The sequence below is a fragment of the Polypterus senegalus genome, chromosome 7 (assembly GCF_016835505.1).
Source record: "Polypterus senegalus isolate Bchr_013 chromosome 7, ASM1683550v1, whole genome shotgun sequence".
Classification (NCBI taxonomy): Eukaryota; Metazoa; Chordata; class Cladistia; order Polypteriformes; family Polypteridae; genus Polypterus; species Polypterus senegalus.
In genome coordinates, this window is record NC_053160.1 from 157,033,919 (window position 1) to 157,106,007 (window position 72,089).

Here is a 72,089-nt window from a genome sequence, read left to right on the forward strand (position 1 = left end):
TAACAATGTGAAGCCTGGCAGCATTGAAACAGAGGTGCTTCTCTCCCTCATTAGTTGTGAAAGGCAGACACATACTGTAGGTCCTACTGAGATGGGTACTGCACTCTAATTTACCTTTCAGTCACCTGAAGGAGTTAAGAACATGGAGTTCTGTTGCTATTTTTTATAGGTGCCAATCTGTATTGTAAAGCATTTTACAAAACCATTTATATTTCACTTATGTCAAACAGAGCTGCAAAAGGGCAGATAAGGCAAACTGAACATCAATGTCTTTTTATATAGCTCCCTTCTGGGGCAATAAAACAAAAATGACAACAGTTCAAGAACACCCAAACAATGATTTAAACCCATTAAATGAGTAATACATGTAGTGGAGAAAAACATAAAAGTCACTCTGCCTTTTCATGTAGTGTGTTTCCTAGTCCACACCATAATAAATAAGTAATTTATACTGTGGCTGACAAACGTTATCGCACCCTTATTAAAATTCACTTTTTGCTGATCAAAGAGCTGAAATCAAAACAATAAAATATCTGACCTTTCCCGTCTTTATTAAGATCTAGTAATTGAAAATACTGAAGAGAAAAATGCCGTTAAAGCTTTCATTGTTTTGGGTGTGTAACTATAAACACCCAGCCTGTGGTGTTTCATATTAACCAATCACATTCCAAATCATATACAAGGCCATCACCTGACATCAGTTCTGATTGGCTAGGATTCTGCTCAGCTGTTCCTGTGGGGTGTTTCTTTATTATATCATTCAGATAATATAATGATCTACAAGGAGTAAACTGAAGATCTGCAGCATAAAATACCATATATATTCGTGTATAAGTCGGGTCTTGAAACCCAAAAAATCGATTATAAAATCAGGCCTTATACACCTGCTCAAAGATACAACACTTAATTTTCTTTTTTTTACATCTTCCTGCTTCCTCCAGTCTCACGCCAGTTTCTCAGACACATTGAAGTTTGTTGCAGCTGCGCTGTTACCAATTTCTTTTTGCCACTTCAATGGCTTTTAATTTAAAACCAGCTGAATATTTTCTTCTGATCGAATGCTCCATCATAGATAAGGAAAGCTCTTATGATAAAGGTGTATAAGGGTGTGAGATACAAAAAACACAAAACAGTGCAAACGTCACTTCGGAATAGTTTGGGTATTACCGTGTGGTCACTTAAGCACAATACATAGAAAAGAAAGGCAGTGTGCTCCGTGGTTACTCTCTCAGGTGGGCGTTAGCATATCATGATCTCTTAGACCAATAGCGTGAGTTTTCACCATTCGACTTATATGACTGACATTATAAAATAATGGAAATTATACAGTAAAATCAAGCCCCGACTTATCCACGGGAGAACTTAAATGCAAGCATATATGGTAAATTTAAAGACATCACATATCATACAAAACTGTGAAGACCATCATTAAGAAGTGTAACAAATATAGCACCCTCAGGACACTGCTATACAAAATTAATGAACAAACAAGGAGGTCAATGGCAGCTTTAAAATCCCTTCATGTGTTTATGGTAGTAAAAAAAGACATAGCAGCACCTGAAGCCGTGCAGAGGAGAATAACCAAGTGCTTCCTAGAACTTAAGGACATGTCCTACTCTGACAGACTCAGAGTACTAAACATGTTTAGTCTTGAGCAGAGGAGACTGTGTGGAGACCTAATCCAGGTATTTAAAATACTCAAAGGTGCTGATAAAGTAGATCAGGTAACATTGTTTCAGCTTACTCGAGGAACCAGTGGAAATTAAGTAGAAGTGCATTTGAAACTGAAGGCAGGAAGCACTTCTTTATGCAGAGAGTTGTGGGACTGCTGAGACATGTACATGAAGCAGAAACCTTGACAACCTTAAACCCTTTCAGCCCTGGATTTTCTGCTTTTATGGAAAAATGATTTTGTGAGATATTCTACCTTTGGGGTGGCTAGGAAGCTCAAAAATGAAAAAAAAATCACTATTATACAATATCTGCCAAATAAAATTGAAAGTGGTACGCACAGTGCGGACGTGTCTACTTTCACATTGGATTCTACAAGACTGAGTTTGAGGACCACTGATTTAACATATTGTTAAAATTGTTATGGTAAACTCAGCTTAGTCATCATAATGACATTGCCCCAGTTTTCTATGATGTACTCAATGCAATGTAAATCAACTCAATTACTGATTTTTGGGTTACACAATTTAATGGTTGTTGTCAACGATGATATTAAGGGACAGATATTGTCAGGATCCGTTCACATCAATCAATATGAATTTGCTTTGATTTACTGTGTTTTTAACGTAATTTGTATGTGTGTTGTAAGTGCCACATGGGATGGACGGCCATCCCGACCAGGAGAGGGGATGATTTCTTATCCAGACAGGAAGCTCCAAAAGGACAAAAGAAAAAGGCCAAAGAAGAGAAAGGTGCCCAAAAGGGACTTTTCAGGTGGATGGACGGACATCTCAATCAGGAAAGAAGAAGATGGAAGCTCCTGGCAGATGGACAGGTGTCCTGACCAGATATACGTGTAGTACCTTCTCTGACCCGGATGAATGAGAAAGATAAAGAAGGACTGTTTATTTCCCCAGGAAGCTAGATAGTAGTGGCCCTATATATCAGTGCCCTGTTGGAAACGCGCAGAGAACTCTGGGAATTGCAGCCCTGCTGGGCTCCCTGGGTAATGCAAGAGGAAACTGCAGGGAGATTCACTCCCTATTATTTGGGACTTCTGTATGACCCGGAAGCCCTGGCACCCAAAATACTCCTGGGTCCGGAATAAAAGAGACCACACTGCCTTGTTCAGGTGAGTCAGAGCTGGGAGGAAGGAACTCAACACTCGATTGGTGGAGAACAGTGCAAAAGAGAGAGGAAAGCAGGACAACTTGCTTTTTTCTTGTATATACTTGTATATACTTTGTGTAATAAACACCCTTTATTTGAACCCAGGACTGTCTTGTGTGTTTGTGACTGGGGTTTGCACCCTCTAACCTTCACAGTCTGCAACTCGTCATTTGTAGTTTTAATTATATTTTACCAGTAAAGTGCTCTGAGCCCACACTCAGTGAAGAACACAATACAAAAATGATTTGAACTGAGTAGCAAATACTTCACAACAAAAGGTAAAAACACAACAATCATTCTTTGTTTGATACTACAGTATATAATGTACAACATTACAAAATATGTATGGTAGGGTTAATCAAGCATAAAGCTATACATTTAAAAAATAGCAATAAATAGATAAGCACAAAATAATAAAGCCAATGCTATATTTCTGCATTTATAAAGTTTTTAAAAACTGCCATTCTTATTACGTGTTTCTTAATCCAAAACCAAAAAAAAATTAAAATACCAATATCAAAAAGGGCAAGGACAGATAAAGGGGATTATGAGACAGAAGCCCAAACTAAGTGGAGAGAGGCCAAACTTAAATAGTTGAGTCTTAAAGAGATTAAGAAATGACAACCTTTAATATGAAATTATTGAATGTTTCAGCTGACCATGGCAAAGAGGCAGAGAGTCAGAAGTCTTTGACTTGTCGACTGTCAGGCATCTGAACAGGGAATGTCAATGAGCAGATAATTGAAAATAATGGGAGCAATGACACACAGCAGACCCATTCTATTTAATATGCAACGCTTGTAGATCTCTAATAAATAACCGTAATTAGCCATAATTCTCAAGGGGTCTTGAGTCAGTTGCCCTGGTAACTAGACCTGTCACGTCTAAACAGCCATAAATATGAGCAGCTGTTATCTCAAGATAGATTGGCACAGATACCACATTTGACTGAGCACTTACTTATTTGTTCCCTGCAGACAATTCTTAAACTCGGTTCAACTTTGCCAAGACTAATCTTTCTCAGAATAATGCTCAGTACATATTTGCTCATCGTGTGTAATTAATCAGGCTCCTATTTACCTGGACTATAGGCAGGTGAGCAAACCAGGTCAGTGACAACTGTGGTGTCTCAGTGGCATATAAACCCAATAACAAGCCATGCAAATTTCTGATTCTATTTATGGAAACCCTTTATAGTGAATGGGTCTCAATTGTTTAGCATTTTTCCAGCCCTGTCCATGTTCTTCAAGGAAGCTACCACAATCTCTGCAGATGAAAATGGGTGCCATCTGCATTTACAGATTTGTACTCTGTTCAATACTCAGGAACCTTTTAATTTACCTGTCACTCTTTGGCTACCATTGGTGAACTCTAGTGAATGAGAGTTATGAAGATTTATGACACCTTTGTTGGGAATGCATTTGAAGATTTTACCTTCTCATTGCAAATTTAAAATATTCCACATTTTCAATCAAGGAAGAACTCAAGTACCAAGATAGAAATTCTACTCTCTTACACATGGGGAAGGTGATGGAGGGATGTGCCTATCACATTATCTAGTTCATCACATTCAGTCAAGTTAAAGGGCTGGACTGGAGAAAAGTCAATCTTGGCAGCTTCAGGTACAGTGGAACCAGTGAGGACACCAGTCTGTTGGTGGGCTTTTTTATGCCTATGTTTGTAGAGTTTATTATCATTGATTAACCTAAAGCACGCATCCTTAAGATGTGAGAGAAAAATTGATGCAGATGTGGAGAGAATATTCAAGCATCATGAAACAATAGAGCAAACAGAGCATCAGCTATAAGATGACCTAACACTGAATTGTGGTGAAGTTTTTAAAACTTGATACTCTATTACAAGGTAATGGGCATACCACAGCCCGTCCTAACAGTGTTATGTGCCATGCCAGCTCCAAACCTAGTTGAGACACTGGTTCATCATAGGGCACATTCAATATCGCATTCTTACCTGGACAGTTTATAGTCTGACATGTCACTGGGACTTGACAGGACACCAGAGGATCCAGAAAAAAAATCATTACTAGCAGGAGAACAAAAACCTCCACACAGGAAATGAACCCATGGAAACTGAACACGTATTGTTTTTAGCAGAAACTGAGCACTTAATGCTTTTAGCAGAATGTGTACTCCATCCAAAAATGATTTTGTTTCATATGTTACTTACTCCGTGTGGTTTGTAGTAATGGACAAGACAAAATTTCAATCTCATGTTTTCATGTAGTATGTAATAGGAGTCTATGGTGACTAGCGTTGGACAACAAAAAATAATATCAAAATGTGCATGAAAAAATCTCAAGTTACTTATGTTACATAATCCATATGTCAAGCCATCTGGTCATATGCTCAGAAAATCCCAGACACATGTATTTTTAGTCAAATATTGTTAAATAAACTTCATCTGGAAAACACTCTCATGCATAGAAATGAGAAGCACACAAATGCAACCAAGCATTTGAATTGAAGACCAACCCACTTCCCCAATCATTGGTCACGGGTCCAGCCCAGTAACATCTTATTTATAGGCTACCATTGTGTTTCACGTAATATCAACATTGCAAAGTTTACTTAGAGGTGAGAACAACTAAATATTAAAGTTAATGAAAAACAAGAGAATAAATGATGAGGAAGGGAATATGCCTCATACTTGTGTATATCCAAGATGCTTCAACAAGTGGAAGGTCAATTCATGTATGCAGTTTCACAAACTACCACTAAATAATCCTGAGACACTTCAGTTAATATTTTAGTAAAAATACATGTGACAAGAGTAACACGAGAAATTTTCATCCATGCTTTGTTGTCCACCATGAGTAATACAAGACTCCAGATAAAATGTTGGCGTGCCAACCAGACCACCCGCTTAATCAAAATAATAAGTTGAATCAAAAATAACAATTTGCAATTGGATGTGAGCAAATAGTTCTAAAACGTGGTCAGGCTTCAGGGTTGGAGCTTCATTGGGCTGGTGGCTCATCTCCCAAATAAGATGCCTAATTTCAGGAGGGCCCTGCTTTTATAGTTCATCAACTGGAAGGGGCAGAGTCAGTTGCTTTCAGTGGGTGTCTTCATGGAACTGTGTTTGAAACAAGAGACAGAAGTTAGCAATCACACCATCTAGCGTTCCAGGGTGAAATCGTTTACTTCTGACGAGCCCGGAAGGTGACCCTATGACATGAATGCATGGCAGCTTTTTATATTGTTTACTGTTGTCCAGTGTGGATCACCATAGACTTCTTTTGGATCACAAGCTTTAGTTTATTGATTCTGCCTTAAAACATGAGACTAAATGTTTTCTTGTCCATCACTACAAAATGCATGGGATAAATAGTATAAAAAATCTAATCTAAAATCTGGGTGCATATAATTTAAGAAACTGAAGTAGAGCTTGCTTGTCACTTCCTGAAAAAAAAACCCAATAAAATGAATATTTTTTCTGCATGACCAGAAACTTTATAGTTTGTTGTGTTTTGGACCCATAATCAACATTCTCAATATGTCAGCCCAGGAATACACAAAAATTAGGCTATTGGGAACTCAGGGGGCTCAACAGCTTGCTTCACCTAAATACATCTCTTAGTACCATTAATAGACCCTGCTTGCCCTAATTTCATGCTAATTTATAACTGATAAATCAATATATCAAAGTCTCCAGATCTATGATGTATTTATTTCAGTATTTTTCTGCTCAGATTAGATAAAATATGGGTGCACAATTTTGGGAATTAGTATTAAAACTAAAAACTGCTTTCTGGCATTCATTTATGGTTATTTGAGAATTGAGTTAGTGGGTCCCACAAAAATTATTATATATCTTTTTATACCTTTAGCTATTGTCACGCACGAGCGCATGGGGAGCAGTTTAAGGACCCGGGCCACATCGTGACAACTCATGCCGAGGGACAGTGGCGGTGCACTAACCTTTCTTTTCTTGTTTCATCAGCCAGAACGAGGACTCACCGCAGTAACAACACCGGGAAAAAACATAAAGCCGCCATACTTCCGGGTTCCCTTCTACTCTCCAGTTCCGAGATGATGACGTCAATCTCCCATACCGCATCACAGTTTTCCCAGCATTCCACTGTCTAATTTCCTGTCCCCCGTATATATTTTCCCCCATTCCCTTCATACGGTGTCCTATGTTGACCCAGAGTTTTGTATTGTGAAGACATTACTCTGTTTTACAGTAAAGGGGGTGGAAACCCCACCAGTTTATGCTGCGTCGTTTGCTTTCTTCACACTATGCATAAAATAAAGATTAGAAAAAAAACCAAACATTTCCAGATAAATTGCTATTTTTGTTAAGCATCTACTGCTGAAGCTCTGTTTGTTTCCTCTTTCGCTTCTCCTTTTTCCATAATTTAAACAAACAGTACATTAGATCACTTCAGCCAAAATCTGAATGTTTCCTGTTTAAGCTGCTCCTCAACTTCACCGATAACTGCCATAGTAAATGTATATTGGCTACCACTGAACTTTCCCCATCTCCTGTCAGATCATACTCCATTAATTTCTGTTCATGCAGTGATTTTTGATTTGCCATAAACATATTCAGTAAAAGAAACAGAGCAAACCTGCTGCTGAAGCCTTTTTTAAACTTTAGCATTTGCATTCAAAAACTAAAAATACTACAAGAAGGAACATCTTCTCAATAAATGTAGAACATTCTTAATAGCATTGCACAGTGCAGTTGGTAATGGTCTGGTTTCACAGATCCAGCATCTGGGTTTAAACCTTTTGTCCCATGTCTATGGATTTCCTTGCATTTCTCCAAAGATATAAATGTTAGGTTAATCAATGACCCCAAAATGGCCATGTGGATTTTCACAACATTAGAACAATAGGAACATTTTGAGAAGAACATGCCATTCAGCCCAACAAAGCTCATCAATCCATTTCACCTAAATTCTTCAACATAACATCAAGAGAAGTTTTGAAGGTCCCTTAAGTCCCGCTCCCTATACCACACCACTCGGTTATGTATTCTATGTTTCTGTGGGTTTCTGTGTGAAGAAAAACTTTCTAATGTTTGTACACAATTTACCCTACAGAGGCTTCAAGCATTGCCCCCATGTTCTTATTGAACTCATTTTAAGATAACAGCCTAGATCCACTGTAAAATTTCTTTCAAAAGTTTAAATTCATTAATTATGCCACCTGTTAACCCCCTTTTGATTTAACTGAAAGGGTTCAACTTCATTAAACGTTCCCCATAGATCATACATCTTAGTCCTGCAATCAGTCCTGTCCCTCAACTCTGGACTTTCTCTAGTGCTGCTATGTGTTTTTTCTAATATGGAGACCAACACTGAACCAGTGCCATACTGGAGCATTATAAATATTGTGTGTGAGTGTCTGCATGTGCAGGCCATGTAATGGACCGGCATTCTGTCTAGTGCTGTTTCCTGTCTTGCACCCAGAACTACTGAATATGTTCTGGGTTCTCACAACCCTGCATCAGACTAAGCCGATTTGAGAATGTTTTCTTATAATAGCATAGCAGAGTCACTTAAAATGTGACTTTTGGTGAATGGATAAATACAAGGGGTCTTATTTACCTTGTTGTGATTTAGAATGTGCATAGGCCAAATAACAGGAAAATGCCTGACACATACAGACACCGCCACCTGCACTTGAGGAGTCTAATGGTGTCCTCTGTATGGCATTAAAGATGCCTCTCCTCTGCATTCTGGGGGCTGGAGAAAAGTGTAAGACACCACCTGAGTGGGTAGTGATTCTCACTTGGCACGTGTAATGACATGATTGCTGTTGCAATGAATATTACACACCATATGAAAAACTGAGGGTTCAACCAGTTATTGTACCAACAAGGCAGCTCTCATGTACACCACCATCAGCAAGTTCCCTGCCAATGCTGCTTTGCCTCAAAATAAATGAACCATGGGTTGTCCCACCCCACGAGGTACGATGTTCACTAGTCTTATCTTGGCATTAGAGATGTCTTGTTAGTTAATAGAGTTGTCCAGCTTATGATTAACAAAGGCAGCTTCATTCTTGGTAAATGCTCTTATTGCAGTATGAATGCTGTCAATTACATAAAGATTACATAAAGAGAAATGAACCCTGTTGTAAATTACCTTTTTATGTTGGCATGTACAACCTATTCTCGCTGAATATATACACTGTGAGGAACAGCCAGCATCCTTACCTGGCTGGGATTACCATAAAGTGGAAGGATAAGGGAAGGCAGCTTCTGTAGGGTACTGTCTCCCCTGAACCGCTAGGTGGCAGCCCCCCATGTTGCAATGGTGCCCTGGATTCCCACAGAGTATTCTGAGACTTGGAGTTTGCTGACTAAGCCTTGTTGGGTCCTGTGAGTGCTGCGAGGGGTGTTGCGGGAACTGGAAAACTCTAATTTCTTGGGCTTCCACTTTACCCAGAAGTTTTGGACACCAGAAATACTCTTGGGTGCTGGAATCAAGAAGCCAGCTGACTCAGCTCCAGGAGCAGGAGTTGGGAGGAAGTAGCACAAAGCTGGCTGGGAGATATTTTTTGGATATTTCATTTATTCATTCATATAAATATTTATTTCTAATGTGTTGTTTGTCTTTTCTTTTCTTTCAGTTTTTTCTTTATCCACTAGTAAATCTCTTTGAACCACATGCCTTGTATGAAAATGTGCTATAGAAATACATTTTGTTACATTGTTGCTGTTGATTACACAACCCTTCCAAGTACCAATGTGAGCAGACAGAAGTTACCCTGGGACAGTAAGCTATATTGGGATAAATAAAGCTCAAGATGATCACACTTTGTGGGAGCTGGATTAGGTGCAACATCATGGTTTCCCTTTTAAAATATATGGGTAGCACAAAGCTGGCTGGGAGAAGCGGAGGAGGCAGTGAGAAAGAGGAAGCGAAGAAGAGACAAAGAGTGGCTTGTGCTCTCTGTACTTGTGGTTATGTTGTGGGAAGCACTCAGGGAAGAGTTTCCCATGAATAAAAATCACCTTGTTGAATTCAGACTTTTGTCCAGAGCCTGTCTGCCCCGAGTTTGGGGGGCTGCAGTGCACTGTGGTGCCCACAACATGTTTAATATATATATGACGTATAATATATATATCTAGAGACAATCATGAGTGAATTTTGCTTAAAACTGGGTCGGGAAAATTAGATGGCTCACTGAGTGTCACATTTCTAAACCAATGCCTCATGAAAGTGGCACTCAAAGTAGGGGCAGGGATTTTGAACAGGAATGATCAAATCCAACAGATAGCAAGCTTCTATTTATTATGAACCATCTACCGAAGAAAAGACTCCCACAAAAACCCTGTTAGACATAAAAATCTGTGCACGACCACACATTTTAAAAATATACATAACTTTTCTGCAGCATCACATTATATACATTGGCATTCGATAGCATCATTGGATGAATGCGTAATCTGAATGATATGTTGTCGCAGGTGCTGTGCGTTCTCTCTGTTGTTCATCATAACAATAGTGCAGGAGTCCATGTAAGCTTGAAAAAGTTGGTAGCTATATTCATAAAAATATGAACTGCAAAATATGCATTTGAAGTAAACAATGTGTCATACTCCATCCAAAGGACTACTGTTAAGAGAGCTGATAATGAAGAGCCAGAGGAGATGCAGTTTTCTGTACTCAAAACACCTGAAACAAAAAATCTGCCTTACAACACAGGTAGATGCACAGTTATTCTAAATGAATAACTAAAGAAATTTAACTTTACTGTCTAATTGGAAATGTAAACACGCCATGACAAAATAGCTGCAGTGTTTTAACATGTTGTACTGTATGCACATTTTGAGCCCCTTTTTGTGTGTACACAAGTTTTACTGTATAAATCGGACCCCAGCACAGTAGGGACCATCTAAAGGCAATGATTTGTATAGAAGCAACTTAAAGTAACAATAATTAAATAAATCAAATGCTTTTGTGAAACTTGTCTTGTTATTTGTTTTGGTTCAAATAAGGCATAGCATCATTGATAGTATGAAAAATGCCTTTAACAAAATAAACATACATAATAATATTGCAGAGCATATAACCTGTACAGTTAATGACAGTTTTTGAAAAGACACATTTATACATGAGTTCAAGCTTTGGTGTTATGGCAATGGAGCCTGCAGCCTGATGAAGTCCAGTGCAGATTTTCAGTCATCACATGTCCCATTTTAAATTATTTTATAAAATAAAAGAAAGAAACACTGTTCTTTAGCATCAGTTGTGCCATCTCTCCCACCCCTCACACCCACAAAGCATCTCACGCCATTTGTTAGCAAGGCACCTGACCCGGCTTATCCACATATCTGTAAAGCAGCTGCAGCTCACACCTTGGCTGCATTGCATAGGACAGCTGGCTGAACGGCAGCTTCAAGGCATTAAAATGGTCTTCTGTATCTGAGCAGTCAGGGATTTCAGGAGTGAGAAAGGATCAGAGCTTTAAGTGCAAATTGCCACCAACACTGGCTTATCTTCATTGAGACTGAGTCTGGCTCACTAGTGTATTAGATGACTTTGCTGCTATTTTGTTCAGTTGCATTATAATTGTAACTGCAGCATTCAAAAAATTAAAAAAAGAAAAAAGAAAAAAAGTTAATTTTGGCCCAGAGTACTGTTTTTGTATGTAGCTTTTTTTTTAATAACAAAGACACTCAGTTGCAAACTAAAAAGAAAGTACTGAGTGGACCTGCTCAATAGGTAATTGTCTTTGTGTGGCATATGTGCAAACAGCTAAAAGCACAAAAGTAACTTAGGAAAAAATGCTTCAAACTACTTATAATAGGCATTCGTCACTGTAACCATATGCCTCCTAGCAGGGTTTCCCCAGAACATGAAGAAAAATAAAAAGCTGCAAAAGGCCATAGGGCATCACTCAAGGAGCGAACTACACATTGAGACAGCACACAAAGAAACATACAAAATATGAGCATCGAAACGCTGCAAATTGAATGGAAATTATTATAGCTAGTCTCAAAAGAATGGACTCCAAGTGAAAACAAGCTGAGGAATCAAAATTCACACAGTGCTTCAAATCAAAGCCTATTCACATCTATTTATCTATCTATCTATCTATCTGGTATAGCGCTTTCCCTATCTATCTATCTATCTATCTATCTATCTATCTATCTATCTATCTATCTATCTATCTATCTATCTATCTATCTATCTATCTATCTATCAAGCCTTGTATTGCAGTCTTTTCCTGGGGTAGAACAGCCTTAAGTGTGACGCTGGGCAGTGACAATACTTTACAATGGATATTATCTTTGTTGATTATTCCAAGAGCTAAGCATAAAAGAAAGTATTAAGGCGGCCTTTTGCTGTTATGCAGCATAAATCTAGAACACTTCATCAATAGAGATTATAAAAAACTTCTAAAAACCTACTTTTTAAATTTGGCTTTCTTATAGCTGCCTATTTTATTATTATTATTTTACTTTAGTTCCACTTTTAATAAATGATATATGTATGGAGATATTATGTACTTGTTGCATTTGCAATCATTATTGACTTCTAGGTTTCTCTGGTTTCTTTTCCTATTCTCTGTTGTGTCAATTTGCACCATCACCTTCTGATCCAAGTCCTGTGCCACTCTCTGTGATGTTGGAGTGAATGTGGATGCTCCAACTGTCGACGAGGCTCACTGTGTCAAATAATCCAGAGAGAAGCTTAAAAAATAATCAAGAAAGACTTAAACACATTTATATTAGGTAGAATGCCCAGTGGCACTGGAACTCTTGCACATTTTGTTTTTTTCGTTTCTTCAGCATCTCGATAACTCATAGCCATCTGACCACAGCATCAGTCTATGAATCTATGATTAAGGACTGCTTCATCTAATACCTGTAAATCTGTATTATTTAAATATTTCTTGATTTATCATTCATTACTTTTTTGGATATTTCATTTATATAAATATTTTTTTCTAATGTGTTGTTTGTCTTTTCTTTTCTTTCAATTTTTTCTTTAACCTCTTGTAAAGCTCTTTGAACCACATGCCTTGTATGAAAATGTGCTATAGAAATACATTTTGTTGCATTGTTGCTGTTGATTACACAACCCTTCCAAGTACCAATGTGAGCAGACAGAAGTTAACCAGGGACAGTAAGCTATATTGGGATAAATGAAGCTCAAGATGATCACACTTTGTGGGAGCTGGATTAGGTGCAACATCATGGTTTCCCTCTTAAAATATATGGGAGCTGCCTGTTATGGAGGCAGACAAAAGTAAAGCCGCCAGGGCTGTCTAGCTCTTTAAAAACACTAAAAACAAAGTGTTTTATGGATGCAGTACCACCTTTCACTGCTAGGAAGTGCTCTAACGGGGAGGCTCCATCGTATTCCACAAGCATTCCTGACCTTGCAACTAATTTTAGGGGTTGCTCTAGAAGTAGCCCCAGGACAAGATTAAAATTGTGCTTCCTGTGCTTACAGTGCTTGGCCCCTTGATAATGGTATAGCAATAAAAAGAGGTTTTTGGCTTGCTGTTCAACACTGCCTGAGGGTAGAAACTATTGAAAGAGACAGTACGCCATTGTGACACACAAGGGGCTAACAGGGCATTTCCTGTAATATTTATTTGTGCACAGGCTGTTATGCACCAGAAAGTTTTAGGATGCAATGGAGTCTTTTTTATATTCACTGATGGGTGATGGCTTTCTGGGGATTTCTGACAGTGCTTACTGGAGTGAAAGTGCTATCTCTGTCCCTTTGTCTTTTCATCATGAGAAGAAACAGATATCCCCAGGCGGAGTATTCTGGGCTGTAGTGACCTTAGATCAATGCTTCAGAGTCATAGTCATTATGAGGATGCAATCAAGGGAGCAAAACCCACACACAAAAAAGTAAATTAATAGGAAAATGAAAAGGGGACGGGAGAATAGATAGTTTTAGCTACTTTTTGTCAGATTTATGAATGAATAAAAAGGAATTTTTCTTTGAGATTTAGAGTTTAGAGGTGGCCTTGTGGTAGAACATGCATAGCCACTCCACAATATGTCACTGATTCTAGCAGTGACTCAGGAAGTCATGACTAGAGAAGATGTAAGTGGCCGTGTCTTTCATTGGAGGCTGAGCTTGGACTTGAGATGCAGAGGGTGACGGTAGGCTGGAGTAAAGCAGCATTCCCAAGTTATTAGAAGGAGAAAAAATGGTAATAAGAATAAGTGATGATGGCCATTTTTTAGGTTTGAATCTCATTACATGTCAGCAGATCAGCTACAGTACTTGTTAGTAATTAGCACAGTTTACCATTGTAAAGTAAGACAGACTGGAGTTTATGATGCTGTTCTCTGTTTGGGATAGGATTCCTTCTTTACATTTCCCATTAACGTTATGTTTTTCAGTCTAATAATGAGATTGAACAACAAAGAGAAGTATACATTGTCACACATGTGCAAATAGGAGGCAGCTGAAGGGATAATTCCATGCTAGACCAGGGGATGGCAGGGGTCACTAATTTTCATCGGCAGACCAACCACGGGGAATTTCGCCTGGACTCGAGGACGTCACTTGCAGTTAATACCTCGATGACATCACTTCCCCTGCCTGGCTTTAAAACTGCCTGTCTTTTTTTGTTTTATTGTTGGACTGGAGTCTGTTGAGACCTGTTGTTCATTGAACCAAACTTTCATCTTCGGAAGCCTATTTCAAGTATACGGATGGCTTTCCCCAAACCTTTTCCTGTGTTTGTCAAATCCTTTCACAACATGTATAAATATACACTCTCTGAGAAAATTATTAGGAACACTTGTAGACCGGCTTATCTGTGCAATTGTCTAATCAGCCAATCATGTAGCAACAGTCAAACACATAAACCAATGCAGATATATGTCAGGAGCTTCAGTTAGTGTTCACATCAAACATTAGAATTGGGAAAAATGGGATCTTAGTGACTGTTGGTGCCAGACAGGCTGGTTTGAGTATTGTTCTACTGTAAGTGCTGATTTCCTGGGATTTTCATGGAGGCCAGTCTAGAGTCTACTCAGAATAATATGAAAAACAAAAAACAAGTGAGTTGCATTTCTGAAGACAGAAGTCGCTCATTGATGAGGGAGATCACAGGAGAAATGCCAAACTGGTTCAAGCTGATAGACAATCTTTGATAGTTCAGAAAACCACACTGTTGCTGACCGTGTACATCCCTTCATGGCTACAACTTACCCTTCTGCCAAAAACCAAAACACATCTCTAGCTGGTTTCATGAACGTGACAGTGAGTTTAGTGTTCTTCGGTGGCCTTGCCAGTCAACTAAATCTGATAGAAAAAATTTGGGATGTGGTAGAACGAGAGATTAACATGTGAATGTGTAGCAGAAAAAAAAATTTGCATGATGCAATCATAGCAGCATGTACCAGAATCCATCCATCCATCCATTCATTATCCAACCCACTATATCCTAACTACAGGGTCACGGGGGTCTGCTGGAGCCAATCCCAGCCAACACAGGGCGCAAAGCAGGAAACAAACAGCCCACCACAATGTACCAGAATCTGAAATGAATATTTCCAACATTTTATGGAATCCATAGCCTGAAAAACTGAGGCTGTTCTGAGGGTAAAAGGAAGCCCTTCCCATTTTTAATATAGAGTGTTCCTAATAACCTGCTCAATGAGTGTACACTGTTTAATTCCCTGGATGTCTTCATAGTAGCCAAACGTGTAGAAATATACACAAATGAAAATAATGCAGATTTAGTAAACAAACAAAGGAAGACACATACATTTTGAATTGTTAGGTTATGAGGCGCTAAATGACTCTTAGAAAAATTCCACAAAATGAAGGTAGCATGCAATGGTTGACCATGTGCCACCAACTCACTTTTTTAAGGCACTCTTCTTCACTCTCACTTCTTCTTTCTTGGCTAGTTGAGTGTGACTTTCAATTTTCCTTTCCCAGAAACTCTTTATGGCTTGCTTATCGTGAATCAGCATCTCACGGCGTGTCGCATTCATATTCTGTGCAGGGGGAAAAAAGAACTAAATTGGAGGCTTGTAAATAAAGCCAGCTGGCTCTATCTAAGGCTGAGTCTCATGAAAGCGGGAACACTGCGTACAGTATTTCTTTCTGACAGGCAGCTAAAGAGTTTTTAGTTCTTTGACATCTGTTTGAGGGTAAAATAGTAAAAGAAAACCTGCTTCATTCTGAGTGGATTCACATATTCAAACACAAAAAAATGCTTCCACATAAAAGATATCAAATGGGATATATGTGCATCACCAGGACAACTTGAGGTACTGGGGCAATAAAGTGATTCTAGGAGAAATAGTAAGTTTATATTGAAAGCTAATAGTATTTATTCCATCTTACTCTTTTATTTCAGTTCATTTAATCTATCTATCTATCTATCTATCTATCTATCTATCTATCTATCTATCTATCTATCTATCTATCTATCTATCTATCTAAGGATACTCTGCATTCCCTAATTTATTACCATTGTAAAATAACACTTCTTACATATTGCTAGAATTTCTCACTTCCCAGAGTTTAGGTGTTTTTATGTACAGGTTGCGTAAAGGAAACAAAAATGGAATTCAAGTGCTACACCTAACACGAACACTGCATATGGAACAGCTTCTTATTTGGAATAATGCTGATTATTCTACTTATTATTATTCTAATACCACAATAACCACACTAAAAATCATGAAGAGCATGGAATGTCTGTAGTCAAGCATCAGCTGCCTCTATACTATATTTTTATTTTCCATTAAGCAGGATTGCAGGCTGCATTATTTCGTGACCCCAGGGGATCTGTGTGGATTGAATTTGGACTCTTACCTTATAAAAATGTCATCTGATGCAAAGCTCAGCTTAGTAGTGAGCCGTTCACTTTGAAAATGGCTCAGAGCTCAGCAAGGACCACATTGCATAAACACATTTGTTTAGAGGAACTTACTTTGAATAAATGCCCCCTGAGTGTTCTGAATTTAAAATTTGAGATGTAATAATTTAATTAAAATGCTATGAGAAACTAGGATGATAAAGGCACTCTTCTCTAAAAGCAGACATTTATTGTGCTCACGTTTTTTAGCGTGTAACTTTTGGCCCTGCCTGTAATAAGTTGAGTACATGAGTCTTTTAAATTAGAGTTAATTTATTTATTGATTTAAGAGTTTTGATTGTACTTTCCTGGTGGCTTACATACCTCGGACAAGCAGCTTACATGTGAGTTTATGTGACCGCCCATGATGAGTTACTTATGGGAGCATAGCCATGAATAAATACATGTCAGCCGGGGTTGCCATGAACTAAAAAGTGGACAGTTTTAAGAACATAAAGAAGAGGAACGAGTAAGCTATAATGGTGAAAGACACAATATATCGTAAAAAATGATAAATTGTAAGAAGAACAGTTTATTGCGATGTATTCCTTGTTGAGAGCACAGGACAGGCAGTATGAACTCTACTAAGCTACAGAGGGAGCAGAAACAATGGTTGTCATGAATATTCTCCGGCACAGCAGGATTCAAATCTGCTGAGTTATATTAAAAGTAAGCAGAGGGGAATAAGGAGTCACCAAAGAAAGGGGTAGACAGGGATCCAGGGCAAAATGGCAGAATTACAGAGGGAAAAAAGCTAATTGAGCTGTAGATCCTGACACTGGTGGCAATTTGAAGCTGCATGTCCTGACAGAAGTGGTCGTTCATATCTGTGAGTAACAAAAGAGGTGGCAGATTGGGATGCATTGGACTATGCTGGACAGATTCATTCCAGTGTCCTGAAGTGATGGAAAGAATACATCATGAAGGATTTTTATTAGATTTTAAAAGTATTATATTTATATAATTGTAAATTTTTTGCCATCTTGAGCATATGGATTTTATGGGCACGATTTTAAGAAGACATTTGTTGAATGACTGTGAAAGCACTGTGGCATTGTAACACTTTAATTCATTCAAGAATGCCTTATCAGTTGTGGTACATGGTCGACCGTTCATCCCGGCCAATACCCCCAGGCTGCCAGATGGAGCCCTCCTTGCAGTATGGAGATGCCCTGAATGCCAGCAGTGAATTATGGACAGTGGACTTTTAATGCACAGCCTTGCTGGATACTATGGGACAGCCAGGAGTCGCTACAGGGAGGCCCAGGGACTATTTTCCCTACACCCTGGAAGTACGTCCCAGTCACATGGACAGAAGAAATGACGTGCTTCCAGGATAAAGAAAAGGAGTTTTTACCTGACCCGGAAGTGAAAGAAAGTCATGTGGACTGAGGGACAAACATTTCCGGGTCAAGGACTATAAAGGACTCTGGAAAATCCCAGAGCTGAGTTGGGAGGCAGGGTGGCTAAGCGTCTGAGAGTGGAGGATTGGATTATTGGTTATTGTTATTGGAGTATTGTGGAGAGGAGGGTGCTTTGTGCTCATTATTATTATAATAAATCAATTATTTTGACTTTTATCTGGTGTCTGACATGGTGTCTGAGGGTTCAAGGAAGCAAGAGAGCCCTAATCTGTCACAGTTGGCATAGTTGGCAGGATTCTCTGGCTGTCAGTTTGGCAGAGGACCTGTATTTTAATTTTTTTTACTGTGGACAGAACCCTAAGAAGGCAGCATCACGACAGGCAGAGAAAAATCTCCAAACCTCACCTTTATCAAGTCTGTCATGGGTAAATGGAAGAACAAGCAGAACGGTAACACAAGCAGAGGTCTAGTGCTCGTTATTGCCTGTGCTCAAGACGAGCCACGGAGCGGCTACGCAAATTAGGAAAAGCATCCGGATGAGGATGACTTCAAGGAGGTATGTGCCGGGGAAGGGTTTGAAACTCTTTTTAAAATAACACATGTTGTCCCGTGCACATACCTCCCAGATGTCCATCAGGAGGCTCTGCGAGAGACAGAAGGAAAACCCGAAGGCAATGGCGCGCTCTCGTTCAGGCGAACGAATAAAACGAAGGACTTCCGCATGTCGAGTGCCACCGACAGACACGTAACCCACTCCGGAGCATTATGGGAAGGAGAAGGTCCGTGTCCATCTGTTTGTGACTTCATCCAAGAAAAGACAGAATTGGTTTTTAAGAAGGAAAAAGGGGAGGTGAGCGAACCACTGCTCTCCCTACAAAAAGGTAAGGAGGTCCGAGAAATGACTGATCGGTCCATCGATAAATTGAGACAGACGGATCGCAGTCAGCCAAAAGCGGCACAGCAGACCTCCGAATGGAACTCCAAATCTCAGGCTCCCTTGCGGAACCCATCAAAGCACATGCCAGGAGCAGATGTGCTTATTGGCTCCCAGGTGGAGGGTAAGGCTGGTGATCTCCTGAGCATACCTCTGGCTGAATTAAGTAACTTTTTGGACGTGCACGAGCAAGAGAAGTTGCTTCAGCCCGTGCACAGTTTTTTACAGGTGGTGTTAACAATCCAGACGATCGTTGCAGACTGACGAGGAGCGGCTGAAAAGCTTATGTACAAATTAAATGAGTACCTGCGGCGATTTTCTCGGGAGCCTCCTGTCTTAATTGATTTGGTGGTACAGGTAGGTAAAGCCAGTACCGTATATAATGAAATAGGGATGCAGAGTGACACGGGCCCGCGTTTAATCCAGAGCGGGTGCCACGTCGATGCGTGCCTTACAAGAGAGGCCAAAACGTTTACAGAATGGCCGGGGGAAGAGCCGATCGAGCTGGAGCAGCTGGATGGTGCTGTCTCTCGGAGCGATTCGGTCCTAAAGATCCCGATCCGTGTTATTAATAAATCTAAAGGGGTGCAGACAGGAAAATGGCTTTCTTTCTCTCATAGAGAGACCCAGACTGTCGACAAACCCCAGAGTAAGCAGGAGATCCCAAAAATAAAACGGAGGTCTCATGACAAGAAGGAGAAGGGCATAAATAGTATAGAGGTGGCTGTGGAACCCTCCTCAGCAAGAAAAGGGGTGGAAATGGATTTCCCTGAGTGTTTCCAGCGTCGCAGAGGGAGAATTCCGGGAGGACAGAGGCGGTATTATGGATGCCGACGGCCGGGCCACATTTGGCACAACTGTCCTTGGAGAACGGGGGATAAAGTGGATCACAGTTATGAAATTCCTCCAAGGTTCTCCAGAGAATACTTCAGAAAGCACAGCCAAGGTCCGACCAGAAGTCCTTCCTGGAGGAAGAGGACCCTCGCGGTGCTGGACGCTCTAAACCACGGTTTTTCGCTTGGGGGGGAGTACTGTGGTACATGGCCGGCCATTCATCCTGGCCAATACCCCCAGGCTGCCAGATGGAGCCCTCCTTGCAGCAAGGAGATGCCCTGAATGTCAGCAGGGAATTATGGACAGTGGACTTTTAATGCACAGCCCCGCTGAATACCATGGGGGCCCAGGGACTATTTTCCCTACACCCCGGAAGTACGTCCCAGTCATATGGACAGAAGAAATGACGCGCTTCCGGGATAAAGAAACTGAGTTTTTACCTGACCCGGAAGTGAAAGAAAGTCATGTGGACTAAGGGACAAACACTTCTGGGTCAAGGACTATAAAGGACTCTGGGAGATCCCAGACGGGCGAGCTGAGCTGGGAGGCAGGGTGGCTAAGTGTCTGGGTGTGGAGGATTGGATTATTGGTTATTGTTATTGGAGTATTGTGGAGAGGAGGGTGCTTTGTGCACATTATTATTATAATAAATCAATTATTTGGACTTTTATCTGGTGTCAGCACTTGGGCATCACACTGTCCTCTAGGATGTTTGTAGCGATTGGCAAGAAATATTACAGTGTCATCTATTAACAGAGAAACAGCACCTCACATGGTGTAATGGGTAGCACACTTGTCTAATCCAAGCATAAATCACACTCATTACATTTAACTTTTCTTTAATCAAACATTTTTTTTACTAGTTTGGTCATGGCCCAAAGCTGCCTTGGGTGATGCCCATAATTTTTACTGGAGTTATTCAGTACAGTTTGGGTTGAAAGTATAATCTTGTATTATTATACCACCACTGTTCCTCTGTCATATTCAAAGCTACATAACCATTGGATCTGTACACCTTGGGAATGCTAATTATTCTCAGAGCGAGTGGTTGTATTCCCATGGATGATTCAGATTTTTTTTCAAATTAAATCTAGAGCAAAGATGGAAAATAATACTAAGGCAAAACAGAAAAAGAGAGGTACACTTCCAAAACAGGCTGGTGGAAATACTATTTGATCTATTGGCAGAGAAACAGTACCGAGTATATTGTGATGGTGATATGATGCTTTTTCTTTCAACCAAGAAATCCAGTCTTAAAGTCTCCCATTGAAATTACCTTTTTTATTTAATTAAGCATTTCCTTCATTATTTTTGTCATGACTTCAGGCCACCCTGGGTGAGACCATATTGTCTTTTAGATTTATCTAATACAATTTAGGATCACAAGAGTAAACTGTAGTAGACTATTATACCATCACCGTTACCTGCCAAGCACTGTTCCTCTGTTGTATTTCAAACTACATAAACATAGTGCTTACACAGGACGACAACAGCTTTGAGAGAGAGAACAGAATCAGGACTTGCCATGGACCATTCAGAAATCAAGTAGAAGTAGTAACTAGGAAGACTAAATTTAAATAAACAAATATTAGGACATGTAAACAGAAATGTGGTTACAGAGCAGTAAAGAGCCAAAAAAACACGAGACATAATTGGGAGTTAGAGGGCAGAAAATTTTGAATTCAGAAACTAACAATAAGAAAGATGCTAAAGGTTATTTGTTTGTGAACCCAAATCTTGGAAAACTAGAAAGTGTAAAAGCTGACCTTTATGCCATTGCGATAATGATATCATGTGGTGCCAACTAACTGTCATCATGCTTAGCAACCGTCAACAAAACCATACCAGCATGGCCTCACCCATAAGTAAAACTTTTAAATATTATTTTATACTGGTAAACATGAAAGCTTATTCCTGCCACTCAAAAGAAATAGCATTGGGTTAATTTGCAAAAGTATTGCATTATTTTGAAAAAGAATTGTGTTATTTCACAAAAGAAATGCATTATTACACAATAATTATTGCATTGCTTCACAAAGATATTGCCTGTTGGGGACAGTAATAAAACAAATGGGTTTATTATTTTACCATTCATACACGGTATAATAATAACATTGTACATGTGCGTGCACTGGCAGTCTAGTGACAGCTAGCAAGGGAGAGGTTAAGTATGTGTGTAGTGAGCAATCAAGTGACAAAAACTGAACAAAAGTTATAGGAAGACATTTAATCCATACAGTTTAGGGCCACAGGGAGCCAGTAATTATCATTTGCACGACACAATCACACAGTCAATCCGAGAAAAGTGTAATGAGTGCAATCCAGTATCAGAAACATATACAGTAAATAATGTTTCTCTTTAGTTTTAGTCCAGTGATATTCAAATATATTTTGAAACAGTGTGATAAGGTGAAGTGGTGGCCTTTTTTCACACCTCAAACCTTTGGGGGCTCAGGTTAGGAATGGAAAAAGGGGATTGGTGTTATTTACTGCACACCACATGAAAGACTAAAGCATTCAGTGTTAAAACAGGTAATCATACTCAGTTAACCACATTCACTGTTACCAATCAATCCAGAAATGCAAACTCCATACCAAACCTGCCACTTTGAGGTAGGAATGACAGCTCTGCACTGCAACACTGCCTATGTTGAAACATCTGTACTAAACATGCCAAACTTTAACCTGATTAAAACTAAATGCATACCTTTAACTTTTGTTCAATTCTTATCATATGATTGCAAGCTATGGACGTGCTTAATCTCCCCCTCAATAACTGTCACCAGACATCCGAAGCACACCGTATGCATGATGTTAATGACAGCAGCAGCGAATAAATTTGCAAAGCAACACAATATTTTAGCAAAATAATACAATAATTATTGTGAAATAACAGAATACTTTGTACTTTACCCAGTTCTATTGTAAAGTAATGCAATTGTTTTGCAGAATAATATAATAAATGTATGGGAACAAAAAATAAATATTCACAATAGACTCCTTGACCTTCAAACCCCAAGGATTAGTTGAAAAAGAAAATAAACAAAAATCATAATCATAATCTCATAATGAATTGGAATAACATTCAGTCTAAACACAATCATTTTTTCCCCATTTTAAATTTACAGTAAAGTTTGTAAATAGTACTTGGTCAAAGCTGGGAAATAGAGTTACAGTTTTAACATAGCAAGTGATATGAAATACCACAGTGTGATTTATCAACAGAGAAACAGGACCATGCAGTATGTGACAGAAATCCAGGCTTAAATCCCCCTTTATATTTAACATTTAATTTATTTTCCTCATTATTTATTGTGTACCGAGGCACAAAGTCACCCTGGATGGCACCACATCATCTCTAAAGTGATTTATTGCAATTTGTAGTTCTTTGCATAAAAGCTTTCCAAATTTAACAACATGTATAGACTAAATGCAACAAGTTTGATTGTGATAAAGTTTGACATTTTACAAACTTTTTAATTACTTTTTGTCATTCTACTTTATTTATCCAGGCAGCAGTGGATAACTCAGCAAATATAATGAATTGACAAGCTATATTAAGTAAGTCACTGGACTTTGAAAGCTGATGTTGTGGCTTTAATATTTACTTCTACTCATTTTTTGACTTTATTTAACACACTGAGACTCAAATAAAATGACTTACACCATACTCAGATCATACAACTCACCTTGGATAATGCTGTTGTCTAATGAACCATTCATAATAAAAAAAAATTAAATACAAAATACACAGTAAGAAAAACACAAATCCAAGGAATAGCTGACATAAATGAAACAAGGATTAGATCCATTTATTAAAATGAATGTAACCCTTCTTCTAACCTTTTGTAAGTTTTTCCCACATGTATGCACAATCTTTTTTTTTTGTTTTGGTCTCTATTCCAGTTGTCTGCAGATGCACAGAGCTATATGGCGCAGTGCACACCTTAGGTTCATAAAATCAACTTACTGCGTACAAGTTTTTCATTTTCATGGCTGGATTATAAAAAGCTGAAATCTCTGCCAGAAAAGGTGATGCTGTTCCACTTCTCCCTGGTCCAGTGACAATGCATAGACGCACGGGGGGCAGTAATGAAATCGCTCCACTGGCGGCTTCTGCGTGGTTTAAATGAGATCTGGTGACACGGTGTGTCCATCACATCCAGCCTTTTTTGAGACCTGTTTGGAAGCAGAGAGGGACCAGGACCATTCCTGTCATGTCGCAGCATGTTATGCATGATGACATTAAATGGCCCCAGGCTCATGAGGCCACACCAGGGTTCTGTAATGTCTGCTAGCAGGTGGCATGAGTGTTTTTTTTTTTTCTCAAAACAAGAAAGACTTGGCATAACACATTTGGCATGTCATCCAAAGGCATATCATCCGTGGTAACATCATTTGCACAGAGCTGTCTGGATTTCAAGCGTGAAACTTGAAAAGGAGAAAGAGGGAGAGGAGGGGAGCCAAACAGAGTCATGGCTCAGGTTACGCCACCATACGGCTCCACCGTGTATCAGGTTTTCATCTGAAATGCTAAATCAAGAGATAACCTTGAAGCTGTGCAGTGTGCACTTTGTGGTTGCCTGGTCATTCCTGTGCTCCTGGGGCTTTTATTATGAATTTAAGCACGCTTGCTCATTTGGATATTTCAGTTTGTCTCCTTCGACTACAGTAAGCAGCTTTGAAGATGGTGGATGATTCATTATAAAGATATGTGCTATTAAGAGTCCTGTTACTCTTGCCATCTTCCTCTGATTTAAATGAACTATAGAGACTTTGCCTATGGGTCATTACAGTCATTTCCAAATATTATGATACTATAAACAAATCAGGCTTATAAAAATTGTTCAGTAAAGTCACATCTTTATGGGTTTTATTATCATACATCACAGTTCTTTGGGATTAAAACAATTCATCTGTGACTGTGAGCAAATTTATAGATCTTAGGCAATGGCTACCTTGCAAACAGTCTTTAATAAAATGAGCAAAACTTCCATCGGTCTATTCATTCATTTAATATCTTTATCTAAACATAACATTCACAAACCAGCTTTATCCAATTCAGTGTTATGGGGGTGCAGAGACTATGTAAGGAGAAAACGTTCAGCAGGATCCAACTCTAGATGGGATAAGATATATTCATGCACATACTGACACTGGAACAATTTTAAGTTGTCAAATAACCTCCCAGATATGTAGAGAATGCACAAACTTCACACAGACAGCCACCAAAAATGGAATCTATGAGGTAGAAGTCTAGGTCATTGCATCACTGTGTGTTAAGTCTACAAGTTCCAAACTTATTGAAAGAGTGTGAGGCCTCCAAAATAGGCCACATAAGCAGGCCATAAGCAGACAATTCTCAAGCAGCTACCTGCAGACTGTGGCCTAACAGGCCTAATGATTGGGAGCTTGCTTTAAAAGCTAAAATGCTATTACAAGGGAGAGAAACCATAAAAACTCTAGCTTGTAAACAAAAATCAGCACTGAATCTTTATAAATAGGGAGTTTATTAACAAAAATAGAGCACAAAAGCAAAAACACACTTCAAGAGCTAAAAGGATGTGCCTTAAAAGAAAATCCTGGGCAACCCAGTCCAAAATCACAGAACAAATGACCAGGAAAACCAAGCAAAACCAATACTTACAATATATTCCAGTACTAACTCAATGTTCCACTGCTGGGGTCTCTTTTTTACAAAGCCAGAAGATGGACCCAACAGCAGTGACATCAGGGTGGACCTGCCTCTTGGAGTTCCCCCCACAAAGTGCATGGAATGACACCATATTTAAAGATACAATTTGTAAAAAAATATAACAGAAATAATATTAAATAATGGAAAATAATGGTTGCAATAAAGAAGAGATTAATCTTGAGCCAGGGAGTATAAGGTGAGAAACAAAAATAACCAGACTGGGCTTGGGGCTTTCCTGGAAAACCATCTGTAGGTCGGCCGTACATGAATCATAGAACTATATCCCTTCCTACACATCCTCTCAGACCCCTGACCGGTTAGGTATATCCTGTGAATAGCCCAGTCAATATCTGCACAACAATCACTACACGAGTAGTGTATGGTGATAACAGTTCGTCTCACACACACGTTTTTGAGTGCCACAAACATTTTAAGGAAGGATAAGAAAATGTGGAAGACGTTCAACTCCCAGGTCAAGAGGGGGGTGGATGCTTCACCAAGACAATGCTCTCACACACAATGCTTTTTCCGTAAAGCACTTTTTGATCGACAAAAACATTCCTGTCCTCGATCATCCCCCCTATTCACCCGATTTAGCTCCCTGTGATTTTTACTTGTTCCCGAACATCATAAGTGACCTGAAGGAAACACATTTTTCTTCAATGGATGAAGTGAAGACAGAAACGGCAAGCCTGTTGAAGAGCCTCAAGCAAGAAGACTTCCAGCACTGTTTCCAGCACGATGGAAGATATGTGTGAAGCGGTGCAGAGATTGGGAGGGGGAGTATATAGAAAGTGACAATGTTTAGTAATTTATCAGTACATTTTTTTTTTACCAATCCGGTTATTTTTGTGTCTCACCTTGTACACCCTGGGGGTAGCATAACACTGTATTGCCCATGAAAATAATTTGGCAGTTTTGTTCCTAAGTTTGAGGCCTGACATTCTGCACCCTGCATCACTGAATGATTTTAATGAGATGCATGGAGACTGGAAGAAAGTTGAAAAAACATCAGGGAATCAATCATGTGTGTAGCTCCTCAAGGATGTACAGTATGCTACAAGGTGTTAAAATTAAAAGCCCAATGGAGGATGGGGTTCAGGGAGCAGGTGAAGCCATCTGAATATTTTACAATCACACTTCAGAGAAGAGAGGTTAGCAAGTGACTGTTTCCGCCTGTGTTCAGTTGCATTTTTTCCTGGTGACAGCATTGTTAGTTTTAGGTACTCTGTTTATCATCTCAAAGATATGCACATTAGTTTATTTTGTGATTTTATATTGGTCCTTTGTACGTGTAGGAGTGCTCTAACATTTTTAAACATATGTTGGCTGTGAAAGACAGGATGAAGAGTGACATGTTGCAATGGCCCTCATGGTAGTGAGATCAGATGAGTGTTCATTTTTTGCGATGAACACGGGCTTTTACACCACCAGAAGTCATCAAATGAGGCACTGAAAAGGCTGACTGGGTTCTCCTCCATTTGTTTAACTTCTATCAGTAGTGGATGGGAAGATCTGAATTGACACCTTCCAAGAGCTGAAGTGGAACTGACATATAACTGGCTGGGAATTGTTTTTGTCAAGAGAGGAAACCATGTAAAAGAATGTGATAAATGTCATGCAAAACAAACCCTGGTGGTTTGCTGCAGCGTTTAGAGAGGGGAAAGAGATGAGGGGACACATCAAATGAAGATGAACTGATGCTCCCAACATTTATCTCTGGTGTGGCTGACACACTAGATACAAAGGAGTTGTTAATCATAGAGCTGCAGGTATCTGACCAGCATATGGTGTACCATCTGGGGTTAGAAATTAAAGGGATCATATGAGAAGTGAATCAATGCTGAAGTTAACATTTTTGAAGAAGCAGAATGGTGTACTTGACCATTCCCTCCTACTTCAATTATAGTGTTGGAGCAAGCTTTCTGTGTGGTAGAACAAATTTTTGGAGCACACTTGGCCAGAGTGGGCGCATTGCTTCTTACTGTCCCAATTTATAATCAAAAGTGGTTTGATGCTTCTAACAATTGCTCCTTACCAATTTAACCCCTTAATAACAGAATTTCTAAATTGATAAATGTTCATTAACCATACTGTACATATACCCAGTAGTTTTTGCTGTTGCCTCACGGTTCCAGGAGTTCAGATTCAAATTTGTAATCATCATGTAATTAGTAAAGTCTGTATCTGCATGAAATCAGAGAACTTGTTACAGTGCTCTACACCTGCAATTAGTGAAGAACATTACACAAAAATAAACTGAATTGGGTAAATCCTGACCCTGTAAATTTCTGTGTGGAGTCTGCATGTTTTCTTTGTGTTGGTGAGGATTTCTCATATATCCTAAACATGTGCAGGTTAGGTCAATGGGTAACTCTAAAATGGCCTGGTATGACTGATTGTGCTCTGCAATGGACTGATGCACCATCAGAAAGACTGGGAAAGACTACAGTGCAGTCTCTTGGAAACGGAAGAATGTCAGATCAAATGCTGAAAACTAATTTACTGTAATACCAACTGGTACTAATATTTTGGGGAAAAGCAAACTCAACCAGATAAACTACTAAATTACTCAATGGACTCCTTTTTGTGAGAAAATTAGGATCTTATTTTAAAATTTAAAAATGGAATTGGTTGTGGAGGGGCGTGTGTGTGCTTTAGCTTGATAGTCCATCCATGATTGGCTCCCGCCTTGCACCCAGTGCTGCTGAGGACAATCCTAAAATTGGATTAAACAAGTTTGCACATGGATTTGTGGATAGACATATAGCAAATGCTGATCTAGTCAATGAATGTGAATGGGAAAGCAAACTCCAGCAAAATTGGTTTAATCCTCAGAAATGTATGTGCAAAGAGATGTTAAGAATATACTGTAAGAAATATAAAAAGATTTTTTTGGTGAGGACCAGCCACTGAGACTTGTACAGGTCCCTAGTGGCTTGAAACTTTTGAGCAGATGGTGTCATCTAGTGGGCTGAAAACAGCAAAGCTTCCATTTCAGGCACCATGACTGACATACTGAGTGACTCTGTGCAAGCAAGCACATTCCATATTGCATGTAAAACATTTTCTAAATATTTAACTATTTATTTTATTATTTAAAGACTTGATTTATAATAAATTAAATGTTTAATGTGTAGTTTCAGCATTTCTTTCTCACCTAAGGATAGGCACCTCTGATATTCTGTAAACTGTATAATTCATATTATCTCAGATGTTAATAGTTTCATAATATTTCTAGCTGGCAGTTCTGATATAAACTGTTTTTATCAGGGGAGCAATTGACATTTGTACAGGAGAAGTGGAAGATGGCTGTTTTAGCCTTGGGCTATACTATGCCTCAGAATACAGCTACACAATTTACTGATAACCTACAGCTTTTGGATTATCAAAAAGACATTTTTTTCCCACATTGTTTACTTGCAAAGCCAGAGGGACAACGTGCAAGTTAAAGTTTGATCAAAGCGAATCAGAGTTCTACTTATTCTGAGCTTCTGCACCTTTGAGCAGCCTCTGCCTACAAATTCTCAGTCCTGATCCTATGGGAGCCCTAAATAGCCTCAGACTGGGAGGATTTTTTAATTTGCTTGTTCATGAGCCGGTTTCTGCTATCGGCCACTGAATTCTAAGTTACCCTAAGAATACAGTATGTGATTAGCTTTGGTGAGAACACAACATTTCTTTCAGCTTATTTAATTCATTATATTTATTTAATAAGATTTTTTTTCAAAAGTTATAAAGTTAGTAAACAGGCTTAAATGGGTGGTGCAGTGGTTTGTGTGGCTGCCTCTACCTGGGCATTGTGTGGGTTTTGTGAGGGCTTCCTGTGTTTGCATGGATTTTTTTCTCCAGATTCTTTGGTTTGCTCTCACATTCCAATGATGTTTGCTTTCCGTTCATTCTTCCTTCTAAGTTGTACCAGCAGAAGAGAGAGTCTATGAGTGTGATCTGTCATGCTGTCCACCAGGTCCTGGTGACCCTGGATTGTTCAGGTTCAGTATATGGATATATGAAGATATTGCAAGCATTGGTCAAAATTCTGTCAGAGAAGAATGAGAAGGTTGTTAACTAAAAAGTTATGTTGATTATGGGGTTGATATAAAAAGAACAGAGAAAGTATAGTATGCCTAGCAGAAAATGAAAAAGAGGATAACAGGAAGGGCACTTAAAAAAGGAAACATTTAAACCGAAGAGACTAATTTGATTCTATTATCAAATGGTATGTTATGATGACACTGATTTAGTGCTGTAAACAGCAAAATTGGAAATCATTTTCAGAAAAACCTTTCACAATATCTGCATCCAAATTTTCTGAATCTGCCATTCTCAAAGCGAGAATCACTAATATCTATCTATCTATGTACTCTCTTTTTTGACTTCACTGTTAATTATCATATTAGGACTTTGCTATCAGATTGGCTTTGTTATAGACAACTCGTTTTGTGCTTTGTGCTCTGTGAAGTCTTTTTTTGTTACAGAGCATTTCAAAAAAATAAATCTATTGTTTTATAAATATCCTGTGTTTTCTGTTATATCTAGATGGGGTTTGAAAGTATTTCCCCAGTGAAAGGATTAAGATGGACATAGATATTTGTTTAGGGGCAGCCGCCCATATACTTGAAAATAGGCTGCCTAAGATGATGGTAGGTTCGTAGTTTTACATACTTTAGTCCAAACAAGAACAAGCAGGCAAGGAAACATGGCAGTCTTAAAGTCAGGCAGGGGAAGTGATGTAATCGGGGCAGGAACTGGAAGTGATGTCATTAGATCCAGGCGAAATTTCTGCTGATGAGAATGAGTAAGGCATGGAATTACCTTACTTTGAGCCTTTTAGCTGCCTCCCATGCACATATGTGTTGTACCCCTTATAATGAACATTTTCGGAAGTGTTTTTGGGGCTTACTGCTTTCGGATTCCAAGTCATTAAATATAGTCTTCATACTGCCTTAGGAAAGAAATTAAGGAAGATGTTCCAGGTTCTGTAGGGAACATCTAGGAGATAACAAATGGTCAGGTTGTAATTTAGCCCAAAAACGTCAGGAGATAGATTTAACCATTTATAGAAGCATAGTGAAATATAATCAAGAGGCAAGAGAACCAAAATGACCGCAGTTTCTCTCAGAACCACAAGCCAAAATAGAATAGAGGAGATTGTAGTTAAAATAATCATCACAAACATCTTAATGCTCAAATCTTTGCGGAATCACCTTTTATCTTCCACTAACACTAAGGAAAAACCTTGGGGATTTTTGAGTTAGAGATCCCATACTCAGATGCATGCCAGAGGGCACCGCCATCTTATACAGACAAAGCATAATGACACAATGCATCATGAGTTATACTAACCAGCAACAGGCTTGGCAATGATTAAAAACCTGTCCACAGTCATGTAAAATATACTGTAGCAGATACAAAAATACAGCAACTGCACTATTGCCAGAATGAATATACAGTAGCTTCAGAAAGTATTGTATTCAGAACCGTTCACTTTCTTTTGTGTTGTAGAATTAATTTAAAATTGATTAATTTGCCATTTTTGCCATTCGCGCTACACTAAGTAAAGCAAAAAACATGTTTTCAAATTTATTTAAATCAAAAATCCTCTTGTTTATATAACTATTCATACCCTTAATGTAATACTTTGTCGAAGCCTCTTTGACAGTAATTACAACTTCCAGTCTTCTGATGCTATGCACAAAGCAAAGACAACAAAGGAGTGGCTAAGGGACAACTCTTTGAATGTCACTGAGTTGCCCAACCAGAGTCCAGACTTCAACCCAATTGAACATCTCTGGAGAGACTCTGAAATAGCTGTCCACTAACAGTCTCCGTTCAACTTGACCGAGCTTCTGCAGGGAACAATGGAAGAAAATCTACAAATTCAGCCGTGCAAAACTTAACACATCATACTCAAGACGTTTCCATGCTGCAACTGCTACCAAAAGTGTTTCAGCAAAGTACTGTGTAAAGATTCTGAGTTTTGTGTCAACATAATATTTCATTTTAATAAAATTTCAAATACTTTTAAAATCCTGTTTTAGCTTTGTTTTTCTGGAGTATTGAGTGTAGCTTGATGAGGGAATAATGAATTTAAATTATATCAGAATAAGGCTGTATCATAATAAAATGTGAAAAAGTGAAGGGGTCTGAATACTCTCTGAATCTACCGTATGTTTAAAGATATTATGAAGTATTTTGATTTCTGTAATTCATGCTAAGGTATAAACATACAGTATGAATGTTACATTAAATGCATTTCCAGATATCTTAAAATGCATTTTAATATACAGTAATCTGCAGGTATCAAAAGATATATCTGTTTTTGAATAAATTGCATAAAGTATCATACGCGTTTGCATAGGGGACAGCTTAAAGGCTGTGGTGATGGTAATTTCCAGCCACTTCTGGGGTTGCACTGTGTAACAATGCCTCTTCTTTTACTCCCTCTGAAGACAGGAAGATTGATGGCTTTAACACCAATGATGTCATGTCCAGTGTCTGTCCACTTTGACCCGCCTTATCCTGCTGGAGGTGTCTAAAGCCAGAAGATCCACCACCTTAGACAGTCAACATTTAAGACTTGTATCTGAAAAGATGTTTTTGTTTTTCATCCAGTTATACAGGGTTTTCCTTCTGGTGCGCCAACCCTTTATGTTATTTCTGCCTTCTTTCTTACATGGCATAGAAATCAATTTACTTATATATTGTCACACAGATGCACATGGGAGGCAGTCTAAAGGCTTAACTGGGGGTATGATACAGAGTAAAGGGTCGATGAACGGTACTTATGCCTTTTCTCTTCCAGAGATCAGATCACCAGAAGGAAAGCCCAGCAAAGACTCATTTCCGCCTGAGTTCCCACCCTTTCCTGTCCAGCACTTATAAACCCTGAGCAGTCCAACCTCCTGATCAGTCACTATTTTGACTCAGTCCTTTATGATAACTCAGTCTCTATGGAAGAGAAAAATTTATATATTAGCATAAATAGCATATTAGCATAAACAGCCATAAAAGTAATTAACATCTTCTGAAACATTAGATTTAACATCAATTAGAATGTCAAGCAAATCGTTAAATAAAAAAATCAGTCATATTGCATTATTTTTTAAGCTTAAAGCAGAATTACTAATGTGGGAAAGGAAGGAACAGGATAGAAAAAGAATGACGCACAGAAACTATCGAGGACAGGAGAAGGAGGGACGTGTGCACTTGTGTTCGAAGGTTAGGAAGCTAAGGAAAAATATCAGTGAAAAATGGCCTTGGTAGGCATGCAAGAAGCCAGCTGGAATAGTGAATCGGCAGAAACAGCAAAAGGTATTGCTACAAACAATGTCAAGATGATGTAATGCATGAATAATAAAATTAGTATATTCAGGCACTAGCATAAATCAATATAGAAAAATATATTAGAATTAACTTTAGCGCAGAAATTAAGGCAAGTCAAGCATGCCAATCGAATGATTAAATAAAGGCATATGCCATATTTCTTTTTAATTAAAGCTTAATTTTGGGTACCAAATAAACCAGCTTGAAGGCCGAGAAAGAGGAAGTGATGAGAGGAAGCCCATAAATGGAAGAGAGGGAATGTCTGTACTGGCCTTGGTCAATAAAAAATAAGCGAAACAGAAACTGAAGATGGACAATAGACAGTAAAAATACTGGAGGCCAGCTGCAGGGGGAAGTCAGGAAATAATGATGGTTCCCATGAGAACTCGAGATATTAGCCGGACAGGTGCAGAAGGGAGTCAGAGAAAAACAGGAAATGAGCTAATTGAGCGAGGTCAGAGTGATATTTACTATATAAGTTTTGAGTTCTGAACTGTTCAGGGCTCAATCTCATTTGGCCGAATTGGGTTGAGTCTGTGTTGTTGTTTTATTGCAATAAAGCTATAAACTCTGTTTGCCTATCCTGAGTCCTAATAGTCTTCATTTTCAGGTAAAAAGCCTCTTGGTGACAATTTTTTGCCACAACATCTCAAACTTCATTTTTTTTATATATTGCCAAAAATATATGGTTTGGATCCCTCCAAACCTTTATCTGCTTTCTCTGTTATATTTAGATAGATAGATAGATAGATAGATAGATAGATAGATAGATAGATCTTTATTTGTCCTTAGGGTGAAATTTGGCTTTTTATAGAAGATCAAAAATCCAGAAAAATCACAAAAAGCACAAAGAACAGCAAAAGACACAATAACTTACTAACTCCTGATCTCATTCACAATGAATCTCAAGGTACTGAGATATCTCAAGATACCTGTCTGGAATTAAGGACAGTACTTTGTGGTGATGGGGTGGTGGCCACACCTTAGGGATCCACCCACAAAACACATAGAAGTTAACACAGGCATACATACATAGACAAAATGAAAGAATGAATTATGTATATACACTGTGTGCACAATTATTAGGCAAGTTGTATTTTTGAGGATTAATTTTAATATGGAACAAACACAGTGCTATCAGTCAATCCAAAATGTTAATAAACCTGAAACCTGAATGTTTCACAACGGAAATGTGAGTGTGAACATCATCAGGGGAATACATATGTGCGCACAATTATTAGGCAACTATTAGTGTGCAGATTTATTATGCAACTAAAGGAAAAATGAAAATTTTCCCATCTCACTTGTTTATTTTCATCTGTTATAGTGAGAATAATAAACAAACACCTCAAAATTTACAAATAAACATCTCTGACATTTAAAAAAAAAATCAATCAATCAATAAATGACCAATATAGCCACCCTTCTTTCCAATAACAGTCATAAGCCTTTCCATTCATGGAGTCTGTCAGTTTCTTGATCTGTTGACGATCAGCTTTTTGTGGAGCAGTGACTACAGCCTCCCAGACACACTTCAGAGAGGTGTATTGTTTTTCTCCCCCGTAAATCTAGCGTTTAAGAAGTGCCCACAAGTTCTCGATAGGGTTTAGGTCAGATGAGGAAGGGGGGCCATGTCATTATTCCTTCATCTTTAAGGCCTTTACTGGCTGGCCACGCAGTGGAGAACTTCGATGCAAGTGATGGAGCATTGGCCTGCATAAAAATCATGGTCTTTTTCCTGTATCACTGTTTGAAGAAAGTGTCTTCGAAAAACTGGCAGTAGGTTTGGGAGTTGATTTTGAGTTCATCTTCAATGCAAAAGGTCCAACTAGCTCATCTTTAAAAATACCAGCTCATACCAGTACCCCACCTCCACGTTGGAGTGGAGCTCTGTGCCCATTACTGATCCACAGGTCCATCCATCTGGTCCATCAAGAGTCACTCTCATCTCATCGGTCCATAAAACCTTTGAAAAAAATCTGTCTTCAGATATTTCTTGGCCCAGTTTTGACGTTTCAACTTATGTTTCTTGTTCAGTGGTGGTTGGGTTTCAGCCCTCCTTACCTTGGCCATGTCTTTGAGCACTGAACACCTTGTACTTCTGGGCACTCCAGGTAGGTTGCAGCTCTGGAATATGAAAGTACTGGAGGATAATGGGTTCCTGGTAGCTTCACGTTTGATTCTTCTCAAATCTTTGGCAGCTAATTTGCGTCTTTTGTTCTCAACACGTTTCTTGCGACCCTGTTGACTATTTGCAACAAAATGTTTGATGGTTCTGTGATCACACACCAATATCTTAGCAATTCCAAAAGTGCTGCATCCCTCTGAAAGACTTTTTACAATTTTTGACTTTTCAGAGTCAGTTAAATCTCTATTTTGGCCCATTTTGCCTGAGGAAAACTAGCTGCCTAATAATTCTGCACACCTTGATATAGGGTGTTGATCTCCTTAGGCCACACCCTCCCTCATTACACAAATACACATCACCTGACGTGCTTAAATCCAATAAGCATTCAAGTTAATACAGCTTGGAGTTGGAATATACGCATTAAAAATGATGATATGGTCAAAATACTCACTTGCCTAATAATTGTGCACACAGTGTAATAAATAGAATTATTAATATAAACAAAAGAATGAACAATTAACAAAGATAACACAATAAAGACAGATGAACAACCATGAGGATAAATCCTGGATGAGATATTATAGTATAGACCTTATCGTTTTCCATTCTTTAACCATAAACATAAAGGAATAATCTTATGACAAACCATGGGTATTTAAAAAAACAAGCAAAATGTAAAGAAATTTCCAAAATGGATTAATAAACATATTGTTAAAACATCAACAAAAGGACCACTATGTCAGGAAAATTTCAAAAATAGAAAAAAAGACATAAGTTACAATAAAGTACTGAAAAATGTATTTAAAGGTAAATGAGCATACTTTAAAATAAATAAAATTAAAAGTTAAAAGAAACATGCAATATTTGTCCCTTGCTACTCCTCCAAAATAAATACAACATAAATAAATAAATAAATACATACATACATACATACATACAAGACCTTCTAGAATGCCTGGTAGTTACACAAGAAAGGACACTGACAATGAGTGCGGAATTGTAAATGAGTTAAATAAATATTTCTACAAATGAAGAAATAATCGGTCTGCCTCAGGGAGAAATAAAATGAGCTCTGTGTTTTGAAAATAGAGGGGTCAAACGTTTCTAATGCACTAAAATTATTTAAGACTATCAAAATCCTTGGAATTATGGGTTTTTTGTGGTAGTGCTGAAAGAATTGAAAGATGTTATTTATATACCATTAGTAAGCATATTTCAGAAGACAGAAGTAGCTGACAAAATGAAAGATGGAAATGTGACTCTGATTCAGAAAAAGGAAAAAAAATATATTCCAGTAATTGCAGACCAAAATCCCTTTCATCTTTCCTGTGTAAAGTAATGGAAGCCAGACCACTTACTTTTCTATAAAAACAATTTTCCAAAATAAGAAATGAAGTAATAGATAAAACAAATCAGCTAAGGGGTCTTTTTGTTTGCTCCTACTTTTTCTCTTTTAGTGTTCTAAGTTTCTCCACACAACCTTGTACAATACAATGCAACACAATACAATTTATTTTTATATAGCCCAAAATCACACAAGAAGTGCCACAATGGGCTTTAATAGGCCGCAACTTTTGACAGCCCCCCAGCCTCGACTCTCTAAGAAGACACAGAAAAACGTATAAAGTGTGTTAAGGATTTACTGATCTTGACCTTGGTATACCTCATCAATTAAGAGTTTGTAATGTTTGACTTATAAGTGACTTTGTTTTTATGAAGTTTTGTTTACTGACTACAATTATGTCAATCAACTATATATCTTCATCCACTCCAAGTAAAACAGTAGATCCAACAAATTAAATAATTTTTTTTTAGCCCATTTAGATTGTGACCAAAATTCTGTAAAGAAATAAAGAGGTTTTAAAGATGGTGGTAGGCTGGGTTCAAGTCAAAACATCCATCAGAAGATCAGCTTCTACCGTATATATGCTGATTTCCCTGAACATATCCCTTCTTGCTGTGCAGTCAGTCATGTGAAAGGAGGTAAAGTATAAATAAAAGGAGAATTGATTTTGTAACAACTGGTCCTATTTCAAGACTGGGTTAAACTTAAGCGCAGACAGTGTTTGTACTGATACAATCAATCAGGCATTAGCCACTGTCAAAATTACATTCATTTTCACTGCTTTTTTCTCCAGAAATCACTGTTCAAGTAAATAACACAACAACCAAATCAAAACATTAGCATATTGTAAAAAACACACTGTCAAAAAAACTATTTTCCCCCACACCAATATCTCATTTATACATATGAAGTCATGACTACCCATCGGTCCAATGGTGGTGCAGTTCATCCATTTGTCCATCTCTGAGGAGTGCACAAAGGAGTTGTTAATATCCGTGGTAGTGAGGGTGTGCAGTCTTGAATCACACAACATTACTTCCTGTTGGGACTCCACATGGTAAACTGTGTGCAGGACGACGAGGAACGGCAGGAAGTTGGAAGGACCCTCGGTGGGACAGGGGCAGTTGAGTTAGTCTTAGTCAGGACCTTACTTCTGACCTTGTTGCCATGGTTGACTATATCAGGAGTATATGACTTCTAATGGCATCACTCAGGGATCATTGATCACAAAAACCACCACATTAAAGCATTGATTCAGTGGAGGGACATATGAAGAAAAAGTATATATATATACACTCACCTAAAGGATTATTAGGAACACCATACTAATACGGTGTTTGACCCCCTTTCGCCTTCAGAACTGCCTTAATTCTACGTGGCATTGCTTCAACAAGGTGCTAAAAGCATTCTTTAGAAATGTTGGCCCATATTGATAGGATAGCATCTTGCAGTTGATGGAGATTTGTGGGATACACATCCAGGGCACAAAGCTCTGGTTCCACCACATCCCAAAGATGCTCTATTGGGTTGAGATCTGGTGACTGTGGGGGCCATTTTAGTACAGTGAACTCATTGTCATGTTCAAGAAACCAATTTGAAATGATTCGAGCTTTGTGACATGGTGCACTATCCTGCTGGAAGTAGCCATCAGAGGATGGGTACATGGTGGTCATGAAGGGATGGACATGGTCAGAAACAATGCTCAGGTAGCCCGTGGCATTTAAATGATGCCCAATTGGCACTAAGGGGCCTAAAGTGTGCCAAGAAAACATCCTCCACACCATTACACCACCACCACTAGCCTGCACAGTGGTAACAAGGCATGATGGATCCATTTTCTCATTCTGTTTACGCCAAATTCTGACTCTACCATTTGAATGTCTCAACAGAAATCGAGACTCATCAGACCAGACAACATTTTTCCAGTCTTCAACTGTCCAATTTTGGTGAGCTCATGCAAATTGTAGCCTCTTTTTCCTATTTGTAGTGGAGATGAGTGGTACCCGGTGGGATCTTCTGCTGTTGTAGCCCATCCGCCTTAAGGTTGTGCGTGCTGTGGCTTCACAAATGCTTTGCTGCATACCTCGGTTGTAAAGAGTGGTTATTTCAGTCAAAGTTGCTCTTCTATCAGCTTGAATTAGTCGGCCCATTCTCCTCTGACCTCTAGCATCAACAAGGCATTTTTGCCCACAGGACTGCCACATACTGGATGTTTTTCCCTTTTCACACCATTCTTTGTAAACCCTAGAAATGGTTGTGCGTGAAAATCCCAGTAACTGAGCAGATTGTGAAATACTCAGACCGGCCAGTCTTGCACCAACAACCATGCCACGCTCAAAATTGCTTAAATCACCTTTCTTTCCCATTCTGACATTCAGTTTGGAGTTCAGGAGATTGGCTTGACCAGGACCACACCCCTAAATGCAGTGAAGTAACTGCCATGTGATTGGTTGATTAGATAATTGCATTAATGAGAAATTGGACAGGTGTTTCTAATAATCCTTTAGGTGAGTGTATATGTGTGTATTTGTTGTATTTGAAAGTGAAGCAAGGTGAAGGCCTGAGAAATATAGATCTGCTCTAGGCCATAAAAAAACACCAACAAGCTATAGCATTAAAGAGAGGATTTCATTAACAACAAGAATTGGCTACTAATTAAGAAACCAGTTGGAGTTTTAGGTGCCAACCTAGCTGGTCATCTGTTGGCTCGCTTTGAATCCCCTTTTCTTTGGATGCTAGTTAAGGAAAAGAGAAACCATTAAGAGGTCCAAGTCTTAAAAAAGCAAGTCAATTGAAATCAAGAAATTAGTAGCAGTAATTGGTCGTTAATTTAGAAAGTTGTCTGGAATAAAAACCTGCAACCATTGCAGCCCCCCCAGGAACTGAATATGACAGAACATCAAATCATTTTAAAATTTCTGTTTAACTTGGTGTTGTTCTGATTAATGCCATTATTTCAAGTGCATGTAGCTGTTTAAATGCTGTATTAAAACCATATATTAAACAGATGTGTTATAAATGTACAGTTGAAACAGACTATGTTTATAATTTATAATTCAATTTTGTAAAGTTTCTATTTAAACTTTACATTTTGAAAATACAGACTCTAATCACAGTCTGATTAGTTTGGGCTTATTATGTGGCCCTTCCCTAACTGTATCCCGGCTTTGCTTGCCTTATATTTGTGTATTACTCTTAAAAACAATTATACGTCATCGTCATTATTTTCTTTTTCGTATTTGCCATTGCTGTTCTCCATGTATAAACACAAGCTTCACATAAATTTCTAGCATGGAGAACACTTTCCCTTTCTGTTTCTAGTGTTGTGCACAAGGTCATTGTAGGTTAACCACTACATCATATGCATTTTCAGTCATTTTGTTGTGGGCAGAAACAGAGGTTGGGAGATACTTTCATAAATGTGAAAATGCTAGTGTAGAAAAAGATCATTTTAGAAAATATAGTAGTGTGGACATGGGTTTAGATTAAGCACTACTATCAAAAAAATAATTAAGGTGGAAATCAGTCACTAGTTAATCTTCATTAAGATAGTCAGTTCATTATCAGGGTTAATGTTGAATTGAAAAGCAGGCTCCCGCTGAGTATTTCAGATGACTTTGAAACATTTTACACACTTGTAGTCTTATACATAGTCTGAAGGCTTCACGTGCAAAAAATGGGCAGAAAGGTATGTGTCCTGAAGTGTGACAGCAGTGTGAGAATGTCATACGGATGAGTGCCTACACCTGCATTTTGATTCGTGTTTGGACACCTCTGAGTTTACTGCGCATCTGCGCTCGATAACAACAGCCTGTTGTCTGCAAATGTCATAAATTATACATACATACATTTTGTGACAGGCAAAAAGTCATCTCGCTCCTGCTGAAGCAGGTAAAGCCACTGTAAGAATGATTCCATGGCACCATGTTATTGGTCTCCGTAATGTCAAAAATATAATAATTCAAACGCATTTATATTCAGTATATATGATTTGCTTTCTTTTTGTTCCTGCTTTCTTTTAATTTTCTGGGTTTTTTGGGTTTTTTTTCTAGTTTGACTATGAAGCCATTTGTTGTATAACTTCATCTTGATTGTAGTAATTTTCTTCAAATAAAATAATAAAAAAGATTTGCTTTCTTGTCTTTTATTATGCATTTAGCTGGCCCTGTGAAGAGCTTCACATGGCTTAACAATCTTTTCTTGATATAGCACCTTTGTCAATAAGTGCTATTACAAGGTGCTTTAATATTTTTGTTCAGGAGAATAATTTTATGTAGTTAAATATATTCATATAAAACCAATTTCTCAAAGAAACACAGATCATCAAGCAATCTTCTTGTTTTCATTGTCTGTAACTCCTTCATAATGAGCATTATTAGAAAGCCTGGAAGAAGCAAACAGGCAAAAACTACTTTAAACCTTTAAACAGTGAAAAATTCTGCAAAAAGCTTTAGAATTCTAGGCAACAGTACTGCAAAAAAGTGAGTTATAATTATTGTCAGAAATTTGCCAAATCATTTTTCACGGTTTTTGAATGTTTGATTATTTTTCTGGAAATTCACTTTGAGGCCAGCTTAGATAACCCTTTTTTCCCCTAGTGTCCCATGATTCTTTGCAAGGCCAGTATGACATCACACAGCTGTATACAAGTTGTAAATGCCACATGGGCTGGATGGGCATCCCGGCCAGAAGAGAGGATGATTCCTTACCCAGACTCCTAGCAAGCAGACAGGCATCCCGGACGGGGATGAGAAGGGGATCAGATCTGGAAGAGAGAGCCAGAAAGGATGGACGGAGAGCCCACCAGAAAGAGATGATGTCACTGGGGGATTTTTATTCTCCCAGCACGCTAGATGGCAGCGGCCCTGGATATCGGTACCCAAGGGGGGTCACTGAGTAGCGCAAGAGGGCACTACAGGGAGACAAGCTCCCTGCTGTAATAGACCTTCATATAACCCGGAAGTGCTTCCATCGGCAGTGGCCCTGGCACCAAAAGTACTTAATAAGTCCTTAATATAAGGGACTGCAGTCCCTTACCCAGGTGAGTTGGAGCTGGGAGGAAGAAAGGCAACACTCAACTGGAGGAGGTCAGTGTGGTGGTAAGAATTGGAAGGAAGGAGAATTTTTTCTATTGGATAGAGAAACCTGTGTTTTTGTGATAGTTTGCGGTACTGTAGAAGGAATAAGGTTAAATAAACCATCCTTTATTTGCACTAAGGACTCCTGGTGTGTTTGTGTTGAGGGTTTGTGCCATTGATGCCCTGGAATCCTTCACAAAGTATATAATGCTGATAAGGCAGAAGGTTAAAAATTAGCAGAAAACTTACAAATGCATTTAAACACAAAACACACATACAGAAGGAAACTGGAAATGTGTTGGTGTGTTCACTTCTTACACAAAGGAGTGAAGAATCTATGTCCTTTATTGTTGTGCTTATCTGGTAGTAGCAGCAGTAATTGATCAAAAGCGTCAGAGAAAAATATCCATACTGTACTTTTCAGTTAAAGTGGGTGGCAAGCCTTAGTGAATTCATACTTCTTGCATACCATTGTCTGCAAGAATCTGCACTGTTCTGATTTTTCATTCTTTCAATTTATTAATAATTGGTTAAGCATAGTTGCCAGATGCGTTCAGTAGCCCTTAAACATTTAAAACACTATTGCACCATTATAATCCACCCCAAAATCCCGAAACATTTCAGAGATTTTGCCAGATCCAAAGGTTAACTTAAGCACTTGTCATGCAGTTGTAGCACTTAGAAGAATGCACCACATCACAAAAAGCTTCATAAAATATTAAAGGTTGATCGATCAGCCATTTTGGTTTAATCATATAAAGTAAGAACTGAAAAAAATAATCTTACTGCCTCACCACGCCTAACTAAATGAGCTTCTTTGCCCCCATCTGGCAGCGTTCTAAGTTCCTTTTTCACTTTCCCTCTTTTCCAGCACAACATAAACATTTTTCATCTTACCGTTTATGTATCTTTCATCTCTCCCTCATTTGGTTTCATTTTTCAATGCCAATGCACCTTCACACACCCCAGCTTGTTACTATAGACTCAATGCACTTTTTTAATTGTATTCCAGAATTATTTTCTTGGTAAAGCCCATAAGAAGTAATTTCCTGGATTTCCAAACTTTAAGCTTTTAGTCTACAGTGGCAACTAGAAGATCCATATTAACTACACCGATAGGCCCTGAGAGAAATTTAAAATTTGTCCTTGAAATGTCAAGTAGTCTATTTTAGTATCTAAATGTTATAAGTAAAAGAGTTGAAGCATTTGATTTAATTATAACTTACCAAAAATCTGTGAAACTTTATTTTTACTAATTGTACTTGAGGCTGGGATAGGAAGTGTATTGTCTTAAAAATATAAGCATGGTACATCAGACTAGGGAATCCATTCTCGGGTGGGTTTATCCATTCCCGGGAATTCGGGAATCCCACATGTCATTCCCGAGAATCCTGGGCTCCCAGGGATGACACAGTGCACAGGCATCTTACATGTGAACGGTTTTAGAACGGCCGACACTTATCTATACTAATAAAAGGCAAAGCCCTCACTCACTCATTCACTCACTCACTCACTCACTCACTCACTGACTCATCACTAATTCTCCAACTTCCCGTGTGGGTGGAAGGCTGAAATTTGGCAGGTTCATTCCTTACAGCTTCCTTACAAAAGTTGGGCAGGTTTTATATCGAAATTCTACGCGTAATGGTCATAACTGGAAGCAGTTTTTCTCCATTTACTGTAATGGAGATGAGCTTCACGCCGTGGGGGAGTTTAGTGTGACATCATCACGCCTCCCGTAATCCGCAGTACATAGAAAACCAGGAAGACCTCAAAAAAGCGCTGAAGAAAACATGCATTATATAATTGAGAAGGCAGCGAAACAATAAGAAGCGAGCGAGTGACATATACAACCATATTCATGAGTTCTGCTACTTCGGAAACAAAGCACGATGTAAACCTACACTTTAAATTAAGTTCATAGACAGGCTGCCGCTGGCGTTTGTAATTTAGTGCCTGCCCATATAAGGCCGTCCGTCAGCGGCAATCCAATAGCAAACTGCCACGGGTAAATATTCACGGGTGAAGGACTGTGCTTATGGAGAGGAAGATGAGATGGTCAGGGTGGTGTTTGACACAAACTCAGCGAAACTGCGAGAGAAAGTTTTAAGTGCCAGGACTAAGGTAACATTAAATACAGCCATGGACATAGCACGAGATGGCACCAGCACAGCTGGGAACCTTCGATGCATGTACACGAGTGGCTCACGTGAACTGGCGCAGTGCACAGATAAAAGCAACAGTTCCAAAAGCTGAACAAAACCGAATTACACAATTGAAAAGGCAGCAAAAAATATGAAGCGTCTGATATTCATAAATCCAGCTACTGCGGAAACAAAGCACACGTTGGAAAAAGTCAATGTCCGCTAAAGGAAGACAGTGTAAAAAACCCGTGCATGCAGTGTGTCAGGTCTCAGATAAAGAAGAAGGCGAGCTGTTTATTGATGCAGTAAGAAGCGAATCGATGAATGAAACCTGTCATCTTTACAGCGATTGACAAACACGGAATGTAACTTGAACACAACACATCCTACAAATACGAACCTGATTGAAAGAAATAATGATAATCAAATCCTTGATGACAGCAACACTCAGTAACACTCACAAAACAAATACTGTATATTGACAGTCATGTTACGTTATTTTTAAAATGTTCCCTTTTCTTTTCTACCTTTTTAACACACTACTTCTCGCTGCGATCGCGGGTATATATATATATATATATATATATATAACCCGATCTACATACTCGAATAATGGATACTTTATTAGCCATCAATGATTGTTTTGGTAAAGCCATACTCAGTGTATTCATTAGATGAGCGGTAAAAAGTAAGAGCGAGGGAGGATGACTCATTGAGGCATGCAGGCTGTAGCGTCAACTCTGTCAACTCTATCTGAATTTGCGATCACATTTGAAAAAATATATCTTTTCAAGTTCTATTTAGTCCATATGTGTCAAACTCAAGGGCGGGCCACATCCGGCCCAGTGTAATTATATCCGGCCCGAGATCATTTTATATACTGTATTATTGTTATTAATGGCCGGGTATATGAAGCGCTGGTAACACAATAAACTACAGATCCCATAATGCAGCGCTTCAGCTGCCTTGCGAACACTTACCGCGTTAATCAAGTCTACCTTATGATGCTGCAAGTTATTGCGAAGCTAGAGTTATTGCGCACTGAGTTTGCCGGCGCTTTGGTGACTTTGAAGAACAAAAAGTCCGTCTACATGCGGCTCGAACCTTGTGCATGTTTGGTAGCACATATCTGTGTGAGAAGCTCTTCTCAGTGATAAAGACTAACAAAACAGCACACAGGAGTCGCCTCACTGATGAGCACCTGCAATCCATCCTGAGAATCTCCACAACACAGAACCTCACAACAAACAGAAACGAACTTGTGGCCAAAAAAAGATGCCAGGCGTCCAGCTCTAAAATGACATATGAGCAAAGACAACTGAATGATTTGATTTGTTATTGCGTAAGAGCGGAGTCAACCGTTTTAACAAACAGCGTATTGCACTGATCTGAAATAGCTGTGTGTGTATATATGTAGATATGTATGTATATGTATATATATGTTTATATATGTGTGTGTGTATGTATGTATATATATATATATATATATGTATTTGTGTGTATATATGTGTGTGTATGTATGTATGTGTGTGTATATATAGATAGATAGATAGATACTTTATTAATCCCAAGGGGAAATTCACATAATCCAGCAGCAGTATACTGATACAAAGAAACAATATTAAATTAAATAGTAATAAAAATTAAAAGAATTAAAATAAAATTAATGTTCGCATTTACTCCCCCGGGTGGATATGTGTGTGTATATATGTAGATATGTATGTATGTATATATGTGTATATGTATAGATATGTATATATATATATGTTTATGTGTGTGTGTGTAAATATATATATATATATATATATATATTGTGACGGACAGCCGGGTCCCATGCCCGGCAGGGACACCCCTGCTGCTTCTGTTCGGGGGGTCGCCATGGGCAGTCCAATACCTCCCGGGACGCTTGGTGGCAACCTCCTGGCGGCGATGATTCCCCAACCGCCGCAGGGCTCCATGGGAGATGGAGTCCTCCACAGCTTGGTTGGGGCCCAGCATGGCCGCTAGGGGGAGCTGCCTGCTTCCCACAGCCTGGCTGGGCGAGTTTTCAGCCCCACCCGGAAGTTCAATTAGGACCAGGTGGTTAATCACCTGGAATGCTTCGGTGGGCTATAAAACCCCAGCCACCACCACTCAGAGAGCCAGAGTTGGGAGGAAGAAGGAGGCGAAGCTTGCCTGGGAGGAGTGGTGGAGAATTGTGAGTTTGTGCTTTGGGACTGTGTTTGGGACTGTGTTGGGCCTGTGGGACACGGGGAAGGCGTGTGCCCACGGCTGAAGAAATAAAACCTGTGTGTTGTTGTACACGTTGCCTCTGCGTGGTCTGTGCCGGGTCGGGCGCTATATAGCGCCTTCCACAGTGGCGTAGTCGGCAGGATGCTCCGCCTGGTTCAAGGCGGGGACCTGTGTTATTAAATCAAAAATATTCTGTGAACGGCCCGGCGCAGCAGCGGACCCCACACACTGGCAGCGGGGCGCCCGCACAACCAGCGGAGGCGTTCGCCCCAGAAACCGCCACGGACAGCGGAATTACTTTCCCAGTGCGGAGGAGAACCAGACATCGCCGGGCGCAGCGGGCTCAGTCGCTGTCAAGACAGACAGCCAGGCGGCGTGGCAGCACAGAAGGCCACACCGGCGGGGCCTCGGCATGGCGGGATCCGGGAGGTAAGTGCCCTGCCCTGCATTCATCGGCCCTCGGGTCGGTCTTACCTTCATTTCTACAGGGAGGGGCGGCGGATCAGCGTCCGTGGCAGGAGCACGCGCGCGCCACGGGCTGTCGGCAGCGGCGGCGCGGCAGCAAAGAAGGCTGCGGAAGCGGAGCGCTGCGGCGAGGAATCGCCGCAACCACAGCGGCGAAGAGGCACGTCTCCGCACTCGGAGCAGGGGAGGCAAGATGGCGCGGGCGGAAGTCCCGCCGCTGACAGGCACGGGATTGGCGGTGTGTCTTGCGTGCCGCCGATGATTGGATAGAGCGGGCCCAAGGAATGCCAGTCTCGTGCCAAACCGAGACCCGATTGGGCCAGAGGGAGTGGCCCAGAGGAGGCGGGCGTCGCGTGGAGCTGATGGACAGGTAAGCCCACCGGCGTCTGTCTCTCTCTCCACCAGCGGCGCGACGTGTGTCGGAGGAGTCCCGGCCCGCCAAGCCGTCTTTTGAGGAGTTGCTGCGTGTTCTAGTCGCTCAGTGCGAGCAGCTGATGGAGAAGGCGGTCGCGTCGGGAGCGACACCGCGTGAGACGGAGGAGCGGGGCGCTGGAACCGGAGGCAGGCAGAACACGGCGGGAGTGGTGAGTGTTGCCGTTCCGTAAAGCAAGTGGGAGGTTTGCTGAACATGGCTGTGACCGTTTACGGGACGATCAGCTCAAGTAAGCAACCTCCCGACAGCAGACGCCGCGGTGCAGGCGGCTAGCGGCGAGGAGCTCGAATATGCAGGGGCTGGTAGGATCGGGGCTGCTGAGTGCCCTGGGTCCTAGCGCCCTGCGCTCCAAGCCTGCAGCTGTCTCCTGTCGCTCTGCCTGGACGCAGACGGGGCTGGATTTGAGCTTTTGCTGTGCTCAGACCCAGACCGTCAGCGCGTCCAAGAGAAGAAGGAGGAATCGAAGGGTGAATTCGATTCCTCCGATAGGAGAGGGCGCGGCGCTGGGTGCGCGCGTCCGGAGAAGGGCCGTCCTCTGTGCGGGCAGAGGAGAACCCTGGCGGCTGGGCGAGCCGCCTGCGAGCGGTGCCGCGGACAACAGGCGGACGGGCATGGAACCTGCGACGGAGGACTTCAGCAGGCAAGTCAGGGGCTGTCGGAGGGCAGGAGCACTGCGGTGCGGAGACGGCAGGGCACTGGGGTGAGTGTCCTGGCAGTGCTTCTGGCCCTCTTTTCCTTTTCCACAGGCCCGAAGCCCGGCGGCGCTGAGGGCGGCGTCGTCAGGGACCTGCCCTCCTGAAGCGGGCGCTCGCGGGGCTCCACGCCGAGAGGCCAATAGTGTCCCAACTGCGGGGAACAGCGGGGCGGCGGCGCAGACCATGGGGGACGCGTTTGCGCGGAGGGTGCCGAGCGGATGTCCCAGGGTGCCGTGTTGGACCCTGGGGGCATAGTAGGACCCTCACCGGGGACGTGCTGCCCTTTCGGGTTGTGCCGTTCGGACCCACGTGTCCTCGCTGGCGTCCGTCCTGGTTCTATTGGGAGCCACGGGTCGAGGGCATGGAAGCCCTACCCTGTAGGGGCCCGTGGTTACCGCCAGGCGGCGCCCCGATGCCGGTTCATCCCGTGTGGCCCTCGGCCGGGATGGAGCCCGGCGGGGCGCTTAGAGGACGGAGGAGGGCGTGTGCCTCCTCCAGAACGAGTGGGGGCGTCCGTCCTGGTTAGATAGGGGGCCTCGGGTACAGGGCTTTGAAGCCCAGCCCTGTAGGGACCCGTGGCCACCGCCAGGCGGCGCCCCGGTGCCTAATTATCCCGGGAGCCCGGCACTTCCGCCACACCAGGAAGTGCGGGGAAGCTTTGTGTGGCACCGGAGAGCTGCCAGGAAGACAGCCGACACTTCCGCCGCGCGTGGCGTGGCTAAGGACGGAACACCTGGGGCTCATCCGGGAGCCTTATTTAGGCGCCTCCCTCCAGTCATTGGTGGAAGTCAGGAGGAAGCGGACTGAGCTGGAGAGCGAGGACAGGAGGCGGCCAGGAAGAAAGGCACAGAACTGTGGGCCCTGGACTTGGGGGAATCAGTGCTGGAGGCACTGGGGTTCGTGAGTGCACGTGACATTTGTATATTGTAAATAAGTGTAAATAAACGGTGTGTGGGTGCAAAAATGATGTCCGTCTGTCTGTGCCGGGGCCAGCGTTCACAATATATATATATATATATATATATATATAAATATATATATATGACAACAACACTCATCACTCACACCAGTGACAAAACAATTACATTGACAATCAGGTTACGTTATTTTCAAAATGTTTCCTTTTCTTTTTCATTGCTTCTTTAACACACTACTTCTCCGCTGCGAAGCGTGGGTATTTTGCTAGTTTTTAATAAAACTACTGCAATATGTTGACACCAATAAAAAGACTAACCTTATCTACAAGCAGTTCATGCTGTCATATAAGTACATGTATCTAGTTCAGGGGTGCCCACACTTTTTCGGCTTGCGAGCTACTACTGTCAAATAATGCAACGAGTACGTAATGCGACACGTGTTTCGCCCATTACATTGTGCCACGGTGTGTGGTTCGTTTATTTGACAGCATGTAGATCAAGGTAATTACATTCATGGCATTCATAGTCTGAATCACAATCTGATTGTATGGGTGGTTACCTACCAGGTAACGCTTGTGTCGGCAAACATCCGCCACGATGCCCTCTTCAGTTGCGAGAAGCAGATCATAGAAAGTTGCAAAGTTTTACTGTCAAATAATGCAAAGAGTATGCGACACGTATTTTGCCCTAATTCTGGGCTCTTTAGGCGTACACACTCACTGCACCCCTTCTCAGGATTCAAACCTCGGATGTCAGCATCAGAGGCGAAGCCACGGCGTGTGGTTTGTTTATTTGACAGCATGTACAGTAGATCGGGGTAATTACATTCATGGCATTCGTAGTCTGAATCACAATCTGATTGTATGGGTGCATGTGGGATGACCAGTGTATTAGAAGAAAAGAGATCTCAGACTGGCCGCCCTGTATGTCAATCAAGTGGCAAATGCCATAGGGAGGATATATGATAGACTAATGTTTAAAAAAATTTTTTTTGAATGCATTGCGATCTACCTGATCAGATACTGATACACTAAACAATGCCCGTGCTTGCCGTTGTTCTGAAACACCGCCATTTCAGCTTTTACTGATGCATCCAGTTTCTTGTCATCATTCTGTGATGGCAAGTTTCTTGGAACAGATAATGCGGATGCAACAGACTGATGCATTGCAATTTCAGGTTGCTGTTCAAAGCTGTTGTCTGACAGCCATCAATGAAGTCTGCCCTGTTCCTGCATTCATGAGCTGCCGAGTGCAGACTCCTCCCAGTTCACTATACTCAGTCTTAGTCAGAGCCGGGAGATTGACGACTGCTGCTGGTTGACTGAATCAATCTTCAACACACTACACCGTGGGCCAAAAAACCGTGCCACCCAATTATTTTCAACTATAACTCTGTTATTTCTTGATCGATTTTTACACTTTTACATGCTATATATGCGAGCTTGGCCGTTCCTGGTTTCCCGGGAATTATAGCAGTTTCATTCCTGGGAATGCAGGAATGAAAAATGTTCAGGAATCCCAGGCTCCCGATTGTCCGGAGCCCGGGAATGGATTCCCTACATCAGACTCATGTTCATGGGCCTTAATGACATAAGTATTTATTATTTGGCAAGTATTACTACTGTCACATTGATTTGAGCTGTCTTGTGAAGTTTATAGTCAGGTCTATAAGTATTTGAACAGCGACACAATTTTCAGAATTCACAATGAATTTGAAATAATGCAGTCATTATTTGATTGATGTGTAGACTTTCAGCTTTAATTTAAAAGGGTTTACCAAAAATATTGAGTGAGCCGTTTAGGAATGACAGCCATGTTTTTGCATAGCCCCCATTTCTAAGGGCTCAAAAGTCTTTACATATTTTTTGACTGACAAACTGTTCCATAGCTAGGTGAGAGCAGGTCCCTCATTATTTCATTAACTGTTAAGCAGGTAAAAGGTGTGGCACTGATTCCAAGTGTCGAATTTGCATTTAGATGCTGTCACTGTGAAGTTACAAGTCACATCCAAAGAGCTGTCAATGCAAGTAAAAACAGTTCATCATTAGGCTGGGAAAGCAAAACAAACCCTTCAGAAAGATAGCAGAAACACCAGGAGTAGTTAAATCAACCATTTGGTATATTCTTTAAAAGTGGAACATACTGGTGAACTCAGCAACGCCAGAAGGTCTGAAAAACCACAGAAGACAACTGTGCTGGATGATTGGTGAAGAAGAACTCCTTCACAACATTTAGCCAAACCAATAACACTCTCCAGGAGGAAAACCTTTCATTGCCAAAGTCTACAATCAAGAGAAAACTTTATGAAAATAAAGATAGAGGGATGAATGAGTTGGACTTACAGGAATAGCATACATGACTATTATTTTCAGATTTATTTTTGCCATTGTAACCTATGCAGATTAAGCAGTTTCATTATGGGATATTTATTACCTGAAGGAACAGGGTTTGTACTTGAAGTCTAGTAAATTAAAACTCAGTGCCTTAGCAACCCTCTCTCTGAATTTTGGGAAAGATTTTGGACAATTGGGCTTGTCACGTGTTGAGGTTCTGATTTGATGTGTCTAATATTAAGTTCATGTGCAAAAACATTTAGTATGCATCTTATATGTACATTTGCCATATTGTGATTTAGTTTTGAAATGGTGACTATTTTGTTCAGATTTGCCATGGATATTTACATAAAGGACTGCATATGTCTTTCAGTTATTTGAAATAATTAATAAATAACTGTTATTCTTTTCTTGCTTTTTACCATGAAGCAACCATGAAAGGGCTTGAAAACAGACATGCAGATGAAAAAAAATCTATAGTGCCTATAAGTATGGACATTTTCACATTTTATTATTATATAACACGGTGTGCTTAATTTGGCTTTTTTAACACTGATCAACAGAAAAAGACTCTTTAATGTCAAAGTTAAAACAGATCTCTGAGAAGTGGTCTAAATTAACTATAAATATAAAACAAAAAAATGAATACGTAAGTACTTCTAGTAGTATTTAGTAGCTATGACAGCCTTGAGATGGTGTACTTAGAGAGAGGAGAGAATTTGGAAGCACTGATACAGCGTGTTGCTACTCCACCTCAGGATCCCAAGTTAGGACCTGAGTCCAGCTGTACAACGGGTGACACCTCACCACCAAACTAGTTCAAATGGAGTGGAACAGTATGAGGTTTTTTTTTTAATTTTACAGTGGCTGGAGTGCCAATCCTGCCATCAACCCCCAGGTTTTCCCTGCTAGGTGCACCCACTGTGTGCTCAGCCCACTGTGTGCTCAGGTCTCTCTCTGTTAGCTTTGCACATTTACTTGTTTGGTTTAGAATAGCTTATACATTTAATCAAACATTAAGCAAGCCACCAAATCAATAATTTATATATTTAAAAATGTTTTATATATTATAAATAAAACATTTCCATGTACAGTATATCATTATTCTACAGTATGTTATGTTATTCTTATTATTCAGTTTTTGACTATATATGCTTAGTATAAAATGTACACATTTCATATCATTTAGAACCTTGACCTTATATCAGTGTACACAATGCTAGTGAAATTTTTCCAGTATGACACAAACTGCAGACCTTTTACACTAATAAAAAACAGTTAAAGACACATAAATCAGAGCATATCTCTTCATTGTTCAGATAAATGTGTCAGAACTATTTTTCTTACTGACAGATTGATTCATTTATGTAACGTATAGTGGGCTTTCTGTACTGAGGTGCCATCTGTTCAGACAAATGTAAAATGCCGTTCAGCTGCACTAACTTATAGTTGAACATACTGGTAATGTGATTGTTAGAAAAAAGCAAGACCATCTTTTCCTTTATTATTTTAGTAATTTCATTTTCTTGCCATATGCTATCTAAACAATGCTCATATAATAAATGACACCATGCATGATATAAGTAGAAAAGGCATATCTGCTTTATTAGTTACTCTGAACCCACTGTTTATAGGATGCACTGAATGGGATTAGTTCTGGCCTACAATTCAGCAGGAGCTATAACTGTCTCTGAACCACTGCAGTAAAACTAATAAATAGAGTTACTGTAGAAAAAAATGAACATTTAATTTAAAAATGTATTATTTTCCAATTCAACATGTTTGCAGACAACATACTATATTTCATCCATTTTTATGCAGCTGTTATTTTCTGATGTGTTCTTCCTGGATAATAACAATTTGACTTAGTGGAAGTGGATGCAAATGCAACCCCCTTTCACTTTAACAGGCTAGCAAACCATATCGAAATAAAATATTAAAAATGGACAGCATTGATCTGTGAATGAAAGGACTGCTTTGCTCCAGGTGGGATTGAAATGAATAGTAAAGAAGAGTACTTCAGCACAGGGCAGGTTTACCAAATATACACACACACATTATACAGTATATACAAATCAATTCATTTGTTCATTTTCCAAACAGGCATATTCTATACATGATCATGGTGTGTTATATATATTTCAGGTAGGTAAATTAATATCACCACAGCAGTAAAATAAGAAATAATAAGAAATGACCTGTTAATGATAACTCAAAGGGTACAGTAATTGAAACAAGGCAATGGAGGAGAATTATTAATTGAATAGAAATCTTCCAATCTGATAGGTGGCAGTAAGGAGGCCTATAGCAGCATACATGGCGCCCTGTAGCATTGACATGTTTACAACCTTAGACAAGCTGTAAATATCACCTCTACATAGAAATCTGAAGAAATGAAAGTGGAGCTCAGACTGGGAAGAGGGAAATATGAAGAGCTCAGATACAAAACAGTGAAATTACAATTTGAGAATATTGAGGGGGATATTTGATTTCTTATAGCAATGCCTGTTCTCAGAAAAATACATCCTTGAACAGTAATCTTTCAGAAAACATGTAGGAAATGTGCTGTAGCAGACTTATTTATTTATTTTGCATTTAAAGTTTCTCTAAGGGAAAAAAATCACATCACATTATCAAATTATCACTTCAACTACAGCAGCTTTCTGTAGCTCTCTACGTAAACTGCCAGCCTAACAAGTAGCTTACAATTATGGTGACAATATAATTGTAATCTTACCATGTTAGCTCCATAAACATATACATTTCATCTAGGTTGCTGAAATAGTCAAATTTAATATAATCACAAAATTGATGAATTTTAAATACAGTATAATTATTATCTTTAAATGGCTAGTCATGACTCCTATTTACTGTATCCTCACTAATAAATGTTGTATAATCATCCAATTAATGCACAGCCTCTGAGAAAGGCAGACAATGGAGAACTGCTTTAGTGTGGCAAGAGTGAGTGGCATACATAGCAGTGAACAATAGAGAACAATATTTACGAGATTTTAATGCATGTTTTAATATAAAACTATTTGGAAAATTATTATAATTTGATTTAAATCAGAGTTTGACAATGATTCAAAGAGCTGCAGTCCTGTTGCCGTTTTGATTGTTTGATGTTATTTTGCTGCATCTGTCATGCCAGTTTAAGTATTATTATGATTATTATTTAAGTTGTAGCATATGATTTTGCCCCCCCATGCCACCCTCATCTTTATGACAAGTCAGTGTCCATGAAAACAAAACTAAAACTACAAACCTGCCACCCGTAATAGGTTTGTGTAGTTTATGAAACATTAAGGCCAAACACCATTAAGTAAATCATTATAATTGGGTTAATGGGAATCAGACAGTGGTGCTGAGTCTGTGTGTCCATAAGTATTGTTTAAAAAATGCTGCCCACTAAATGTTGCCCGCTAGGCGTCGACCACTTTCAACTAACTGGTTAAACTGGCCCTGCTCACACATATTACAGTGGCTATGCTACCTGGTGTAACCAAGCCATTTAATAATGTGTATTGGGTCTAAGAACTACAGAAAAAGTTATGACTTGTAGGGACAATTTTAGGACAACAGCTCGAGAAGCACCAGAGAGCTTTCCTGAACTGTAGTGTCAAGTCAGAAACGCTGATTTTTTTAGTTGGAAAAAATGTTATTACATTTAACAGAGATATGTAAATATAAAAACATCAGCATATATACAGTAGAAAAGGTATATCTAGTATCCACTGCTGTAGGTTTAGTACATATCCTTCCTGTGATATGTTTTGAAATGGTAACCAACATTGCAATCAGGAGTGTAGAACTGTGTTTCTTTGTATACTTTTCTTATAATATTTTGTCTATTACTTGAGCATGAGATGGCAGATTGACATGGCCTTTGTGATATTTTAGACTACCACAGCGCAAGACTTAGTGACTTCCACATTTTCCCCTACACAAACGACAGTTGCAGCACTGTGAACGTTGCTTAGGGTGTTATATCTTTCTTGCCTTTCTACTTGATCACAATCTTTTTGCCTTTTTGCCATGCACTCACTTGCACGACTGTGAACCTTCATCTGGCAACCAAATTTACCATGCATATCATGGCAGTTTGGTCGTACAGTGCCGGATTCACTATCTGTGTCAACGTCTGATGACCAATTCACATTGTGGCATGATTCAAATAATGGTTCAGTTTCATCCATCCATCCATCCATTATCCAACCCGCTATATCCTAACTACAGAGTCACGGGTGTCTGCTGGAGCCAATTCCAGCCAACACAGGGCACAAGGAAGGAAACACACCCTGGGCAGGGCGCCAGCTCACTGCAAAGTTCAGTTTCAGTTTGTTCTAAAATTGGTTTTACAGATTCTAGTTTACACATAATTGTATTTTTGATTGAAGGCTGTGCCCCACTCATGGATATTGATGAGTTTACCTTAGAGTTACATAATTGCCTGAATTTTTGCAGCATAATGTTACTTTATCCACTAGATGATAGCAGTATACTCTCCCAGCAGTTAGCACTGTAAACCGGATCATTACATGTCATCCTGACTCTGACTTGGGCTTAACCGTAATTACATAGAATTTCAAATCCCAGTCATGCTCAATGTTAAGATCAAGGATGTTAAAGAAACTGAGGTATTTACCACAGAAGTGACTTCTGCCTGGAGTTTAAAATCCCATTCCATTTATTATTCTAGTAAACGTAGACTTTGGTGATAAGTAATGAACATAAGGATAGTCTGGGTATTGAGGAAAATTATGGTAAATAAAGGAAAGGAGTGTTATAAATGTCATTTGCAGTGTTTAATTTATGTGCTTAAGTTGGTTCCAGTACATTTCTGGGCAGTCTTTTTGTAAAACTTAATTTTCTGACTCACGTTCACTTATGTAGTTTATAGGTCAAGGGTACCTAAGATCTATAAACTCTTTTGGTAAAACCAATCAGAGTATTATGAACACCAAGCACTCTGACTGGTGGACAACTATATCCAGTACCCAGTTGTAGATCCAGGAGCACCCTGGTGACTGCTTCACTATACCTCACAAAGAAGTGCAGCATAGCACAGGAGCAAACGATAAAGGTTGGTGCCAATTAGTGATTACGCCATGATTTGGAGTCTGAAATTTGTAATTTCATTTCATGTCAGGTCGAGTTGGCTTTGTTGTCATTCCATCTGTACACATACCTTGGTACATTTTACAATGGTATGAAATTACGTTTCTTAGGCCCACCGTGAAAACTTTAGACATTAAATATCACAATATAGCAATACAGGGGGTGTGCTATTGTCCATAACATAATGTGAATAATGAATAAAGGAACAACATCTATACAAATCAGCATCATATTGACAAAACAGCAATCAGTGAAGATAAATGATGTACAATAGACAAGAAATGCAGAACAGAACAGTAATTAAATATGAGCCTATGATGCTTTCAATGGTGCTCCTATAGAACTTGGTGAGGATATGGCATTGAAGGCTCGCTTCAGCCAGCAAAGAAAGTGAAGTCACTGCTGTGCTTTAGTTAGGGTGACTAGATTCTCCTGGAACCCATTAAGGTTGGGCAGGTTGGGTTGTAAGTGTGAGTATGGGTTTGTGTGAGTGGGCACTGTAACGTTCACTTGGATTAAGCATGTTTGAGAATGTCATGTTGCATTATTTTTTTCATATTTTATAATTCACTCTTACAGTTTGTATAATTTACATATTAGAATACACACCCATATCTTCTGCCCATGTTAACATCAGTAGTAACACTTTGAAGTTTTCCACCTTTGCACTTTTGAAGATTAGTTTTCACATTGGAAACTTACTGGTTTCTTTCATTAGATGAGCTGAGGTTTCCTAGTTTTCTTTTCCCACATGTATCATCCCAACGTCAGTGTAAAGAATCACAAAAAGGAATCCATCTAGTAACACCTCTTGCACTCCCATGGACTTAAAGGTTGTAGAAACATAACAATCCTCTAATTATTATGTTCTTTTCCACTGTGTTTCCAGTGATGTCTGAGCCTTTATTCTTGTTGAGAGGTTTACCTTGGCAGCGACATTCATGTCTCTGGTGACTCATCCCATGAAGTCAGTAGACAGAAACCACGCATAAGGAAAAGTTAAGAAACTAATTAATGACTCAATTATAAATAATCAATCAACCAAATTGTAAGGATTTCTGTAAAAACATCAGCATTACATGTGATAACATTTCTTTTTTCTATCCCTCTTTGTGGTCTAAGGAACTTTTTTAAATACACATGATGTGACAATTTAATTAGCTGACTAGCCATGTAGTTACATTCATGAGCCTCAAATCCAGACAGATGAATAGAAACAGTGGAAGCTTAAGTTGTGACTAATCTTTCTGCAAATTAACTTGTTTAACAGGGTTATTACAGAGTTTAACAGGGTAATTACAGGTTACGAAACATGGTGTTTCCAGTATGACACCAAAACAAAATACCAGACTATGCATTGGAAACACAGCAATGTCCACAGCCCAAAAAAAAGCATGCAAGTCACGCTCACAGTTCAAGACCATGCCCCATTGTGTCTCAAACAAGAAAAGAAGCAGATGAACCACGAACAAAATATTATAAATGATCACAGACTAAGTAAAAAACAATATATATATATCATTTCACTCACAGAGTTCGAATCTTGGGGCACACATTGGCTATGCCAGAAAGCAGCAGTGTGGCACTGACTCCTTCCATTGTTTGAAGTAGTCGCTTAAGGTGCAGCTGGAATTTTTTTTTTGTCTCTGATCTCTCTGTGAAGATATATCACACTTTCTTCTCCCATTAAGAAGATAGAAACACCTTGTACATAGTAATAAAGGTTTCATTATTATTGGCCCCTTTAAGGCTTGTTTTGACTGTTCTGCTGTGGCATATACCTAATTATGCAGGCAAATTAGCTATGTGGTGCTAGCCACAGGGATCAGTGTTATATATTTCATGGCAGTACTTGTGATATTCTCATTATTGTCAGTTAATGAGCCCTTTAAATGAAAATACTGCAAGTGTTTTGTGTTTAAAATGCACATTGGGGTGCAAATCTGACTGGGTCGATCATGATATCACACATGCGTAAAAGCATATCAAGCAGTGATCTGTGTGTGAAAACTCTACTCATGGCTACCAAAGCACTATGATACCATGCTTGCCTTGCAAAGCATCATGTTGTGCTGGGTAAAAAATGTTTGCTGACAACATGGCAGATTTCCAGGTACATATTTGGCAAATAAAGTCACCGGCAAACACAACATATTTACTGTGAAAAAAGCTTTGGCGAATTCCACCAATCAATGCCAACTTACAATAGTCAAAGGGTGGGTGACAATATAGTGGCCCCGCCTCTTTGGGTTCCACCGACAAAGAACATAGAACATGGCAACATTTAATATGATAATATTATAACATCACATATAAATCCGACAAATTTAACATAGACAGGAAAAATAAGCATTCAAAATGAACATAACATAAAATACACCCACCTTTAACCTGATACATAACAGAATACACTTGATTTATTTAATACATTTGTTTTTGTTTACAGATTTCCTTGAGATCAGAAAGGTTTTATAATAAAATCATTAATTTTTATGAATCTCTCTATTCATCTTAGTATCTCAAAAGAAGCCTCACATATCACAGCGTTTTGACAATGAATTAGCACATCTGAAAGTGAAGAGCTTATTGGAAGAAGCCTCTTAGTGTATGGCTTCAGTGGGCTTCGATAAAATTTATTAGCTTAATTTTGTTTTGTAACCTGGGGAAAATACAGTAAGTAATAATCTTTAAAGACACCAGGATTTTTTGCAGCACAATGGTTAATCCTAGTCAGTGCCAATGTTTAGCTGAAAAACCCCACAGGAAGCACCTTAACTGTTTCATTAGAGACGATTAAACTGCCATGTGTTAATTAATGGAGATGGTATCAAGACGTGCTTAACAAGCCTTAATGGCTGGCTGGTTGCAAGTCAAAAAAAAGGTGCATTGGCAAAACACATCAGGAGTGCAAAGTAAGGAGAAAAATGAGAAATGAGCAGATCAGCCTTTTTTTGCAGTCTTTAGTTTGAGCTGATTAACACCAAACAATTCAAGGAACCATAGATGTCAAAGTGTGTTTAAATGGTTTGTTATCGCTCATGTCCTGTCCACATATAATCTTATTCAGCCTCAGAGGTTTCATGGCAGTGGTGTTTTTGTGAAATGAAAAGAATACCTTTAAGCTTTAATGACTGAATATTCTAACATTTAATACTATATCACTCTCAGTGAATTTCTTAGGACCTGGCATGATATGTTACAGTATACACAGCATCCAAAACCTGAGAATGGTGATCTTTACAAGAAATAAAATAAAAATTGAAGCACTGAAGGCCCTTGCCTCTTGCAGCATTTAAACTTGATTGCCTGTGTACTTCATCTTTAGTATTATAGTATGTAATAGTTCTCTTTTTAACTAAAGAAACATAATAGCAAAATATAATAGCAATACACAACCCAATCAAATGAAAATAACATGGAAAGTACAAATAGTGTCTTCAGTCATGACAACTCAAAATTCATTTGATTTTTCTATCTAAAATAATAAAACCAGAAGCCCTTCACTGACTGAATTGTCATAAGATGTTTTGTGAAGCAATTCACAGCACTATTAGATGGTATAACAATTTCATTATATCATAAAAGTAAACTAAATCTTATAAGACCATTGCAGTACTGCATAACAACACCAACATTTATTTATATAGCACATTTTCATATAACAATGTACAAGATGACAAAAGAAAGTTACAAGAAGAGAAAAACTTAAGATTAGGCAATACATATTAAAGAACAAACAGCAACAAAACTAGGTAAGGTCAGAGATCCAGGAGGACAGGAAAACAAACAAAAAAAACTCCAGTTAGGCTGGAGAAAAAAACCCAACAAAATCTGCATGGGTTCCAAGGTTAAAGTCTGTCCAGTCCCCACTGAGCATTCTGCCTAACATAAACTGTTTGTAAATCAAACCTCTTAGTTTTCATGATTCACATGATAGGATTTGATGATGTTGTTCTCGTGGACAGCTGAGACACTTGCCTTCATTCCAACATCTCAGGAGGCAGCATGGTGCCTTGATCAGGTGGTGGTGGTTCAGATTGCCACCACAGATGAACCAGAAAGAAACAGCGGAGAATAGCAGAGGCTAGTGCAAATAGCAGATCCTGTAAGAATATGATAATATGATACTGATATACAGTGATCCCTCCTCGATTGCGGAGGTTGCATTCCGGAACCCCTCATGAAAGGTGAAAATCGGCGAAGTAAAAACCATACGCTTATATTGTTATTTTTATATTGTCACGCTTGGTCACAGATTTTCACAGAAACACAGGGACTTTAAAACACTGCAAACAAACATTTGTCTCTTTTTCAAAAGTTTAAACTGTGCTCCATGACAAGACAGAGATGACAGTTCCTTCTCACAATTAAAAGAATGCAAATATATCTTCCTCTTGAAAGGAGTGAGCGTCAGGAGCAGAGAATGTCAGAGAGAGAGAGAGATAGACAGAAAGAGAAAAGCAAACAATCAAAAATCAATAGGTTCTGTTCAGACTTTTAAGTATGCGAAGCACCATGAGACAAAGCAGTTGCAAGGAAGGGAGCAATGTGAAGGTAGTCTTTCAGCATTTTTTAGAGGAGCGTCCGTATCCTCTATGCCAGTGTGCGAACAGCACCTCTGCTCACACCCCCTCCATCAGGAGCAGAGAATGTCAGAGGGAGTGTGACAGAGAAAAAAGCAAACAATCAAAAATCTATAGATGCTGTTCGGGCTTTTAAGTATGCAAAGCACTGCGGGGGAAGCGTATTGTATATTATTGAGGAGTTTTATTTAATATGTAATATGTGCTCTGATTGGGTATCTTCTCCGCCATCCGCAAATAGCGTCCCTTGTATGAAATCAACTGGGCAAACCAACTGAGGAAGCATGTACCATAAATTAAAAGACCCATTGGTCGCAGAAATCCGCAAATCAGCGAAAAATCCGTGATATATACAGTATTTCGATATGCTTACAGTACATATAAAATCCGTGATGGAGTGAAGCCACGAAAGTTGAAACTCGATATAGTCAGGGATCACTGTAGTCTGTTAAGAACAGTAAAATTGCTACTAAAAAGCCAAATTAAAATAAAGAGTTTTAAGCATTTTTTTAAAAATTGTTCCATGGTATTAGCCTGATAGAATTTCTATTGGTAAAGTATTCCAGATTTTAGGTGCATAATTGCAAAAGGTTACATCACTCCTTTTTTTAAGCTTGGCTCTTGGAATTACAAGCAAACCACCATTAAAAGATCTATGTGTGGAGTGTAGGGAGACAGGCATTTCAAAATGTAGGTTGGAGCAGATTATTTACAGCTTTATAAAATTCCTGCTGTGTATGCCCATGATGTAAAAAACCTGGGGTCCTAGAAACTATTGAAATCATCAGAAAAAAACTGAATTGTAGAGATTTCAGGTAATTGAAAGGAACTACTCTGGGCATCACTCTCCTAGGAGGATTCGTTGCTCGATGTGCTTGCCTTGTTTGTGCATTAGCAGCGGGTAGAAAAGTAAATGGGCCATTGTTTTGCCGATGTTAGCAGCTAAGTGACTTTATCTTTCTTCTGAGGTTTTGTTTTGCTGACGTGCTGACCCCGCTTGTGTTATTAGCAGCTAAGCGAGTTTTCTGTTTCCTCGGAGGCGGAGCCCTTACCCCGACTCCACCTCTCACTTCCGGGCCAGACAGACATTAAAAACTCTCACGTGTAGACGTTTACATATAAGATTAATAGAATTTTAAAGTCATTTTTGAATGACATAGGTAACCAATGCAATGATGCTAAAAATAGTGAAATGTGTTCAAATTTTTTTTTTCTACTTAAGATTCTGATCACTGCATTCTGCACTTTCTACTTTCTTAGGTAGTCCTGTTAGGAGTGCATTACAGTAATCTAGTTGACTAAAAACAAAGCGTGAATTAATTTTTCCACGCCTTGTAAAGTTATAAGGGGTGTCACACACGTGAACATGGGAGGCAGATAAAGGGATTGAGTAAGGGCAGTTCCGAGGCATCCCTTTCCTGTAGACCATTCATGGGAGATTCCACCTGGCTCTCTTGATGTCACTTCCGGGACCAAGCCTATGGAAGGAGACATTGCCGGCTCCGGCCCCCGTGATGTCACATCCAGGCTTGAACTAATGGCTGAAGACCTTCATGAGCCTGACCCCTATGATCTCACTTCCTGTCTTCCCCTTTAAAAGCCTGCACCTTTTCTCTATTCCCTCAGTTCTGTTCTGGACTCAGTTTTGTGCACATCAGTGCTGTACTCATTTTTACGACTTTGCAGCCAAAAAAATCAGTTATATGGGTGGCTGCCCCAAACCTTTCCAAGACTCTGTGTCGAATTTATGACAGGGGTCTAACTTTTGCTACATTCCTTAAGTGAAGGAATGCAGTCCTACTGTAGTAATCTGGTTAATGTGTGATTTAAAGTTTAGGTGAGAATCAATGATTACTCCTAAATTCTTTGCCTCTGCCTTTATTTTTAAACCTAAGGGATCAAGTTTTTTTCTAATATCCTCACTCTATCCCTGTTAACCAATCAATAACACTTCTGTTTTTTCCTTATTTAGTTTGAGGAAATTACTACTCATCCATTCAGAAATACTGCCAAGACATTGGGTCAGCGAGCCAAGAGCATCAGGGTCATTATGCACTATGGGTAAATACAGCTGTGCTTCATTTGCATAGCCGTGGTATCTCACCTTATATTTTTAGATAGGCTGACATAATGGAAGCATGTAGATTGAAAAGAGCAGCAGACCCAGAATATATTTAGGTACAATCACCACAATAAGAGTCAGTTTCTGAGATTTGTGTGTTTGTTTGTATAAAACTGGCAGGGGCTTAATGTCCATAAACAAATTTCCCCAAATCAAAAAGTTAATAGTGCGGAATAGTATATTTTGTAACATTACATTTGAAAGGTACTATATAAGGTGATGCAGTGACATGGCGGTGCAGTGGTTAGCACTGCTGCCTAATACATCATGGGTTTGAATTCCACACCTTCTTTTTGTCTGTGTGGGAGTTTGCTGCTACTTCCCGTGTCATTCTTGTATTTCCTCTGAGCACTGTTTCTGCTACACTGCTAAAGATGAGAATAAAGCAAACTGATGACTCCTCAATGGCAATGTGAGAGGGAGGGTAGCATGTGGTGAGTATGTGAGTGGGCCTGTTCAATGGACCAGCACCCCATCCAAGACTGTACCCTACTTGGGCCCAGTGCTGCTAGTACAGGCTCTAGTCCCCCACAACCCTGAACTGGATGAAGTGGTTTTGAGAGTGTTATGGTAAGTAAAGGAAAAGCTGATTAAAGTTCATTAATACGCTGATAATGAATCACCATTTTACTTATGTACATTATAAAAGCAAGCCATGAAGGAGGTTCATTAATTGAATAGAATAGAAGAATAGAATTTAAAAGCAGTTTGTGCAGGGAAAAGTGTGTCAAAGCACCAGTAATGGTTTTCTTAAAGGAAACTGGGCAGAAATCAGGGAAGCCCCAGAGTTCAAAAAAAACTTTTAATGTCAAAGCAAGAACAATTCTCTGCAACATGGTCTAATGCAATTACAAATGTAAAACTCAAAATAATTGATTACATAAGTATCCTCCCTCTTCCAATCAGAATTTAGTAGATCCACCTTTGTCCGTAATGACCATTTCGAATTTCTGAACACAGGTCTCTGTCAGCTTCACACATCTTTGCAAAACTGCTCAAGCTTTGTCAGGCCACATGGGGTTTGTGAGTGATCAGCCTGTGTCAAGTCCAACCACAAATATTCAATTAGATTGAAATTTGGACTCTGATTCAGATGCTTCAGGAGGTTAACGTTTTTGTCTTTAAGCCATTCTTCTATGGCTTTGGTGTAATGCTTGGATAGTTGTCTTGCTGGAAAACAAATCTCCCAAGACTCAAGTTTCTTTCAGACTGCATCAGGTTTTCCTTCAGGAATTCCCTGTATTTTACTGCATTTGTTTAACCCTCTACACTCACAAGCCTTTCAGGGCCTGCTGCAGAGAAGCATCACCACAGCATAAGGCTGCCATCACCACGCTTAACATTGAAGATGTGGTGTTTTTGATAAACAAACATGGCACTTAGGCATTTTTCCAGCTGACCTAAGTGATTTCTATGTGGCTTCTCTGAATTTGTTATTAACATTGGCTTTCTCTTTACTATTGTCCCATAAAAGTGCAACTGATGAAGCAACCGGGCAACAGTTCTTGTACACACAGTGTCTCCAGCCTTTGTCACTGTAACTTGTAATTCCTTCAGCCCTGGCCTCCCGTACTAGTTATCTTCTTGCAGGATCACTGTTTTTCAGGATGGCCTGCTGTAGGCAGATTTACAGCTATGCCATACTCTTTCTATTTCATAATGATTGATTTGACTGGAGTCCTGCGGTGGGTTGGCACCCTGCCCAGGATTGGTTCCTGCCTTGTGCCCTGTGTTGGCTGGGATTGGCTCCAGCAGACCCCCGTGACCCTGTATTCTGATTCAGCAGGTTGGAAAATGGATGGATGATTTGACTGGATATTCAGTGACTTGGATATTTTCTTATTACCATCCCCTGACTTGTGCTTTTCAATTACATTATCATGGAGTTGTTTGCAGTGTCCTTTTGTCTTTATTGTGTAAGTTAGGCCACCATACTAATGATACAACAGATATCCTTCCAGATGAGGTATCTTTATACTACAATCAACCAAAACCTGAATACAGATGGTCTCCATTGAAATGTATTGTATGTTTAAAAGCAATTGACTGCACCAGCTATGTTTTAGGTGTGTCGTATTAAAAGATCTGAAAATTTATGAAATCAGTTACACTTGTCTGAAAAAAATATTTTTCACTTGCATCAAAACATTAAAGTGTTCTGTATAAATCTGAGGATGTTGAATCCAAATCTGACCACATTATATCCATTTTTTTAGATATGAAGGTTTAAAATAGAAAAAAATACTATTTAGAGAAAATGGTAATGCATTTTAAATGAAAAATTTAGATTTGAAATTAAGGATAAATTACACATATAATTGTTTTAAATATAATTATTACTTACAAAAAGCAGTCACTCTTATAATCCACTGCAGGTATTTCACAGTGGAATGACCAACAGACGTTTCCACTTTCCACTATAAAGGCTCTCCATTTGAGTGATGTCTCTGTCGAACCTCATACCTGTTATCTGGTTAAGAAAATAGATGGATTAACATAACTTTGGATATTTCTGTAAAATCAATTTAAATGGCAAATTTCTCTCAACAATTAAAAAGCATCTTTCCAACTGTCTAAATATCAGTCTTTGGCTATTTTGAAGGATTAAGAAAGAGGCAAAAAAAAACTCTGAGTGTAAAAAAAGTGTAGCCAATACATAATTTTGGATTGTTTTCACCTGAACTAACAATATGAATGAGTAAGACTGTAGTTTTACTTCTCAAAATATACTTCAAATAATGTTTTGAATAAGGAAAATATTTATGCTGTTAAACAAACATAATTAATTTTAAAAAAATCAATACATTTCACAAAATCTGATGTTTTACAAATTCTAGTTTCAGAAATGAATTTAGCACACTTAAATCTATAAAATACACCTCTCATTGGAGAACTTGGTGCTGACTGGTGTTTTTTTGTGTTTTATATTTTTTATTACTTGTGCCCAATGCTTGCTGGGATAGGCTGCAGCTCCAAAGCGACCCTGCTCTGGATTAAGTAGATTAGAAAAATGACATGACATGACTTTCCTGGGATTATTCACTTGGCTTCATTCACACATATTCTTAACCTGGCTAAAAAGGTCTAAGTGGATTAAACAAAGGACAGACAGCATTATGTGATTAATTTTTTTTTTTATGATACACCAGCAGTGGCACTTGAACCCTACAGCCAGTGGAGCTGAAGTAGATCTCCCCCAACCCCAACGACCAACTGAGATTGTAACTACAAGGACACCTCTTACATAGCAGAAGGGTCTCTCTCAGCCCTGTTACGTTATGGTTACCCATTTTTGAGTGTTGCATGTTGCATAGTGTTCTTCCTTCTAGATCACATTTCACTTTCCCCTGTAGTGTTTCCATTTGTTTCCTTGCTGCCAAATACACAAATAAGGCATACTACCCACAAAAGGCACCTGCATTCCCACATTAGCATGTGTAGAACCTTGCCCACTGCCAGTCTGGTTCATTATCTCACACTTATAAATTTCCACACACTTCTCTATGCCATCTTTGTTTGCTCCTGCACATCTTAAGCCATATCAATAAGGCACTCCTACACAGCATGTATATTATCTATACTAATAAAAGGCAAAGCCCTCACTGACTGACTGACTGACTGACTCACTCACTGACTCATCACTAATTCTCCAACTTCCCGTGTAGGTAGAAAGCTGAAATTTGGCAGGCTCATTCCTAACAGCTTACTTACAAAAGTTGGGCAGGTTTCATTTCGAAATTCTACGCGTAATGGTCATAAATGGAAGCTATTTTCCTCCATATAATGTAATGGAATTGAGCTCGATGGCTGTGGGGGGCGGAGTTTCGTGTGACATCATCACACCTCCCACGTAATCACGTGAACTGACTGTCAACGCATTACGTAGAAAACCAGGAAGAGCTCCAAAAAGCGCTGAAGAAAACATGCATTATACAATTGAGAAGGCAGCGAAACAATAAGAAGCGAGCGAGTGACACATACTGTACAAGCATATTCATGCCTGCAGCTACTTCGTTAACAAAGCACGGTGTAAACTTAAAGTTTAAATTAAGTTCATAGGCTGCCGCTGGCATTTGTCATGCCCATGGCTAATGCAGGATACAAGTTTAATGAGAGGACGCAGGGTATAAACGACAGTTTTGATCACTTTCTTTACTAAGTTCAAATTGCTGGTCAAAGGCTGTGCTTATGCAAATTCCGAGAGACTGTGTTTGTGGGGGGATTGACAGTTAAGGCGGGTGGAGGAGTCACGTCATCATCTCCCCTCCCATTCACCTCATTTCGCTCTGAGCTGAGCTCTGCGGCTAACACCGTCTTCCGAAGCAACTGTCTCTAGAGTTTCTCCACACTGAATCCCCCAGGCACTACTTACAAAAGGTTACATTGACAATCGTGTTACGTTATTTTAAAAATGGTTCCTTTTCTTCTCGATTCATTTTACCCTCGCACCCCCTTGGTTTGAGAAGAAGTATGAAAAAATATGAGGTTAACACAGAAAAACAGATCACCAATTCAAGCTTTATGAATAATCGATTCGCCATCAATAATTGTTTTGGTAAAGCCATACTCATTGTAATCCTCGTTCCATTTTATAATTTTTCCGCCACTAGCCCTGATTAAATGAACGGTAAAAAAGTAAGAGCGAAGCGAGGGTGACTTATTCAGGCAGGCATATATAAGACAGCAACACTCATGACGATGTCAATCATGTTACGCTATTATTAAAATGTTTCCTTTTCTTTTTCATTACTTCTTTAACACACTACTTCTCCACTGCGAGGCGCGGGTATTTTGCTATATATATATATATATATGAATGACCTTCAAAGAGCGCTGAGGCTTTTGATCACGTGAACGAGTCTGCAAAAAATGGGGTCTTCTGCCCAGCGAAAGTCAAGCAGCCAGCGCGCACGCATAGCTGTGCCAGCCTTTGAGACGCTGACTGCGCTTCTGCCTTAAGTCAAAGTGAGCACTTTTAATTTTTTTCATCCTCCCCCTGAGCTATAGCCCAGACAAGTGCAAACATGGGACCCCTTTTCTACACTGCGGCAAACTAATATTAAGGCGATTCACACTTTCTTTGGCACATATACGATTATGAGGTCGTCAGCTCGGATTATGAAGACACACACAGGAGTGGAGGACCAACAGTGCCATCACAGCCAATTAATGGCAGGGACGTCTCATCAGTCTACACAAGACCCACCGCGACTGTCCCCAAAAGGCGCTCAAATTTTCAGCGAACACATCTCTCTATACTATATAAAAGAAAAAGGCAAGTTTCCTTTCTTTACACCTTTTTTCCTTTTATCCCAAACCAAAGCCTTTCTCTCTTAACACTTGTCACAAGAACGAGACATTGACAGATAAAGAGTTGGGGCAGCCACCCGTATATTGTGGTATCCTGGCTGCAAAAGTCGTTTTCTTTTAGCAAAATACAGAGCACTGAAGTGCACACAACCGAGTCCAAAACAAGACTAAAGAAACAAAGGAAAAGGGGCAGGTTTTAAAGGGGGAGACAGGAAGTGAGGTCGTATGGATCCGGCACGTGGTCTTCCACCATTGGCTCGTAGCCGGAGGTGACATCAGAGGGACTGGAGCTGGTGTGGCCGACTTCCATTGGCTCAGTCCTGGAAGTGATGTCAGGTGATCCAGGTGAAATCCCCCGGGGATGGTCTACAGGCAAGGGAGAAAAAGAGTGCACTCTGCCACACCCCGGCATGCCTCCGAACTGCCTTCACTCAAGCCCTTTAGCTGCCTCCCATGCGCACGTGTGTGACACACTGCAGAGGACACAAATCTAATTTTCTTTAACTGCTGGTAATGCTGGTAAGGCACATTACCAGAGACAGAAATTTGGAACGTTCACATAGAAAATGTAATTTCTATACCAGAGCCGTCGTGTAGTGCCTTTCAAAAGGGATCAACTACCGAGAGATGATCCATATACATTTTAGCTGCTGTTAGTTACAGTACTTACCTGTTGTGTTACACAGTCTTTAAAATGTAGTTTACCCGCAACCTCTCCAGTAGTGCTCAATGTACCTGTACTTCTTAAAATGTTAATGTTTTACTGTTTAATAACTTATAGACTACATTTTATTATTTTTCCCTTGCACTCAGTGACCAAAGCTATACACACACATATAGACACATACATATATATACACATATATATACCTGTGTGTATGTTTGTATGTATGTGTATGTATATATATATACATTGTATATATATACACACACACACATATAATTTGTGTGTGTGTATGTATGTATGTATGTGTGTGTATATATGATGTAGATAGGTATGTATATATATATGTGTATATGTAGATATGTATATATGTATATAGATATGAAGATATGTATGTGTATATATATGTATGTATATATATATATATATGTAGACTCAAACCCATTATGACAGCAGCAATCCAAGCTGTGAGAAAACAGTAAAAAGGAGGCATGTCAGACGTTGTGGTACATTTTCTGATGCAGCTAGACGAAAACAACTTTGTGACACTGCCGCCAAATACACAAAACAATTACTTTGACAATCATGTTACGTTATTTTTAAAATGTTTCCTTTTCTTTTTCATAACTTCTTTAACACACGACATCGCTGCGAAGCGCGGGTATTTTGCTATATATATATATATATATATATATGACAGCAACACTCATAACAGTGACAAAACACTTACATTGACAATCATGTTACTTTTTTTTTAAATGTTTACTTTTCTTTTTCATAATTTCTTTAACACACTACTTCTCCGCTGCAAAGCGCGGGTATTTTGCTAGTATATTATAATTCATATTTATATATTGTCACGCATGTGCGTCTGAGGATCTCCTTGAAGGCTCATTCGAGGTAAATGGTAACCCACCAGGGTGAGGGGGGCGCTGTCGCTAAACTTGTTCCCTTTTTCCGCACAGCTCCCAGAAACCTCCCAGTGAAGGAAATTAGCTCCACCCCTTCTTGTCCTCCTATTATAAAAAGACTGGGTGCCTCCACTAAATCATCTTATCTTGATTTCTGGAGAGTGAAAGCTCTGGGAATACTTTTTGTTTTGTTTGCTGTTACCAAGCACTATAGTAGTTTTGATTTAGTTCTCGCTTGCCTTATGTTGAGTATTACAAGACGGCACCTGTTTAAGTTTGAGAAACTTGAAAGAATCAAAAGGGACTATCTGGCTGGAGTCCCCAACCTTTGTCATTTGATTCAGCTTTGCTTGAACCCTTGTTCGGCCACCTCAAAATATTAACAGTAAATATATAAAAGCAGGGAAATACACACTCTACAATGGGCTAGCACCCAACCGAGTTTTAGTTACTGCCTTGGTGCTCAATACTGCTGGGATCAGCTCTGGTTTTCAAATTGAATAAGCAGGTTCAGAAAAAATATGGGATGTACAGTAAATACTGAGACATACAAATGTAAATCAATCTAATATGAAACCATTCAATGTTCCTGAGGTTGATTACAATTAGTATGTAGGTGTACTCATTTATCAAGTAGCCAACATTCAGCTGATATACAAACATTCCAATTTCAGTTCTAGTGAGCACCATATTTCGATGACATTTTTGGTGTCACATGGTCCCACAATCATTCAGATTTACAGAACAATGTTACTAGCCTCCAACTCCCTACATTGTGAAATGGATAGGTGAAAGATGGACAAAGGGGTTTAAGAACAAAATTGAAGAGATTTATTTTTTATGTGAAGAAATTGGTGTACAAATTTAGAAGTGACAAATAAAGAATGTATAACCATTCAGAATTGCTGATGAATTACAAAATTCTGAAATGGCATTAATCATCTTTTATTATAAGGAGGGAGGTTTAAATAATACAAGTAGCATAGAAGAGTCAACTGAACAATATGATTGGTGAAGAAGGACAAATAGAAGAATCCATTTTCTTCACCTGCTTAACAAAAGTTTTGGGTTTCGGAAACCAAAATATATTCCAGCAGCTTGGGAAGCAAATTTGAACCCAAAATTAGATGGGACAATAAGGGTGTTAGAAAAGTAATGGAATCTTGCTACATGTTAAATTCATAGCACTATTATTATAGAAAGGAGCCCTTATGATGTAGGTTAAACACATACATAAAATTCGGATGTGGAGTAAGTTAGTAGAGCTGCTTCTTTTGAACCACCAAAGTAAATGAAACAAATCTCTTCAATTTTCTGGGGTTAAAAAGTTACTGAGAAGCATATAAGATATAAAGTTGTCAATATTAGTGCAGACCTTGGGTTAAACCGGCTTAAACAGAAAGAAAGCAACATGTGATTTTGGAAAACATTGCTTAGTATCCCATGAGAATCAAGCAGGGGGAAAAGTCATTGGGCATTGAAGGCATCTTAAAAGAAGTGTCAAAAGGACAAATTACATGAACTGCTAGAGGATTTAAAGGAGAAAATAAGCCTCTGGTTAGACCACTCCTGATTATAACAGACAAGTGACAGACAGAGTCATACACAATTAGAGTTCTGGCCACCAAGGTCAACTGGCCACTCACCCCCTCATTCTACAATATTATATAAGTTGCTGGGAAAATTAATAAGAAGATTAAAACCTTGCATTACTGGACTTCAAAGCTCTCAGAAACTCTTGTGTCTGTTCTAACGGAAAAGAGTGGCAGCATGCAGTGGCACCAAGTGCCACACAAGGATAACAAGAAGAGATGGAGAATAGAGAATGATGAGTAACAGTTTATGATGATTACCAATGCTTTTTTTTTTGCCAATGAATAACAAATAGTGATCCAGTATGAACAGGTAATATGCAACTCTAAGGAAGGCATGAAAGACCCAGCAGTTAAAAGCTTTGACCGATTTCTGTTATTTGTTTGATCCATGGAAATCTTAGCAGATTGGCTTGTTGAGCTCATAATGTGAGCTCAGTAGTCATGTATTGATATGTTCTGAGAAGTTAGTAGGGCCTGGGCCATTTAATGATCTATCTATCTATCTATCTATCTATCTATCTATCTATCTATCTATCTATCTATCTATCTATCTATCTATCATGTATACTCGTGTTTAAGTTCTTTCGCGGATAAGTCAGAGCTTGATTTAACTTTTTAATTTCAGGTATTTTATAATGTTGGTCATTTAAGTTGAATGTAGAAAACTCACGCTATTGGTCCAAAAGATTATGAAATGCTAATGCCTACCTTAGAGAGTAACCGCGGAGCACACTGCCTTTTTTTATGTATTGTGCCTACGTGACCATGCGGTAATACCCAAAATATTAAGAAGCGACTTTCGCACTGTTTAGTGTTTTTTGAATCTCACACCCTCATACACCTTTATCGTAAGAGCATCCCTTACATCTACGATGGAGCATTTGATCAGAAGAAAATATGAAGCTGGTTTTAAATTAAAAGTAGGTTGAAGTGGTGAAAGAAATTGGTTACTGCGCTGCTGCAACAAAATAAAAATAATAATTATCGTATTTTTGAATGTGCGTATAAGTCGGTGTCTGATTTTATGATCGATTTTTTGGGTTTCAAGACCTGACTTATACATGAGTATATATGGTATGTAAAATGGGAAATGTGTATGCATGTATATATACTTTTTATTTCATACTTCTTATGTTGGATTGCAGGATAAAATATCTGGGATTCTTTACGAAGTGTTGTTAGGCATA